The sequence below is a fragment of the Bidens hawaiensis genome, unplaced genomic scaffold (assembly GCF_021521415.1).
Source record: "Bidens hawaiensis isolate Kalapana, Puna unplaced genomic scaffold, B.hawaiensis_p1.1 tig00047678_1, whole genome shotgun sequence".
Lineage (NCBI taxonomy): Eukaryota > Viridiplantae > Streptophyta > Magnoliopsida > Asterales > Asteraceae > Bidens > Bidens hawaiensis.
The window spans coordinates 2,279-74,367 of NW_027498535.1; the positions used below are offsets into that span (position 1 = coordinate 2,279).

Consider the following 72,089-nt stretch of genomic DNA (forward strand, 5'->3'; position numbering starts at 1 on the left):
TAGAAAAGATAAACCAATAAGGAAACATAATTTGATTATAATAAGGAAACAAAATAAAAGATAAATTTAAATAATAATAATAAACTTATTAATATAATAAGATCGTATAAATTATCGACCCCTTGAAAACGTCATTATCCTCAAGGACATAATTTTGTTGCCATGGCGGTTGCCACTCGAGTTGTACAATGACAAGTGGGGCGGTCTCAACGTAGCACCATGGTGGCCACCATTCGAGTCTCGCAAAGCTATACCCGATCTTCGTATTTGTTGTAGGGTACGACTTTGCATAAGCATTATGTGTTGAGTTTTTTCTCATCGAAAGTTTGCAACAAATTTTGGCTGATGGGACAAAAGTTGTAGTTGGTGGTGTACTTTCCCTTTTGATGATATTTATATTAAACTGACAATATTTGATAATTTATTTACGATCTTCAGTCCACCGGTTGTGATGGGAACAAAGGTTTTTGGCACCGATTTGGTTGTTTGAGTTGATGGAAGTGGTTGAGGTGGATCAGGGGGTAGCGACGGTAGCAGTGTAGGTGGCGGTGTGATTGAAGATGTAGAAGTATTGCTAAGTTCAATCGAATCAGTGTTATTTAGGGCACCAATACGAAATTGATTAAGCATTGCATCAGTGAAAATATCTCATTTGATGAAGTTTGAACTCCGATGCCAACCATTGAACCACCAGAATGGTTCATCAGCGAAGGATTCAACAACATAGGAACCCGCGTCGCCATAGATCGCGTAAATGATAAAATATTATACGAATTGAGAGATCTCATAGGGCGGGATTATATCCAGTAAAAAGAGGTAACCGTGGATGCTTCCACAAGAGTTCTTCCAAAGCCATCTAGGCTAGGGCTTAATGAAAGCACCAATTGTTTATTCGAGACACCGTCAATCTCACAAGAACACAAGAGAATACGAGAAACTAGACCCAAAATAATAATTCTTTCTTATTATATTTCTTAAACGAGATTACAATACATATGAAAACAAAGACATAAAATTAATAAAAAAAAAGATAAACAATAAGGAAGCATAATTTGACTATAATAAGAAAATAAATAAAAGATAAACTTACATAATAATAATAAACTTATTAATATAATAAGATCGTAACAGGCAGGTATGTCCATGAGCGTTTTTCACGAATACATAGATGGTTATGGATATGTCCATGAGCGTTTTTACAATACATAGGTGGTTATGGATGGTGAAGAATGTTGGGGAGGGTGGAGGTTGAGTTTTACTTATTATTTTATTTTATTTATATATTTATTTTTAAATTTTAATATACTTTATTCATTGTTCAAACTATAAATATTATTATATTCATATGTCTTGAAACTCTATTAAGCTAATAAATAATATGTATAAAGTTTTTATAGACTTATAATATTAGTTTATTTAATCTATTAGCTTTAGAGCCCGTATAACACACGAGATAATCTAATTAATAAAATTACAAATAAAACAATACATAATGTATATAGAAAAATGTATTACATCTATGCTTGTATCATTATACATAAGTTGATTTTATTTATATAACAAAATGATTTTTTTTCAAAAAAAACTTAATAAAAAAATAATGCACGTACAAACATACCCTAGAACACTCTATCTATTGAAAATTTATTCTCAGTATCATATATGTATAATTGAAAGAAATTTTGTTATGAATCAATTTCGGAAAATACTTCTCATATAATAATAGTTTTGAGCTACACTGTAATAATAGATTCTCGACTTTGCCAATTGACAAAAAAAAAATAGCAGGTAAACCCGTTTAATTTTGTGAATGTTTTGCTTCAGTTGAGCATAATTTTGTATGACACGCTTCACATGAAAAATTATGATCACTATTCAAGGAAAAGTCAATGCTGACATGAAGGTGGTATGTCGGAAGTGTTTGTCATTTTTTTTTTAATTTTAATGGTCATGAGATAAGTACTCAATGTGTAAAATCCAGAATCTTTTGACTATTTCCGAAAATGTCCTTAAAAATAATTTGAAACCCAATCACATTTAAATTCTAACTTTCATTTGTTTTACATTTTCAAGTCAAAACTTTGGGCCAGTAACAAGTTTGAAGATAAATCTATTTCCATTCTCAAATTTTTAAAAATATTTAGATTACCCATTTTTTACACGTAACAAATTGAGCCAAATGTAGTTAATTTGTATCAAACGATCTATTTACCAACTTTTAACCCGTAACAATCGAATTTAAGTTCCACAAAAACCCGAAGAAATCCTTGATTAAAAAAGAACCCAAGAAACTAATATGATAAACTTTATTATATTGAAAGTGATTGGTATATCCATCTTACAATTTAACACATATATGTATAGTTACTAAAGTAACCGAAAAAATAAATAGATAGATTTAAATCATATATTTATAATTTATAAATTTATATAACAATGTATAAAAAACCAATAGATAAATGGATATTTTTTTAAATGGATAAACTTTTAAGCATATATTTATAATTTAATAATTAAAAATTACTTCGTAAATTAAAAGCATATTAGAGTTATTTTTAGTTTTTTATTTACAATTTTCAACATATACATTGTATAATATATTAATGATAATATTTAAAATTATACTCTTTTAAGTATTTAACAAACACAATTGTTGTTGATTTTTGAATTTCACTAGTATGTTGTGAAATATATTCTAATAATGTATAGTAGTATAATATGTAAATATTTATTTTTATAAAAGTATATAGATATAATATAAATACATTGCAAAGAGAATGAAGAATTTAATCACGTATAGATATAATATAAATGGAGTGTAAAGGAAAGTGAATAATTATTTATCTATGACATATATTAGTTTTGTAGGGAAAAAAGTTCGGAGGATTAACCACAAACTGACACGTGTCTAAAATTATTTTACTTTATTAGAATAGGTAGATATTATTAATATTAAATAATACACTTCATTATATTTAAAAATTTCATTATTATACTTTAAAACATGTTTCCTGAAAAAGAATGTAAAGTGTGATTGAAATTCAAATGAAAGGCACTTTCCTGAAGAATGTCATTGAAGAGAAAACAAGGTGTTTTAAAATATGGATGCTTTGCTGGTATAGGCACGTTTACAATAGCATTTGTGAGAGGGATCCTCTCAATTTATTTACTTTTCCTAAAACGCCGGATATAATTAGCGCTCTTTTCATGATATAATTGACGCTTTTTTCATAAGAGAAATTGTTTTCGACCATGTGAGTTTCATGTCATCTATGTGTATAGTCTCATGTCATCTATGTGTACGCATACGTATAATTATAGATTAACATTCTCGTCAAACAATATCTCAACATAAGAATTACCTACATAGACTGATTGCAAAAGAAGGGAAATCGGCCACTCTACGCCTAGGACACCATAATATCTAGGGGTGTGCATGGGTCGGTTTGAGGCGGTTTTGAGCCAAACCCATAACCATAACCGATATGTCGGTTAATGGATATCCATAACCATAACCGACCCGTTATGGCAGTTTTGGTTATTGGTTTTGTAGATTATAGTGAGTCGGTTATGGGTCGGTTAACCATAACCAAAACAATGTAAGTTAGCCTACAAGTTTGGTATCAGTTATTACAAAAAAACAACATGACATAATCTAACAAAGTTTATAATCCATAATTTAATACCAAATATTCAAAAAAAAGAATGACATATAATCCAACAATAAAATTCAACATAATTTGATAACAAACATTGAATCATAAGTATCAAAATTATATAATCCAACAACATGTTTGGTGGAAGTTAATCCCAAACATATTGTTGGTTAAATAAATTGGTCGGTTTGGTTATAGCGGTTTTGGAATTGTCATTAATCAAAACCGATCCGTATTTGGCGGTTTTTAAAAATTTTATTAACCGACCCACCGGTTATGTCGGTTATCGGTTGAAATCGATTCGGTTATGTCGGTTATGGTTCGGTTTAACGGTTATGACGGTTAAGTTGTTCACCCCTAATAATATCTGGTAAAATAGGGAACCATGGGCGAGAATGAGAGGTAAAATATAGTGAGAGCCTCCAGTTCTTGACCAAATAGGTAACTGTCACACCCGGCCCTGAGCGGCGGAAACAGCCGGGGGCGGCGCGCGAGTGGGGATTGATAATTAAGCACGGGCCATTGCAAACATTCAAAGTAAGATTTTCATTGCGCATGAAATGTTTAATACAAATACATTACATTGTTTAAAAATTACATAAAAACATCCAAGTATAAAAACTGTTGAAGATTTCCACGCCATATCCCCTTGCGCGGCGGAAACAACCACGCGCATCGAATGGATAGAACTAAAATCTTCCAAAAAGCTAGTTTTAGATGTTCAGCGTGAGGTGCTCTAAGTGTGACTCCATGCGCTACCTAGTTATCTCCTGAAAGACACGTAAAAACATTTGAATCAGTATAAACTGAGTGAGTTCACAAGTTTTAGTAACTTGATAAATCGCATTGCATCATAGTCTTAATAAAAATCATATTGAAACACATTTCTGATTTCATGTCTAAACATATACTTGATAATCCGTATGAAAACATAGATCTGACACATATTTCTGATAAAATCGTTCCGCGGGCTACGTGCGAACATTACTGGGAATCGTGCTCGTCTGTGTAAGTGGCGCTGCCACTACGAGCGAAATAAGTAATACCGTCCCGCGGGTTACGCGCGAACGTTTCTGGAAAACGTGCTCGTCCATGCAAAGTGGCGCTGCCACTACGAGCTAACTAATGTAATGCCGTCCCGCGGGTTACGCGTGGACATCTCTGAAAAACCGTGCTCGTCTATGCGAAGAGGCGTTGCCCCTACGAGCTAATCAATAAATTCCGTCCCGCGGGTTACGCGCGGACGTTGTGCCGGAAAACAAGGCGCTCGTCCATGCAAAGAGGCGCGACCCTACGAGCGGGCTCAAACCCATAGTACTGCCCCATGACCATACTAGGCACTCGTCCATGCAAAGAGGTGCGACCCCTACGAGTGGGTGGATCAAACCAGCAGTCCCTACCCTTAGAGTTCCAATGGTAAGTGATCACTTACTCGAGTTCTAGCGCACATACATCGAAAACCTTAGATAACCGTTCGCATTGCTCATCATGAAATATAATTTAAACACATAATCGCTTGCATAGCTTGTAAGTATACCATGATAAAACATTATTTAAGTACGTGTCCCTCGCCCCGAAAACAGTTTAAAAACAGTGAAAACAGTGAGAATAGGGGCTGTGAGACTCACCTGTGGTTCTTGTTAAGGGATTAATCGAGATTCGGGTTTTCTTGGTGTTGGCCTCGGAATTGAAGGTCTAGAATACGATTAAATAACAAGAAGTATATATATTAAGATCAAGAATTAGGAGAATATAAGGGGTTGGAAAGCAGATCTCAAGGTTATATTCTCGGCTTACCTAGTAACAGGATCGGAAATGAAAACAACGGATGCTTGGGAGATGATTAGTGCAAGTTTGCAGTTCTTAAGAGAGAAGTTTGAAGTGTGTTTTGGGTGATAATTTAGGTTACATATTTATAGGCAAACTCAAGGGAACACAATCCCTTGCTTTAGGGGATTGTAATCTTTTCATATCTAGGTGTAATGATGATAAAGTATGGAAATTATTATTATTTATTTAAAAGTGGAGTAGTGGATAAAAGATTTTGATTTGATTTGGACAGGACATGCAGGTCTGTGGTTGGTGGGAGTAGGGTGGCTGACAGTTGACTTTTCATGTTACAGTGTGCTTTTTCAGGTACTTTTGTCAGTGTACAGTAAAAAGTGGAAAATCTCTGAAACACGCTACTGTTTCCTTTTGGGCGGGAGTAATCTCCTTACCTCTGGAGAATAGACTAAGTGTTCTGCGCGTATCACTTTGTGCGCATAGCTTTCTGCGTGAAGGACATTTCTTTGCTGCGGGTAGGTACGTAACCTTCTCGCAGTCAGGGACATTGAGTTTCATTTGTAGATTCTCCAGGTGGTCTTGGTATTTCAACATAGTGATCAGTTATGTTGAAGTCAATTCCATCTTGGAGCTTCAGACAAACTAGCTCTCAATGTTCCCGCCATGCGGGGAGGTTAGTTCCCTTTCCGCACGCGCATAAACGATTTGGGATGCACCCGCCTTATCATCATGCGAGACGGTCAACCCAATAGACAACATTATGGATACATAAAACCAACACACTCGCGCATGGCGCATATAACATATGCCCATGCTAGTTCTTATCATGGCGCGCTCGCGCAGGGCGCACATAACAAATGCACGCGCTGATTCTAACATAGCGCGCTCGCGCAGGGCGCACATAACAAATGCACGCGCTGACTAACATAGCGCGCTTAATATTTACAATCACCTAATTATTAGGTTGATTACTTAGTTTATAGGATTGGGAAATTACCGGGTGTCACATTCTCCCCCTGTTAAGAGAATTTCGTCCCGAAATTTAGGAGACGTCGCTGGCAGAAGCCATGCTCTGAAAGAGGTGTGGGTATTTCTGGCGCATTTGATCTTCTCTTTCCCAAGTAAATTCAGGCCCACGCCTTGAGTTCCATTGAACCTTTACTAACTTGATTCGACTTCTGCGCAACTTTTGTTCTTTCCAATCGGTTACTGCTATAGGTTCTTCTACGAAGTGCAGTTGTTTGTCGATGTGAATCTCTTCCAACGGTAAAATCAACGTTTCGTCAGATAAACACTTTTTGAGGTTGGACACATGGAACGTATCATGAACTCCACTGAGTTCGGCGGGTAAACGGAGTTTATAAGCAACCGGACCGATCCTTTCCAGGATCTCAAATGGTCCAATATAGCGCGGATTCAACTTTCCTCGCTTGCCGAAACGGGGGACTCCTTTCCATGGAGAGACTTTCAAAAGTACTTTATCCCCCACTTGAAACTCCAACGGTTTCCTTCGCACATCTGCGTAGCTCTTCTGTCTGTCGCGCGCTGTCTTGAGGTGATCCCGTATCTGAAAAATCTTGTCTGTTGTTTCTTGGATCAATTCTGGACCAGTCATTTGCTTGTCACCCACTTCAGCCCAGCACAGTGGGGATCTACACTTGCGCCCATACAAAGCTTCAAACGGCGCAGCCTTGATGCTTGTGTGATAACTGTTGTTGTAAGAAAATTCAACCAATGGGAGATGAGTATCCCAGCTACCACCGAAATCGATTGCGCACGCGCGCAGCATATCTTCCAATGTCTGGATTGTTCGCTCGCTTTGACCATCCGTTTGGGGATGATATGCCGTACTCATGTCAAGACGAGTACCTAAAGCCCCTTGTAACGATCTCCAAAACCTTGATGTGAACCGACTATCTCTATCAGAAATGATGGACACTGGGACTCCATGTTTTGAAACTACTTCTCGAATATACAATCGGGCTAACTTTTCCATCTTATCGGTTTCCTTGATCGGCAGGAAGTGCGCTGACTTAGTTAGCCGATCTACAATAACCCAGATCGTGTCGTAACCCCCAGGTGTCCTTGGCAGTTTGGTGATGAAGTCCATAGAGATTTGTTCCCACTTCCACAAGGGAATTTCTGGCTGCTGAAGCAACCCTGATGGTTTCTGGTATTCAGCCTTTACCTTCGAACACGTCAGGCACTTACTGACATACATCGCGATGGCGCTCTTCAGATTGGGCCACCAATACAGCGCTTTAACATCTTGGTACATCTTGTCTGCGCCAGGATGTACGGAATACCGCGTCTTGTGAGCCTCGTTTAATACTTGCTCGCGCAATCCTCCCTTGAGAGGGACCCATATGCGGTTAGCGAAATATAGATTGCCGTTCTCCTTAAGTTCCAAACTCTTAATCATACCCCCAAGGGATTCGTTTTTAGCAAACTCTGGTTTCAAGGCTTCTTGCTGAGCGTCTCGGATGCGGGTAGAGAGATCTGCGCGAATGGTCAACCCTAGAGCCTTGACTCGTAGCGTTTTTATTCGCTCCTTCCTACTTAGCGCGTCTGCTACCACATTCGCCTTTCCAGGGTGATACTTTATTTCACAATCATAATCATTCAACAATTCAACCCATCTTCGTTGCCTCATGTTTAAATCCTTTTGATCAAATATATGTTGAAGGCTCTTGTGATCCGTAAAGATTATACACTTTGTACCATAGAGGTAATGGCGCCAAATCTTTAGCGCGAAGACAACCGCCCCAAGTTCCAGATCATGCGTTGTGTAGTTCTTTTCATTGGTCTTGAGTTGGCGCGAGGCATACGCTATGACTTTGTCTCGCTGCATAAGGACACATCCGAGTCCCTGATGTGAAGCGTCGCAGTAAACGACGATGTCATCCGTCCCCTCGGGCAGAGACAAAATTGGCGCACTACATAACTTCTGTTTCAACATTTGAAACGCTGCTTCCTGATTTTCGCCCCAAACAAACTTCTTGTCTTTCTGAGTTAGCGCGGTCAGAGGTAGAGCTATCTTGGAGAAGTTCTCAATGAAGCGTCGATAGTAGCCAGCTAGTCCTAGGAATTGCCTCACCTCAGTTGGGGTTTTTGGCGCTTCCCAGTTTTCGATGGCCTTGACTTTGGAAGGATCAACGTGTATTCCTTTCTCGTTTACAACGTGACCGAGAAAGTGAACTTCTCTAAGCCAAAACTCGCACTTGGAAAACTTCGCATACAACTTTTCTTTCCTCAACAATTTCAAAATCAATCTCAGGTGTTGCTCATGCTCGGCCTTGGTCCGAGAGTAAATCAGAATATCATCTATAAATACAATCACAAACTTGTCCAAGTATGGTTTGCACACGCGGTTCATCAATCCATGAATACAGCCGGCGCATTAGTTAGCTCGAAAGGCATCACTAAGAACTCATAATGGCCGTATCTAGTTCGGAAGGCTGTTTTCGGCACATCTTCCTCATGGACCCTAAGTTGGTGGTATCCGGACCGTAGATCTATCTTCGAATAATAACTGGATCCCTGCAACTGGTCAAATAAGTCGTCAATCCTCGGTAAGGGGTACCGATTCTTGACTGTCAGCTTATTCAGCTCCCTGTAGTCAATACACATTCTGAACGAACCATCATTCTTCTTAACAAACAGTACTGGAGCTCCCCAAGGCGAAAAGCTTGGGCGTATGAAACCCTTATCCAATAGTTCCTGTAACTGATTGGATAGCTCTTGCATCTCAGATGGAGCTAGTCGATAAGGCGCTCGAGCTACTGGCGCAGCTCCTGGGACTAAATCAATACGAAACTCGACTTGTCGCGGCGGCGGTAATCCGGGCAAATCTTCAGGAAAAACTTCTGGAAATTCGCGCACTACTGGTAAGTCTTCAATTCTTCGCTCATCTCCTTTCTTCTCTACTACATGCGCCAGGAAGGCATAGCACCCTTTCCTTAGGCACTTGCGCGCCTTTAGGCACGAAATCAGTTTCGTCGCGACTCCCCTTCTTTCCCCTTGAATCACCAAGGTTTCTCCGTTCAACAGTGGGACCCGAACCTGCTTCTCATGACAAATAACTTCCGCGTGGTTCTCGACTAACCAATCCATACCTATTACAATGTCAAAACTTCCCAAGTCTATTGGCAACAAGTTAATAATGAACCCGTGACCTCCCATGACTATTACACATTGTTCAATTCTTTCGTTCGCGCATAACTGCCTACCATTGGCTAGTTCTATAGTATAAGGTGTGTCTAGCCTACTGGTTGCTAGGCCTAGGGAGTCTTTAAACTCAGCGGATATAAAACTTAGGTCAGCGCCAGTATCAAATAAGACAGATGCAAATGGCCGTTAAGCAAAAACGTACCGGTTACCACATTCGGCTCTTCTTTAGCTTCGCCTGCGCCGATCACAAAAGCTCTCCCGCGAGCTTGGTTTCCCTTTTGCGGGCAATCCCGACTAAAATGCCCTGGCTTCCCGCATGCGTAGCAGTTGTCGCTCGCTCCAGCTTCTCTGATACGGCAATTCATCGCCTTGTGCCCTGGTCTGCCACATTTGGCGCATTCGATTCTTGCGCATTCACCCTCGTGGTGATACTTGCATTTGTTGCACCATGGGCGAGGCCCGCTGTATCCTTTCCTTGATGGTTCCGCGGCTTGGATCGCGTAAACCCTTGCGCTTTCTTGCTTTTTGAACGGTGGCTGCTTGGAGTCGGACCCTCGGTGGTGAGAGTTCCACTTCCTCTTGGGATCAGAGGTTCGCTGCTCGATTCCGCGCGTAGTCAACATACCCGCACGGACCGTATCCCTTGTAAGGGTGATGGCCCGCGCTACCGCCTCATCAAAGGTTGGAGGCGCTGCGGCGTTGAGCGGAACCCTAACAACAGGAGGTAACCCAAAGATATACCTCTCGATCTTCTTTTCCTCCGTGTTTGCCATGTCTGGCACCAACTGGCAAAGCTCGTTGAACCGGTTATTGTAGGCGTCGATATCCGTTCCTACCATGGTGTGGTTCCAGAATTCCTGTTGCAGACTCTGAATTTCTGCGCGAGAGCAGAACTTTCTCATCAACATTTCCTTCAGTTCCTCCCAGGTCTTGTGAAGAGCAACTTCTCGCCCCAAGGTCTTCACTTGAAGCTTCCACCAAGACGAAGCTGCTTCTTGGAACATGCAGGTCGCGTAAAGGACCTTCTGGTTCTCACTACATCCGCTAATGGAGAGAACTGTCTCCATCTTGTCAATCCAGTTGTAGAGCCCAATGGCCCCTTCGGTACCCTTGAATGGCCAAGGCTTACAGGCCATAAATGTCTTGTAGGAGCATCCTTTGTCCAAAGCTCCTGATTCGGGTTCTGGGGTCTCGTTCTCCTGACGACCCTGACTAGATTCGGCCTTGCTGGCCTCATGTGTTGCGATCGCTTGCGCGATTATTTCCGCGAGTTCCTCGGGTGTCATGGTAATTCCCTTGGCTCTAGTTGGAGGCATTCTCGCTTTAAAAGAGTGAAAATATATCAACTTAGCGCATGTACTCTGAGCACATAATGTTTTTATCTTTATTTACTAGACACTGTGTGACCCGTGTTCCTAAGTGTGTGTATAGTTTCTTTTGAAAATATTTTCTTTGAAAAAAAATATTTCATGCGATTTCCCCAACGGTTATAGTCTAGGTTAAAACTTCTTTTCCTAGTTCGCTATAACCAGTGCTCTGATACCAATCTGTCACACCCGGCCCTGAGCGGCGGAAACAGCCGGGCGCGCGCGAGTGGGGATTGATAATTAAGCACGGGCCATTGCAAACATTCAAAGTAAGATTTTCATTGCGCATGAAATGTTTAATACAAATACATTACATTGTTTAAAAATTACATAAAAACATCCAAGTATAAAAACTGTTGAAGATTTCCACGCCATATCCCCTTGCGCGGCGGAAACAACCACGCGCATCGAAGGGATAGAACTAAAATCTTCCAAAAAGCTAGTTTTAGATGTTCAGCGTGAGGTGCTCTAAGTGTGACTCCATGCGCTACCTAGTTATCTCCTGAAAGACACGTAAAAACATTTGAATCAGTATAAACTGAGTGAGTTCACAAGTTTTAGTAACTTGATAAATCGCATTGCATCATAGTCTTAATAAAAATCATATTGAAACACATTTCTGATATCATGTCTAAACATATACTTGATAATCCGTATGAAAACATAGATCTGACACATATTTCTGATAAAAATCGTTCCGCGGGCTACGCGCGAACATTACTGGGAATCGTGCTCGTCTGTGTAAGTGGCGCTGCCACTACGAGCGAAATAAGTAATACCGTCCCGCGGGTTACGCGCGAACGTTTCTGGAAAACGTGCTCGTCCATGCAAAGTGGCGCTGCCACTACGAGCTAACTAATGTAATGCCGTCCCGCGGGTTACGCGTGGACATCTCTGAAAAACCGTGCTCGTCTATGCGAAGAGGCGTTGCCCCTACGAGCTAATCAATAAATTCCGTCCCGCGGGTTACGCGCGGACGTTGTGCCGGAAAACAAGGCGCTCGTCCATGCAAAGAGGCGCGACCCCTACGAGCGGACTCAAACCCATAGTACTGCCCCATGACCATACTAGGCACTCGTCCATGCAAAGAGGTGCGACCCCTACGAGTGGGTGGATCAAACCAGCAGTCCCTACCCTTAGAGTTCCAATGGTAAAGTGATCACTTACTCGAGTTCTAGCGCACATACATCGAAAACCTTAGATAACCGTTCGCATTGCTCATCATGAAATATAATTTAAACACATAATCGCTTGCATAGCTTGTAAGTATACCATGATAAAACATTATTTAAGTACGTGTCCCTCGCCCCGAAAACAGTTTAAAAACATTGAAAACAGTGAGAATAGGGGCTGTGAGACTCACCTGTGGTTCTTGTTAAGGGATTAATCGAGATTCGGGTTTTCTTGGTGTTGGCCTCGGAATTGAAGGTCTAGAATACGATTAAATAACAAGAAGTATATATATTAAGATCAAGAATTAGGAGAATATAAGGGTTGGAAAGCAGATCTCAAGGTTATATTCTCGGCTTACCTAGTAACAGGATCGGAAATGAAAACAACGGATGCTTGGGAGATGATTAGTGCAAGTTTGCAGTTCTTAAGAGAGAAGTTTGAAGTGTGTTTTGGGTGATAATTTAGGTTACATATTTATAGGCAAACTCAAGGGAACACAATCCCTTGCTTTAGGGGATTGTAATCTTTTCATATCTAGGTGTAATGATGATAAAGTATGGAAATTATTATTATTTATTTAAAAGTGGAGTAGTGGATAAAAGATTTTGATTTGATTTGGACAGGACATGCAGGTCTGTGGTTGGTGGGAGTAGGGTGGCTGACAGTTGACTTTTCATGTTACAGTGTGCTTTTTCAGGTACTTTTGTCAGTGTACAGTAAAAAGTGGAAAATCTCTGAAACACGCTACTGTTTCCTTTTGGGCGGGAGTAATCTCCTTACCTCTGGAGAATAGACTAAGTGTTCTGCGCGTATCACTTTGTGCGCATAGCTTTCTGCGTGAAGGACATTTCTTTGCTGCGGGTAGGTACGTAACTTTCTCGCAGTCATGGACATTGAGTTTCATTTGTAGATTCTCCAGGTGGTCTTGGTATTTCAACATAGTGATCAGTTATGTTGAAGTCAATTCCATCTTGGAGCTTCAGACAAACTAGCTCTCAATGTTCCCGCCATGCGGGGAGGTTAGTTCCCTTTCCGCACGCGCATAAACGATTTGGGATGCACCCGCCTTATCATCATGCGAGACGGTCAACCCAATAGACAACATTATGGATACATAAAACCAACACACTCGCGCATGGCGCATATAACATATGCCCATGCTAGTTCTTATCATGGCGCGCTCGCGCAGGGCGCACATAACAAATGCACGCGCTGATTCTAACATAGCGCGCTCGCGCAGGGCGCACATAACAAATGCACGCGCTGACTAACATAGCGCGCTTAATATTTACAATCACCTAATTATTAGGTTGATTACTTAGTTTATAGGATTGGGAAATTACCGGGTGTCACAGTAACCATGAACGAAAAATGAGGTAAAATAGTGATAGTGAACCTCCAAACTCTGCCCCATATGAAGAAGGAGGTGAGATAAAAAGCTCCAATGTTTCTTTACTGAGGACACCAAATTCTGCCTCGAGCCTAAAATCTACGATATAAAGACCTCTAGTTAATGATATCATGTCATTTTATACGATGGTCATAAAAATAACATGTACATAGTTCGACCTTGTATTCATAAACCTAAGAAAACCAATAATAGAAAATAGAAGTGATAATTAAGGGTGTGTTTGGGATTGCTTATTTAAATGAAAAAAGACTTTTTGCTAAAAAAACTTATAAACTTATGAATTTTTTAGAAGAAGTTTTCAGAAAAATGTTTGGATTAGCTCATGTATGAGAGGAAACCAAAATGACTAAAAATGACACTCTTTTTTAAAATGAGTGTAATGAGTTTTAAAGATTAGAGGGGTGTAATTAGGGCTGTTCACGAACCGAACCGAACCGAACCGAACGCAGGCATGCTCATACTTGGTTTGGTTTGAAACCGAGCCGAACCGAGCGGCTTGAATTTAAAGAAACGAGCGTCTTGTTTATGCTTGAACTTGGTTTGGTTTTAAATCGAGCGGCTTGGTTCGGCTTGGTTTTGCTTGGTTTCGTACAAAATTTTCAATTTTAAAATTATAAAACTCCAAAATATCATTAATTCAAAACTTTCAACTAAAAAAATGTATAGAGTTCCAACTCTAAAATGTCTAAAACTCAAAGTTAGCAATAAAACATACATAATAAGTTCAGCGAATATACCTGGTCAATATTTTCTCCTAACAATAAAAAAAATAGTTCGTGTATCAAGTGTGACGAGATCCAGCAGCTAGTTTTTTAAATGTGTAATCGAAGTACTGAATGACAGAATGGCATGAAAGTTTATGGAAATGTAGAATTGTGAAAGCATTGAACAAGTGGCTAGGATTTAAAATTAAACTTTGATGTCAACACGAAAGTAGGAAATTAAATTTTTTTTGTATATTTTTGTATAAATACATATTATATATAAATTTTAAACTAAAAAAATAATTCGAGCAAAACAAACCGAACCGAACCGAGCGAAGCTTTGCTCGTGCTTAGTTTGTTTGAAATCGAACCGATCCGATCGGACGGAAATCGAACGAGCATTTTTCGAGCGAGCGACGAACGGGCGTCGAGCGGTTTGAACAGTCCTAGGTGTAACAGGTAATTTAAACCCGTTAAGTTAATAAGTTACACATTTCTAACTTTTCAAAACCTTAATTTAAACCCGTTAAGTTAATAAGTTACACATTTCTAACTTTTCAAAACCTTTTTATTTTGTATTGTCTAAAAGTTAAAATAGATAAGAACTTATGGTTTGCCAAAAACTCTTATTAACTTTTTAAAAAGTTTATAATTAGAAAAAAATAAAGAATCCCAAACACACCATTTAACACACCCTAAATGGAAGAAGATACTAATCCTAAAAGTGGAAGAACATGGCTAACATATTTTGAGTCTTAAATCATATCCATTATGAACTAAAGTTTTCTCCCTTACCAGTTCGATCACATTTTACTATTTAGTTTAACTCGTTAAAAGAAATTCAAATCGCACTACAAAGGAAATTTTCGATTTAAATTTATACCAACAAAAGTACACAACTAAAAAGTTTATAATTAGAAAAAAATAAAGAATCCCAAACACACCATTTAACACACCCTAAATGGAAGAAGATACTAATCCTAAAAGTGGAAGAACATGGCTAACATATTTTGAGTCTTAAATCATATCCATTATGAACTAAAGTTTTCTCCCTTACCAGTTCGATCACATTTTACTATTTAGTTTAACTCGTTAAAAGAAATTCAAATCGCACTACAAAGGAAATTTTCGATTTAAATTTATACCAACAAAAGTACACAACATAACCACTAAAATCAAACTCACATTCATAAACTAGAAAAGCTTCATAATCATAACTGCATTACACCATTTCACCATAAAACAAATAAATAAAACACAACATAACTTGACACACATTTAACTCAAATTTCAACATAACCCTCTAAGCCTTGCTCGCACCACGTCCTTCCTTCGCACCACCAACATGAACCTGACCACCCGCACCACCACCACCACCAGCATGCACCTGACCACCAACATGACCACCAACATGAACCTGGCTCTCCCCAATATCATGAGCCTTGTCCTGAATAGTCTGACCCACATCCTTCGTCTTTTGTCCGGTATACTCCACCACATCCTGCAACCTTCTCTTAGCCGAATCCACCTGCTCGGGCACCGACCCGGTTATCTGCCTCAAAATATTCACCAAAAACGATAACGAGCTCAAACCCGTGAGCCCGAAAGTACCCGATGTCAAAAACCCCGCCACCGCCAGCCCGATCGCCAGGACAGCCGGGACAAGAACCGGGCTGAAGATAACGAAAAGCGGGGTCACGACAGCAAGACCGATCAAGGTACCGGCTAGCGTGAGTCCCGCTAGACCAAGTAGGGTTAAACCCACTGGAAGTATGGCCACAACGGCCAGGACTTTGCTCTTTGATGGGCCTTGTTGATGTTGGTGAGAGTAGTATGGCCTGTTAATGCCGGACTGATGGTCGAACCGTTGGTCATGGATGGTGTGAACTTGGATCTGTTGGGGGTGACGGTCACGATCGTAGCTAGCCATGGATGATGAATAATATTATGTGTTTAGAGATGAGAATAGAGAGATGATGAGAGTTGAAGGGGTGTGGTGACGGTGTTAATAAAGAAGAAGAGGTGAGTGTAAGGTGATGACACGTATGTGAGGACGTGGAGGAAATTTGGTTGCATGAAGCACAAGTTTCATAGCTTTTGTTTGTTTATTTTGACGGAGTCCCATGGGTTCTTCTTAAGTTCTAAGCTTTAATTTTCAAATTTCAATTCAAAAATCAAAATATACTTTTTAGTACATGATTTATCATTTATTGTTTCGGTTGTATCAAATGCTATTTTTGAAAAAAAATTTCTTTAAGCGTGTAATTTTATTAGTAACTAGTTTAAGTCTTTGTGTATGTTACATGTGTTTATTTAGTTTTTTGTTTTTAATTGTTTTATTATTTTGTATTTGTAATAATTTGTTTTATTTTTAACGTAGTTTTGTTTTGATTTAATACGTATATAATTTTTTGCATTATTCACTATAACATTTGGATTAAATTGATCGAAATGTGTAGCTTTTCTAGATTTTTAACGAACAAACATAAATTAAGACGAGCATGTTGATTTTTTTTAAAGAACATGCATGAACACAAATATTTGTCTTACAATAAAGGGGCGGTTGATGTAGGTGACGATGATGGTTGATGCATGAGACTATGAGAGGGAGGTTAACAATGCAAAACTTAACCGGTATGGAGATTTAGAGGATATATCAGCGACGGAGAATATGTAGAGAAAATAAATTAAATAGGGTTTGATTATGAAACAGTTTCACAAATAAATGAAATGTTATAACCCGTTTAAGGGCTATCCGGGTTTGGTGAGACCCATGACCCGTGAAAATTATTATTTGATGATTAAGGGGTTATTTCACAAATAAATTAGATATTATAACCCGTTTAAGGACTATCCGTGTCTAATGAGACTCATACCCGCGAACAGTGGCGGATCTAGGAAATTTTCTCACAGGGGTCGGAAAAATTTTTAGTCAGTATTCAGTTGGTCATCGCTACATAATTTTTCCGATCCCGTCCGGCCGATCATGTCAAGTAATCGGTATATAATTTTTTTGGTCCAGTTGGGCCCCTCCGATCGGCTAGAATTGGGTCAGCTCGAGTAATATAGAAAAAAGATAATCAAACAAATAATAATACGTGAAACTTCATTAAAAATGCATAAATAAAATGTCATGTGTCTAAAATTGTTCTTTAGGGGTTTTCATTTTTTAAAGCTTAACAAAAAATCATATAAAATTGTTCTTTAGGGGTTTTCATTTTTTAAAGCTTAACAAAAAATCATATAGTACGCATGTCTTTTTCAATAAAACAAATACAAATATCGTTTAAATTCTCATCACCCATTTGATTACGCAAAACATACTTCACGTAAAAGTATTTTCAACGTTTATAGTTGCGACGGGTAATACGAGAGCTAGTCTCAATAAACGATAAACCAATACAAATGAAGTTGGTGAGCATACCAACGTATGTAGAAAGTCGAAACATTTTCTTTGAAGATTAAAACTCTTATAATCCGTTGAACTCACATAACAAATTATTTGCGTCATTATAACCTTTTTTAATAAGTTAAATGTATATTAGGTTGAGAGTTTTGTGCTGAGAGTTTTGGACTTAAAACTTAGGAATAAGATTGATTGGGTATTTGAGCTTAAATTTGTATTAAATTCGTTTCAATTAAACTCAAATTTAATTATTTATATACATTTATATAATTATAAATGTAAATTTATTTTCTATTATGGCCAGTCTCGAAATTTCATGGGTTCATTCTCGAATTTTTACAGCGTCTTTTTGTCGTTTTCGAAATTCCACAGGGGTCGGTATCAAAATTTCCCAGAGGTCGGTTGAGGTTTTAACACATATATACCACTAAAAAAATTTCTCACAGGGGTCGGCCGACCCCCTACTCAAAGAGTAGGTACGCCACTGCCCGCGAATTCGGGTCAAACATATAAGAAGTCTCAAATCAAAATCAAACAATCTTGTGGCTTAAAAGAGGTGGGGGAGTGACAAAAGAGTTATACATATAATTTTTTTTGTATGCGTTTACAGATAGATAGATAGATAGATAGATAGACAGATACATATTTGAAAAGGGATTTTGAAGAAATACTAAGTGAACCCACGGGCAGATTATAGATAATCTGGGGGTTAAGTAATGTTTCCCACGAGGATGAGGTCCAGCAGAGAAGGTTGTTCTTCAGGGGACCTGCAAAACAGACACCGTAAGCTCGTCACTGAGAAGGGGGGGTTCCTCCTTGTGACCACCCTCCGGCGTGAGAATCAGACTAGATTGCTCTGAATATAAGTGTATATTAAGAGATTGCTAGATAAGATTGAGATATCAGATGATGATCTTACCATTCCAAGGTGTTGGAGTATTTATAGCCGAAGGTAGGTTTCCTAGAAGGTACAGCCGGCTGAATAGTATTCCTGTTCTACCAACAGTGGACTACGCACAGGCCATGCTGGTTGGTGGATAGGCTACGGCCAACAGTAAAGGTCGGCTGTATACTGTTCCTTTACTGCCGGCTACGCACTGTTCCACCAACTGTAGGCTGCGCACGTCCCATCGTAAGGGTTGGTGAGTAGGCAGCGGCTAATAGTGACAAACAGTACTAGAGGGTGCTCCTCCTCGTATTGTTGTCGGTGAGCTGTCACCCTGTGATTGGTTCATGGGCTGCTCTGGTCAAATTGTCTGTTCCGCCCATACCTTAGTAGGTATAGTACGAAAGACCTTCCAGAAGCATACGGACTGGCTCATTTAGGCGGGAGTATTCCCGCCTTGCTCATTCCTTCATGTGACTACTGAAGTAGCGAATGCCTTGTGCGTGTAGCCTTGCTGTTAGTGCGGGTAGCCTTCCCTGATGGCTTGTATCCGCAGCTGCGGGAACAGGCGGGGTACTTCGCCATTGGGAGGCTTTCCCTGCGGGTACAGTTGGCGTACTGCGCGTAAGGTTCTCTAAGCATGGTGGGCCCTGCTGGAGCAGTTGGTTATTGCGCAGACGTCCCTATTCAAGGTGACTCTTGCGGGTCCAACTGGGCTCTGCTGGGACCTACCTCTTCAAGTCCCCCCTGTCCAATGTTCTTCTCATGAATTATTAATAAGTGAGGTGAACTTTTGGACTTAGCAAGGAGTTTTTGAAAAGGGTTTAGTTTTTCGGTTTTCCGTGGTGATTCTTCCCGCGGTTTTCCTGATGTCACGCAGAAATTCCCGACTTTTCTGCTTGATCTTTGGGTGTGAAGCGGGTAGGTTTGTAACCTCCTCGTACGTCAGGAGCGTTGAGTCCCATTTGTGTGGATTCTCCGTGGGGTTTTGGTAGTTTTCAACATACTGATCAATTATGCTAAAACCACCAATCCCATCACGGAGTTTCGAACAATATAGTTCTCGACGTTCCCGTCATGCGGGGATGTTATTCCCGTTCCCGCCAGCATGGCCCAGAAGATCCTTCTTGGTTTGAATTCCCTGCAGAGTGCTAAGTATGTGAAGGGTTTTGCCTTGACACTGTACCCGCACTTGTCTTACGGTTACTTTACTTCCAAGGTATTCCTGGCGTCAATTCCCTGCGGGTGCTAAGTATGTGAAGGGTTTTGCCATAACACTGTACCCGCATCCGTCTTACGGTTACTTGGTTGCCGAGGAATTCTTGGCTTCAATTCCTTGCAGGTGCTAAGTATGTGAAGGGTTTTGCCTTAACACTGTACCCGCACCTGTCTTACAGTTACTTGGTTGCCAAGGTAAGGGGTATTTTCCCGCTTACTTTTGAATCTTTTTGAATTTTGAATTTTGAAATTCGAAGAGTTGGTGGAAGGATAAGAACAGTCCAAACCTCTGACACGTCGTGCGACGGTTTCTTCTGACTGTGTCAGGACGTGCAGGAAGTTATGGTGACGTGACAGTACATGGTCATTCCAGACGCTTTTTCAGGCGCGTGGGCGCGATTTTTCGGGCGCGTGGCCGCGAAATTAATGGTATGCGTCCTGTCAACAGCTGTTGCCAGCTTGCTTTTTGCCACGTGTCATAGTTTCATTGCACCTTCGTTTTCTCTCTCTTCCGCATTAATTTCATCGCATTAATTGCGATTAGTATATAAAGGGGGAGAGGGTTCTTTGTAATCCACACTTTCACTCTTCTCTTCATCTTCTTTGCGATTTCCGGCGAATACTCACCTTTTCAGGCAAGCATTCTCCCGAAATCGTTTTCTTCTTTTTCAAGATGTCTCGTGATCTCGAGTCTACAGCTGACGACAAGAGTACTGCTGGCGAGTGCCAGTGTGCTCTGCCTGGCGATCTGTATCGGTACGTCGTCAGGAAGTTCATGCTCGAGTCTCTCGAGCCTGAGTTTCCTGAACCCCATCAGACGGTGTACGATGCCCCCAGAGGCAAGATCGGGGTTTATGCTGCATTCTTTGTTTATGGGAATCTTAGGTTCCCATTGACAAAGTTTGTTTACCGTGTCCTTGAGAGGCACGGTGTTCATTTGACCGAGTTGCACCCCATGGCGATCGCCAAGATTCGCCACTTCGAGTGGGTGTGCCGGATTTTGGGCATTGAGCCCTATGTTGACCGCCTGATGACCTTCTACACTTGGAGGTGCATCCAGGGGTGGTACACGTTGATAACCCGGATCAAGGGTTTGAAGATTTGCGCAACCGAGCGCAGTCTTCGCGCGTGGAAGCGGGAGTTCTTCTTCATATCCGCTCGCGCCATCCCCATTGCCATGAAATTCAAGAACGGGCAAGTACTTCCCAGCCTTCACGCCTCCAACTACGAGGAGGCGGAATGGTTTTCGAAGATATCCCGGGTCCAATCTCCGGTTTACCGGTTTGCGGAGTCAGGGATGGTGATGTTGGGGATGAGCCGGGTGTGGAAGGAGGCGGATGCGCGAAAGATTCCGATCGTCCTCGAATACGGTTCGAACTCTGTTCCTTACGGTATGCTTTATTTCTTTTTGTTGATTCTGAATTTCTTCTAACTTCTTTCCTGTTTATTTCAGAGGGGAACGACTTGCAGTCGCTCCTGAACCCGCGGGAGGCTGACGGTCCCGCTCGGATGGGTACTCGTGCTCTGGACGAGAACGAGTTGCCCATCCTAGAACAAACGGCGGATCGGTTCGTGGAGGTCTATCCGCAAGGCCATGAGATCCTTAGCTCCCGTCGGCCAGGTAAGGCGCTATTCGACCCTCGACCCCTCAATGTTGAAACCTCTGCTGGAATTCCTCTAATCGTATGTTCTGATGAGGAATCCGCAGATGGTCCTCCGTTGGTGCGGAAGAAAAAGGCTGCCGGCGGGAAGGGGAAGGAGAAGGTGGCCTCCACAGCCGATCCAGCGCCTCGGTCTGACTCGGAGACCGAGAGCGAAGAGGTGGCGGGGAATCCCGGTGGTGATAAGATCACCATTCCGGAGGCTGTGACAACTGTCACCGAAGAGCCCAGGATGACGACGGTGACCGGCGTGAAGAGGCCGGCTCCATCGGGTTCGTCCCCGCCTCTTCGTACCTTTAGGCTCAAGAAAACCCGTAAGTACAAACTTCCTTTATCTTTAGCTTCATAGTTTAATGTCATTTTAACACTTGTCTTCTTTACGCAGGCGTGGATGTTGACGCATTCCAGGGTGGAGCGCAGAGGAGTACCTCTCCGCCAATGACGGTAGGCTTGGTCAGCCTTCCTGAGGCGACGACCCAGGCGCCTGCGCCTGCATCCGCTGGTTCAGTCGCTCACTCCTTTGAGCCGACAGTTCCAGCTGTGATGACGTCACCGCCGGCTGTGAGTGCTATTTTTACAGCATCTTTCACCGAGCCGGCGGTTACTATTGCTGCGGATTCTGCAGCGGCCACCGCGGCGGCTGTCACACCCCGGCCAGAGGCGGAATGCCAAGGGCGTGGACGAAGTCTCAGATTGAATAAGCCATAACACAGGTTAAGAGTCTAAATGAAATGCATACATAGATAATCAAGTTACATTGTTCAAAAGATACAAATAAAACCACAATAGTCCAACAGATACTAAGTCTAGTACTACGCCTTCAGTCATCTCCTAAGGCCATCTAGAAATCCCTGTTCTTCATCTATTAGCATTACCTGAAAAATATGCAAGAAAGCGTCAACTACAAAAATAGTTGAGTGAGAACATAAGTTTGTTGTAAAAGGAAAAGGCTTCATACACAAGCATGTTAGACCATGTTGTAGGGGTTTATATATAGGGTGTACCAGCGGCTAACCCACCACTCCTACAACATATTTTGCTGTGCTTATTGTTTTATGAGTTTCAAAGTGAGAAGACAGTTCATAAGTAAAAGCGTAGTGTATAATACATGGTTCGGTACAGTTCATAATAGTGTGTGAAAAGCGTGTACGTGGATCATTGAGTTACAACGTGTATAAGGCAATACAATAGTTCACAATTCTTGAGATAAATGCACATAACAGATAGACCAAAGAGCAAGTAATAACACATAGTACACATAGAGGTCACGCGAGTGTGAGGCGAGACTTACATGGATTCACACAGAATCCAAGGCCGTCGAGTATGCGAGACTTACATGGATGCCGCAGTATCCAAAGCAGTCGAGTGTGCGAGACTTACATGGGTGCCGCAGTACCCAAAGCAGTCGAGATAGTGACCGTGGTTCATAGAGCAACAGTTCATAGAGCATATAGTTCATAGTGCAACGGTTCATAGTACAATGGTTCATAGTACAATGGTTCATAGTGTAACAGTTCATAAAGTGATACAAATTTATAGAGTAAGTAAAGTAATTGTGATGGTGTTTACATTACGTTAAGTTATAAGTGAAAGCGAGTAAAAGCAGAGTAAAACAGTGTATAAAGGTTTGAAGTAAAGTGTTTTGCATATTTCCACCCCGTGGTTTGATAAAGTGAAAACAGTTGAAAAGGGGTTTATGAACTCACCTTGATCTCGGGTTAGGATGGTGCTACAGAAGATCTCCTTAGCCTAGAGTTGGACATATGTATAAGGTTAACAACGTGCAATAAGTCTAAGAAAACGAGTTTACGCGACCTCGAGCAAAAACTGGGTTTTTAAAGATGAAAACAGCTTGGTTCTGGCTTGATTCGATCGAATAAGAATACATTCGATCGAATAAGAATACATTCGATCGAATAGGAACACGTTCGGTCGAATAGGCACACATTCGATCGAATAGACACACATTCGATCGAATCTGAGGCACACTCGATCGAACCAGAAACACATTCGGTCGAACCAGTTTGGGAAAACTCGTTCGGTCGGACATGGAACTTGTTCGATCGAATAGACACTCGTTCGATCGAATACGAAGCTCATTCGATCGAATGAGTTGGAGACCATTCGGTTGCTTTCCTATTCGGTTGACTGGACTGGTTCGATCGACTCCTTCGATCGAATGAACTGGTTCGATCGACTGGTTCGATCGAATGAGTCTGATTCGACTCCTTCAAGCTGGGCGACGGAGAAACCTACGGGTTTTCCAGATTTTCCAGATTTTTGACCCAAAATCGAAGTTTTTGACATGGAAATGCTCGGGATTGAAAGGGGTATCGATTCCTAGTACTTTTAAACACAAAAGCTTGCATTTTGACACCAAAACAAGTCGGTTTTTGACCCGAAAACTCAAGTTACGAAAATGGGAGTTTTTGCTCGATTTGAGGCCGAAAATGGTTATGAAAACGGATGATTTTCGAAAGGGACTTACCAAAAACGATTAGGAACAAGATTCCGGGCTCGGATTTGAGATTTGAGGACTTTCTCTCTCTAGCTTCTCTCTCTAGAAATGAGAGAGTTTGGGTGGGTGCAAGTGAAAGAGTTGGGTGAAAATGGTGGAAGTGTCAAGAACTTTCGTTTATATACTACGGGTTTGGTTAGGCGCGGGTTGGCTACCTACGGGTCGAGATTAGCCGAGTCCATAAATTTTGTAAAACGAAACATTTTTCTATAAACTTTTATGAAATAACTTTGAATAAAATATCTGAAATCTTTTAAAATAATGAAAATATCATTTATTTACAAAAGATAGATTTTTGGTCACCGGGTTAAATTTCGGGATGTTACAGCGGCCGCCACCATGCCTCCTCCGTCATCGGCAACGACGGCCGATCCTTCAGGTATGCATGGGGCGTATCGCCAAACCTTGCCACCTTCCCATCTGCCTGACATCTTGGATGGATTTCCCTTGGGTTCAGGTGATGGGTTTGGCGGCTATCGGCCTGTTATTGACCCTACAGGTGCGTAGGGTTCTTTTGGCCTATTTTATATTTTTCAATCATCTTTTCCTAACTGTTCTTTGTTTTTTGCAGTGTCGGATTCCAATGAAGTGTATGTTCCACGATGGAACATTCGCCGAGGAACAACCCTTCGCACACCTGTGGAGTGCGTGGAGTGGGCTCGTCACGCTGCTCCCAGTGGTGCGTTGGGGGAAGCCATGGCTAGCTACCAGGAGGGTAGGCTAAGCAATGAGCTTCGGGTTCTCCTGGCCCGGATGCAGCCGCGCGTCGAGCTGCTTTGTCGTGAAAACGACAAGTTAAAAGCAGCTCGCCTTCAGGAAGTAGCTCAGGCGCGGGCTGTCCGGGAGGAGAATAGGAGGCTTTCCGCCGCGGCGGCGGAGAAGGAGAAGGCGTTCAAGGCCCTTGAAGTCGAGGTTCAGGCCCGTCTCGTGGCTCGCTCCAAGGCTGCCCAAGCTGTTAATGAACAGCTTCGGCTGGCTAAGGAGACTGCTAGGAACGCGACTGAAAGGGCCACCAAGGCTGAAGCTGTTGCCGAGCCTCTACGCGTGGAGAATGAAGAGCTTAAAGCCAAATTAGAGGCTCTCCAGCAGGCTCATGATGCTTTGGCGATGGAGGACGCGAAGAAGCTCCAAGAGATCCTGGACCAGAGGGGCGTGCTTGACCATACTGAGCGGAAGCTAAAGGGCGTCGAAGAGGCTGCTGCAAAGGAAGTGTTGCTTGCCAACCTTAATAAAAGTGAAGCCGAACGCGCCTGTACCCAAGCTCAAGCCGCCCTCCAAGAAGCTCTGGTTGCCATGGAATGGCTTCTTCGAGAAGCGTTGTCTCGGGTAAGTCTAGCTTCATGTCTTCACGCTTTTCTTTATAAATAGAAAAGGTTCTGATACTTGTATTTTTTCTTTGTAGGTTGTGCATCGGGTCTTCTCAGAGACGTCTTATGACGATGCTATGAGCGCAGCCCTCAACGCTTCTCATGAGGATGGGGAAAAGGCCGGCTTCCTGCTTGGTCTAGGGTTCGTTGAGAAAGGCATCCCGCCTTCCAACTTCCCTTTGTACGATGTGGATACTGAAGCTATTTACGACCAAGCAGTGAACCAGTATGCCGCCTTCTCGCATCCTGTGGTGGAAAAGGTGAACGAAGTCGCTGCTGCTGATGATGGGCTAGCTATTCTTAAAGCCTTCCTTGAACCACCACGCTCTACTGATGGAGCGGGGTCCAAGTGGAAGTGGTCCTGAAGCTTGATTCTGAAGATCCCTTTCCACCATTAGCGTAGATTTTTGCTTTTGTATAGCTTTGTAATATTTGAATTTGATGAAATAAAGATTGTGTTTGTTCTTTGCCTTGTTTATTTTACGCATGTTTTGATCTAACTTAGTAATTTCTTTAGTACTTAGATAAGTTAACTTTTTAACGTGGTAAATTATAAGTTTGTTTCGCTTCCTCTTTCATGATTGTGCGGGTATGACCGTCACTTACACTTAGTAGGATGGCTTAACTTTACTTATATCTGACCTGCGTGGAAGTTTTCCTCATCTTTTCCCTTGAAATTTTCTAAGTGTTCAGAATAAGTTAACCTTTGAACGTGGTAGATAGGTTGAAGTTTTGCTTCCTTGCTCGTGATTGTGCGGGTAAGACCGTCACTTGCACTTACAAGGATGGCTAAACTTTACTTACATCTGACCTGCGTGTAGGTTTTCCTTATTTTTAGCGTTGTGTTTATGCGGGTTTTGCCGCCTTCCACACGTAACGACTTACTTCTTCCCCCATTTATGCGGTGAATACCGGCACCAGTGTGGGAAGTTCATAAGTATAAAGGTAAGGCTATCAACACATTGTGAAAGGAGAATCATTTCCATTAGAAGTGGCTCTAGGCCTTTTCTTTACAAGTTTGGAATTGATCTACATATAACATTTGCGTAATTGAGCTCCGTTCCATGTTCTTGGGATGGGAGTGCCATCGAGCCTTTCGAGCCGGTATGCGCCCTTTCCCAGGACTTCTTTAATAATGTATGGCCCTTCCCAGACCGGGGCCAGCTTTCCTGGGCGTTCTTGGTTCGAAGCCTCGTTGTTACGCAGTATGTAGTCTCATACATTGAAGTTGCAGAGTTTTACCCGCGTGTTGTAGTACTTTTGCATTTGTCGCTTGTAGTTCTCTTCACGCACTGCGGCTAAGTCTCTGCGTTCCTCGGTTAGCATAAGGTCCAACCGTCTTTCCGCATCATTGTCTTCTGGCTGAATCAAGGCCCTTGGTGAGGGTAAACCGATTTCGACCGGGACCATAGCTTCAGTGCCATAAGTGAGACTGAACGGGGTTTCTCCCGTACTGGCCTTCTTCAGCGTTCTGTTTGCCCAAAGGACGTGCGAAAGCTCGTCCACCCAGCCGGATCTGTGTTCCAAGAGTCTTTTCTTTATGCCTTCGACGATGCTCTTATTTGCTCTTTCCACCTCACCATTACCTTGCGGGTGTGCCACTGAGGTAAAGGTGTGGGTGATCTGAAGTTCTTTCAGCCACTGTTGTAGCTTCTTGTCAGCAAAGTTGGTGCCGTTATCGCTCACCAAATTCTGTGGAAGTCCAAAACGACAAATAATAAATTCCCAAATAAATTTTTTGATATGTTTCGCGGTTGTTTGGGCTAAACCACTTGGTAAAGTAGTCGATGGCTACCACTAGGAACTGAACATTTCCTGCTGCTGTAGGAAATGGGCCTGTCACATCGATGGCCCACTTCTGAAATGGCCATGAAGAAGTGACTGGAACAAGTTCATTCTTCGGGCGGTGCGTGTTGGGTGCGTAAAGCTGGCAAGACCTGCATTTTCTGATGTATGCCAGTGCATCCGTATGCATCCCCGGCCAAAAGTATCCCGCGTTGTTTAGCTTAGCTACAACAGCGCGGGGACCTGCGTGTATTCCACAGATGCCTTCGTGTACTTCCCTTAGGAGGTAGTCAGCATCTTGGTTGTCCACGCATCTTAATAGTGGGCCAAGAAAGTTACGTCTGTAAAGGATGTCATCGATGAGTTGATAATTCAGTGCTTTACAGCGTAGTTTTCTTGCCTGTGTTTTGGATTCTGGTAGTGTACCTGCCGCAAGGTATTTTATTATTGGTGTCATCCACGTTTCCGTGCCGGTTTGGATGACACAAATTTCCTTGTGCGGGACCGAATGTGTCTCGAGGAGTTCAATGCGGATATCCTTTCCTAAGTGGGTGAAGGCTAATGATGCAAGCTTGCTTAACGCATCCGAAGATTTGTCTTCACTTCGCTTGACGTGTATGACTTTGCAGTCATTGAAATCGCGCATAAGGGATTTTGCTTGTGCGAGGTACAGGGCCATTGTGTCGTTCACGGCCGTGTACGTCCCGTTGATTTGATTGGCTACTAACATGGAATCCACGTGGGCTTCCAAGTTTTTCACTCCCATCTTACGCGCAATTCTCAGCCCAGCCAAGAATGCCTCATACTCGGCTTCGTTATTCGTACTTGGAAAATCCAGTCGAATAGCGTAAGTGTATTCTTGGCCCGCTGGGTTGGTTAGCTTTAGCCCTGCACCTGAACCCTCGTTATTGGCTGCCCCATCAGTGTAGAGTCGCCAGACATCATTGATGTCTTGTGCTGGAGAGGGTTGAGCCTCTTCCTGGCACTCTTTTTCCCGCGATGCAGGCACTTCTGCAATAAAGTCGGCCAGAACCTGGCCTTTTATGGCTGGTCTTGGCTTATACTTTATCGCGTATTCTCCCAACTCAATTGCCCATTTGGCTAGGCGTCCCGATGACTCGGGTTTGCCTAGAACGTTTGCAAGTTTGAAGTTGGAGAGAATGGTGATTGGGTGACCCTGGAAATATCGTCTTAACCTGCGTGAAGCGTGTATAAGTGCTAAGACTAATTTTTCGAGGGTAGAGTACCGGGTTTCTACGTCTGTTAGGATACGGCTGACATAATAGATTGGCATCTGGATGCCTTTTCGCTCTACTAGCAGGACTGCCCCGGTTGCTCTATCTGTTGCGGAAAGGTATAGGATTAACTCCTCTCCTGCTTCTGGTGCTGTGAGTGTTGGGAGTTCGATCAAGCGTGACCGAATCTCCTGAAAAGCTGCTTCCGCTTCTGGTGTCCAGCGGAAGTGCGTTTTCTTTAAACAGTTTCTCAACGTTGACACGAAGGGAAACGACTTATCCGCGTGGTTTGCCAAAAAGCGATTAAGTGCCACTAGTCGTCCATTCAGTGTCTGAGCCTGTTTGATGGTAGTAGGTGATTCCATTTTGATAATGGCTTCGACCTTTTCAGGGTTCGCTCTGAAGCCATCTTTAGTGACGATGACCCCCAAGAACTTCCCTTCTTCCATTCCAAAGGCACACTTGCTCGGGTTGAGCTTCATGTTTATCTTCCTGAGCGTGTTGAAAGTTTCTTCGATGTCTTTCAACATCGCTTCTGGGTCAGAGCTTTTGATGACCAAGTCATCCATGTAGACTTCCAAGTTCCTCCCAATTTGTGTATGAAACTGGTTGTCCATCAGGCGTTGGTATGTGGACCCGGCATTCTTAAGTCCGAATGGCATCATTTGGTAACAAAATGTACCATCGGGCGTCCGAAAAGCGGTTTTGTCCTGATCATCAACGGCCATGTGGATTTGATGGTACCCCTTATACGCGTCCAGGAAGCATTTAAGGCTGAATGGTGCCAACGAGTCCACCTTAAGATCAATTTCAGGTAACGGATAACAATCTTTGGGGCATGCTTTGTTCAAGTCTTTGAAATCTATGCACATGGGCCATTGTTTGTTATTCTTCGGTACCATAACGGGATTTGCAACCCAAGTTTGATATCTACTAACGCGTACGATGCCTGCGTCAAGGAGCTCCTTGATTTGGGTTCTACACGCGTTAGTTTGTTCTGGCCCCATTACTCTGCGCTTTTGTACGATCGGCGTAACAGCCGGATCGCATTTGAGCTTATGCTCTTCCTTACTTCGGGGTACACCAGTCATGTCAGCTGGTGTCCACGCGAAGATGTCAGCGTTCTTTTGTAATAAACGCTTGAGTAAGGTGCGTGTGGGATCAACAATTGTTGGGCCAATGGAGACGGCCTGGTCCGGGTACTTGCCGTTGAAGGCCCATCTTTCTGGTTCGGTGATGGTTGGTTTAGCCATCTTTGGTTTGGGTTTAGATGAGACAGATGCGATGCATACCTGGGGAATGCCGGTGATCATCGCTACACCCTCAGCTGTTGGCCATCCCATCATGCCGTGGACTGAGGATACCACGGCGTTGAATCTTGCCATCCCGTCTCTCCCGAAGAGAATGTCGTATGTGTGGTGTGGCTTCCTCATCACGACAAAGTCCACATCTTCTGTGCGGGAGTGTTTCCCATCTGTAAGAGTGACGGGGAAAGATAGGATACCCAGGGGGCGTTTGTGCTGCCATCAAACCCTTCCATCGAGGCGCAGATCGTTTCCAGGCGTTCCTTGTCTTCGTCATCTAGCTTGTCGAAGAACTGCCTGTACATCACCGTTGACGAGGCGCCGTTGTCAGCAAGAGTGCGAGAAGTGATGTAGTGCCCCAGCTGGCTTTTGATGACGATAGGGCCTTCTTTGCTGGGTCCTCCTGGCACTCGCGGGAAGCGCACCTTAGCTTCCTTCCACGCACATGGTTCTGGCGTTCGCCTTTTTCTTCCTCTGATGTTACCATGAACCATGTTGATGCTGATGTCAACGGGCTTTCGTCCGTTGCCTCGGTACCGGTTGTCGTTCCGTCCTCCCTTCTTGATTGATGCCACCAGGTGTGCCAGTCTTCCATCCTTGACGAATGCTTCAACAATATCCTTCAAGGATGTACACTCTTCCGTACCATGACCTTTTGTCCCGTGGAAGTCACAGGATTTGCTCTGATCCGCATTAGGTCGGTGCCGGTTCACTGGAGCTTTTGGCCACGGTAGCTTTTCAGTGGCAAATATCTCCGTGACGCTTTTGGTGAGTGGCGTCCACCGGTGCTTTTGGCTTGAAGGATGTGTGTGATTTCTTCCGCCAACAAGAGGGTGAGAGCTGGATGAGGTGTCAAAGTTTACCCTTGACTGCCAGATACCTAGCTTCCTCTTTTTGTTCTGCCGGGCGATCCGGACATTGTTCTCTCTTGTCCTCTGCGTGTAGAGGTGTGTACTCTGGGGAAGATCCCTTCCCAGTTGCTTCTCCGTCTCGGCAAAGCGCTTGGCCGCCTCATGATGGCATCCCATGTTGATGGCATGCCATCCTTACCCGTCAATGTGCGGATAAGCTCCGGGTATTCGGCGCCTTGGATGAAAGCGGCGCGAACAAGATCTTCACTTTTGTTGCCGAGACTTAGCTTTTTGGAGTTGAAGCGGGTGATGAAGTCTAATAAAGATTCATCCTCCTCTCTAACGCAGTTGAGGATCGTCCACTGTTCTTCAGTATATTTCCTCTGTTGGCTGAAGTGCTGGCTGAACTTGTTCTGAAAGTCCGCCCAGTCATATATGTGGTGGACCGGTAAACAATCGAACCATGCCCTGGCCGCTCCAACCAGAGTCATCTGGAACATATAACACCACGTGGGTTCCGTCCAGTTACTGACGGTTGCCCCCGCAATGAATCTGTTCAAGTGGTCGTCTGGGTCGGATAGACCATCATAAGTGCCAATGTTGGACATTTGTTTGGCACTTCTCGGGGCGATTGCTTCCGCAATGTCCCTTGCGAACTTTGACTTTCCTGCATTTGTAGCAGTTGGCCTAAAGGTTTTGGAGAAGTCACGCGGGTTTCTCTCCGCATTCGTTGGTTTAAAAGCTTCCCCAAAATTCCTTTTCGGCTGGAAGTCCGTTTCCTTATGCTTCCCTTTCGCCTTATGGCGAGGGTTTGCGTCGGTATCGGATTCTTCTCTCTCCTCGTCTGAGTACTCGCACTCGCTGTTCATATTGAGCTGTTGGCGAGTACTGCCGAATTCGTCAGCCTGTTGAACTGAACGCAAGCGTTCATCCAATTCAGCTTGGAACTCTCTCTGACGTGCTTCGGCCCACGCCTTCACTTGATCTAGTGTTTGGCGAGGGGCCCTCGTTTTTTTTTCCAACTGGGCATCAGTGAACCCCAGTGGAATATTTACTGCACTTGCCCCGGCTTGGGTAGTCGGGGTAGTGTTCGTAAGATTTGTATAACCGCCGGTGTTCCCCCCAGTTGCTGGGGTTGTGGTTACCGGGGTTTCTTGTTCGGTTACTGGCCTTGGGACCGGAGTAACGTTAACCATTTCTTCAGAAATTTTGAAAAAAACTAAATTAGTTCTAGCTTTTATGCACGGATGGCGCCAATGAAGAAACACTAAGTGAACCCACGGGCAGATTATAGATAATCTGGGGGTTAAGTAATGTTTCCCACGAGGATGAGGTCCAGCAGAGAAGGTTGTTCTTCAGGGGACCTGCAAAACAGACACCGTAAGCTCGTCACTGAGAAGGGGGGGTTCCTCCTTGTGACCACCCTCCGGCGTGAGAATCAGACTAGATTGCTCTGAATATAAGTGTATATTAAGAGATTGCTAGATAAGATTGAGATATCAGATGATGATCTTACCATTCCAAGGTGTTGGAGTATTTATAGCCGAAGGTAGGTTTCCTAGAAGGTACAGCCGGCTGAATAGTATTCCTGTTCTACCAACAGTGGACTACGCACAGGCCATGCTGGTTGGTGGATAGGCTACGGCCAACAGTAAAGGTCGGCTGTATACTGTTCCTTTACTGCCGGCTACGCACTGTTCCACCAACTGTAGGCTGCGCACGTCCCATCGTAAGGGTTGGTGAGTAGGCAGCGACTAATAGTGACAAACAGTACTAGAGGGTGCTCCTCCTCGTATTGTTGTCGGTGAGCTGTCACCCTGTGATTGGTTCATGGGCTGCTCTGGTCAAATTGTCTGTTCCGCCCATACCTTAGTAGGTATAGTACGAAAGACCTTCCAGAAGCATACGGACTAGCTCATTTAGGCGGGAGTATTCCCGCCTTGCTCATTCCTTCATGTGACTACTGAAGTAGCGAATGCCTTGTGCGTGTAGCCTTGCTGTTAGTGCGGGTAGCCTTCCCTGATGGCTTGTATCCGCAGCTGCGGGAACAGGCGGGGTACTTCGCCATTGGGAGGCTTTCCCTGCGGGTACAGTTGGCGTACTGCGCGTAAGGTTCTCTAAGCATGGTGGGCCCTGCTGGAGCAGTTGGTTATTGCGCAGACGTCCCTATTCAAGGTGAGTCTTGCGGGTCTAACTGGGCTCTGCTGGGACCTACCTCTTCAGATTTGATTGTAAAAGTAGTGTAACCCATGTTGACGAAGAGGTGTCTTATAAAAAAAACAAAAATTTTCATATTTTCTTTTTTTTTTAAATCACTTATACGGTTGAATATGTTTATATACTAGTTGTAGCAGTGCACTAATGTGGTTCAGTTGGTATCATGATTAAATCAAAAGATTCGGTCGGTAAAACCCTGCGGATAAAACCGAGCGTTACAACTGAGAGCCGAAACGAATTCAATCAATATCAATCATGTTTGTTACGATGTAAGCAACGCTGGTAAAACCTAAGCATTAAAACCTCAAATATAAAACCGTCAAATTAACATATAAAAAGACTAACATATAAAACATATATAATATTTAAAACGACATAGTAGAACCCAAGCAGTGTAGGTCATCTACATTGTGGTGGCGAGTTGACGCGAATTCAGATGATTTTGGTATGTTCGTTACGGTAGCGTATAAACAATGTTGTTAGAATTCAAACGTTAAAATCTAAAAAAATAAATTCGTCAAATCAACATAATAAAGATAAATTTTTAAAACAACGTTATTCGGTCGGTAAAACCTGAGGTTGCCGGTCCCGTGCATTGTGGTGGTGAGTGGACTAGAATTTGTTCGGTTTTGGTTACTTTTGTTATGGTAGCGAAACTAAAACAAAAAGGCCGGTAAAACCTGAGCGTAGTCGGTCCCAGACAATCTTGCCGTGAGTAGATGCAAATAGACGTTTAATTATCAAGATTTTAAAAAAAACTTACGTTCGTTACGATACTGAAAGAAAAACAAAATATAAAATTTTAGGTGGACCAATGGGGTGGCGTGGTTTGGTAAAACTCGGGTGTTGGGAACAGTCAAGCGTTGTCGGTATTGGACGTTGAGGTGGGGAGTCTACACGAATTCGGTTGGTTTATGTCATGTTCGTTAATCGTTGTGGTACCAGAACTAAAATAAACAGAATATTGCTCAAAGCTTTCTTATACGATTCATTAGTGAAAGAGTACATAAATTAAGGCAGATTAAAATTGCTTAAATTGCAAATAAACAAAATATAGTTGAAGACCAGGACTAATTAGGAATAGCAAACATGAACAACTTTTTTATTTTAATATAAATACCCCCAAAGAGACTTATTTAAATCAAAACGTCGCCCAAATTTGACTCCACTTTCAGCATATACCGCATCAAAATTCTGCATAAAATATAAGAAGAGAAAGTTTTCAATATATTTAATTTGGAGAGTGAGAGTATATAACTTCCAAATAAAGAAAACTGAAAATGAATGATAGCATGTGACATACACTAATTCAACGGCAATGGAATAACACACAGAGGTTTAGCTTTGCATAAGGTGATTCCAAAATTCTCAGTCATGTCCAAAGCCTCGTCTTGATTTTTTGGGTCTACACTCCAATTAAAATTATTGAGCAATGAGCCCAACATCATTGGGATCATACGGATCGCAAGCGTCATACCCGGGCATATTCTTCGCCCGGCACCAAATGGGAGTAGCTCGAAATCCTGACCACGAAAATCAATCTTAGAATTCATAAATCTTTCCGGCTTGAACTCTAGCGGGTCATCCCATATGGTTGGGTCTCGTCCTATGGCCCATGTATTGATAAACACTCGTGTGCCCTTTGGAATATTGTATCCATTAAGCTGTACTTGTTTCTCAACTCTTCGAGGCACGAGGAAGGGGGCTAGCGGGTGTATTCTGAAAGTTTCTTTCACAATGCACAATAAGTAGGGTAGCCTCAAGATATCCTCCTCGTTTACGATTTTACCTTTACCAATAACTTCTTCTAGCTCCTCTTTGGCTTTAGTCATGACGTGTGGGTTTCGTAGTAACTCGGTCATTGCCCATTCTATTGTGCTTGCGCTCGTATCAGTGCCGGCACCAAATGTATCCTAGACGATCATACAAAATTATATGTTACTTAAAAATGAAACAAGAGAGGAAAATATTAGGAAATAAATGTAACTAAAAGAAAATTTACATATATATTTGACATCTAGGTCTCCTATGGCACACAATAAACTTATTATGATCAATACCATTGAAAACTCTATAGAATGAAATTATTACTCACCATAATCAAGCTCTTTATATGTGTGTGATTGATCTCATTTGGGTTATCTTGATTGAGTTTCAAGCACAAGTCCAATATATCATTTTGCTTAAATCCTCCCACCTTCAGCCTCTCGTCGATTATGTCTTCAAATCCCCCGAGAAGCTTCTCAAGATGACTAGTCATTCTTCTCCTTATTCCTTGCGGATCAAACCTTTTGAGTATCGGAAAAAAGTCAACGAAATTTGGCTTTGCAGCCTCCACCATACAGTTTGAAATCGCGTCCTTCATTTCTGAACCTGATTCCTCATTTGGTTGTGTTAGATCCTTGGAAAAGATAGTGTTCGATAAAAGATTCAGTGAGGTTCTGAATGCAGCACGACTTATGTCCACATACTCATTCGATAAGCTAGCTTTCCGGCAGTATGCTACTAGCTCTTCAACTTTTTGTCTCCTTAAGTGTTGGTTAGTTTCAAGGGAGGAGTTGGAGAATATATTGGAGTTAAGAAACCTTCTGAGGGTTCGCCACTGGCTGTTGACAGGGAGCCATGTTACCGAGTGTTGGGCGTGGTTAAGTGCATGAAAGGCGTCAGGGGCATAACGACCAGAGAAACTAACATCTTGCTTTTGGAGTACTTCTTTGGCCGCAGTGCTGGAAGAGATAACAAGTGTGGTTATCTGGCCAAGTTGTAAAGACATCACTGGGCCATGGATTTTGGCTAGTTTGGCTAGGGACTTGTGTGGTTGGTCTCTGAATTTATTTTTGATTTATTTAATTGTTAAGAAAATTAGAGAAGTGAAAGATATATTTAAAAATAAAGGGAATTGTCCAATAGTGGGGGGTCATGTGGAGAAAAGCTTCATAATCATAACCACATTACACTATTTCACCATTATAAAAAAAAACAAACCACACAAGACTACAGTCTCCACACATTCACTTAAACCAACCCTAGCTCGATCCGGTTTGTCGCAACACGACCACCACCATGAACCTGGTCCTCATTAGGTCCGATCTCATGAGCCTTGTCCTGAATACTCTGACCCACATCCTTAGTCTTCTGTCCCGTATACTCCACCAAATCCTGCACCGACCCAGTTAACTGCCTCAAACTATTCACCAAAAACGACAACGAGCTCAAACCCGTGAGCCCGAACGTACCCGACGTCAGAAACCCCGCCATCGCCAGCCCGATAGTCAGCACAGCCGGGACGAGAATCGGGCTGAAGATGACGAAAACCGGGGTGGCGAGAGCGAGCCCGATCAGGGTACCGGCTAGCGTGATGCCAGCGAGCCCGAGTAGGGTTAAACCCACTGGAAGTAAGGCTACAACGGCCAGGACTTTGGTCATTGATGGGCTTTGTTGGTGTGGGTGGTAGTTGTCGGGGTGGTCTAAGCGTTCATGAATGGTGTGAACATGGACTTGTTGGGGATAACGATCGGTACTAGCCATGGTTTGATGATATTATTATTATTATTATTAGCAATATGTACGTATGAAATAAAGATTTGAGAAATGGAGGTGTTAATAAAGATGAACTGGTGAGTGCATGGTGATGACACGTTTGTGACGACGTGGATGAAATTTGGCTGCGTGGCCTTTGTTGGTATATTTAAATGTGCCAGCTACGGAATTACATGGATAGTTGTACACTTGTACGTTTTAACTTTCAATGGAGAATATATTAAAAACTAGCCAATCAAGACATGAGAAATAGGATCCTAGGTTTATTAAGAAAAAATGGTTTTTAATATTGGATCAAATGGATTTTAAGTATTCAGAGATAGTTGGATTGGATTTCTCTCATATAGTGGTGTTTCATGTAATCATCAACATGTATATTTGTGGTGTTTGGATTAGTCATCTCATATGACTGGATCCAAGTTTATTCCCTTACATACTATTTCGTCACGTGGCAACACAAGATGAAATCTGACATCTGAGATAGATGGATTGAACTCATGCTTTCATGCACTACTAAACTCACGGATATAATCATTTGAAGATGCAAATATTAATTTGTAAGAATGCAGTTTTAGTTAATGGAATGTAACATCTTTTGAACTCTATTCTCATTAGTATTCTCGTACAAAGTAAGTCATGAGAGTTGATAATTTTAATTCTATCAAAAAAAAAACAATACTCTTTCTCAATATATTTTATCCAACCTTTCCATTCACAAGTTTTCCATCATTTTCAAGTTACTGCCTCACATTCATACATTTTTAATGGTGATATGTACTTGTGGTCAATTTGTTTTGTTCTCATATCTTGGACCGATTGCAACTCGGGACACCGATTCTACTCATTTCCACGATTTGTAAGAACCCTAATTTTCCTTGGTAATATTCATTTGCGAATTTCTTAAATTTTAAATATTTTACAAGGTCCCAAATGTCAAACTAGGTTGTATAGACCTGATCATGTGCGATCGTGTCGTAGCCATTATTCAAGGACTTTTGTGTTCTAAAAACATACATGAATAATGAAATTATCGTCCTTCAAGCAAAGAACCGTTTGAAGAACAGGCTTGAAGAATAGTGAATGAAAGTAGGGAGTTCAATATAACTATCTCAGATGACTAATCTCATCTTGTGCTGGAACGTGGCGGACTAATGTGTAAGAGAATAAACTTGGATACAACCATATGAGATGGCCGATCCAGTCACCACAAATGTACACATCGTTGATTACATAGAACGCCATTAGGAGAGATTAATCAAAACCAACTATCTGAGATGGCTGGATACCTAAATCCATTTGGTCCATTGTCAGGAACCTATAAACAACTTTTTTCTTAATAAACCTACTACTTTAAGAAAAAAAAATCCCAAAATATAAATGTGTGTGTGTGTGTGTGTATATATATATATATATATGGAGGTAGCTAAATTTAGCATGTTGATATCAAAAGAAGAGTTAATTTAGTATGTAAGATAAAAAATTGGGGGCTAATTTGGTACACGATAAGACACGAACACCATAAAATACGAACACTAAACATGCACACGAAACGAAAATTTATCGTGTACATGTATCTCAAACTCAAACACGAACCTGTTAATACCAGGCATACACGAACCTGTTAATACCTATGGCGCTACTGCAATTGCGAGGATGCTGAAATTCCAGACAATCAAAGATGTGGAGAAGTATAACGAAGAATTGAAGGGCTGCGACTACCGGAGATGTGGAGGGAAACCATCAAACTACTCGAAAAATGAAGAGGGAGAATCAGAAAAGAGTTTGTGAGCCATCTGCTTGATGTTGGATTGGAAATATATACGTCTTGTTCAATTGTTTGGTATAAAAACTTAGGGTTAACTATTTAGGGTATATAACATATTATATTATTATATATTTTTATTTATAAAAACATATAATCAGATGCTAACGGGTGCTTCACAGGTAAACGAGTTTTCAACTGTTTAAACACGAAAATTAACAAGTCGATTTGTGTTTACTTATTTAGTACACGAAACTTGTTAAGGCCATACCTAGACAACAACAACAACAATCATACCCAGTAAATCCCACAAATAGCAAAAGCAATTGGTAGGGTATAGGAGAGTGTGGTGTAGGCATATTTTACCTCTATCCATGAGGATAGAGAGTGTTTCCAGAGAGGCCCCCGACTCCAAAGCATGAAACTAGAAACACACATGTACCAATAACAAATCATATGGTGTTAAAGTGGCATAGTCAAATAAAAGCTCATATGAAATCATAGAATCTAAATAGAACAAACACAAGCAAAATCCACCTAAAATATAGAATAGTCTAAGTTCATACACTAAAGACATTATATAAAAGTGGCATTCTCTAAAAGTCCTTATTGTTAATCCTATGTTAAGGTCATACCTGATACCTTAATCCTATGTAGAAGAGTCTAAGTTCATACGTTAAGATCATACCTGATACATGTTAAATTCATGTAGGTTCGTGCTTGTATTCGTGTATCAATTGCCAACCCTAACTATAAGAGAGAGGGCTAAGTCGTAGCCGACAAGTAAATTTGACTAGACTATTTACAGGTGTATTGATTTTATCGGTTATTTTCATGTACCAATTGTACTTTTGAAATTTTTTGTGTCAAACTAAAATCTAGCCATTTTAAGCAGCTAGTCTTATTTGTCTTCAGTTGAACGGCTCTAACTAACAAGTCTATTTTGTTGAAGTAATATATTTTGGTAATCTTCCTTTTTTTTTGCTATAAATATTTATCTATGCCTGTGTGTTTCTTTAAATAACAGTGAAATAAATGCACCTATTAAAATTCGACAAAAACTAATAGCATGGACTATAAAGAATAGGACGAGAAAAAACATTTTCTATATTCCTAAAGACAGAGAAATTGCTCATGTTAAAACTCATCTATTAAAACTCCATTGTTCTTTATTTTAGCAATATTAAAATACAATAAGTCGAATTAGATATTAATATTTGAAATATATATAAATGTTTGAACTTGTATAAAAATTCATAAATACAAGATTAAAATTATTTGTAAAAGGCATAATCATGATTACCGCATATTATAAGTTATTAGAAAAAACGAAATTGATTAATCTAAAAAAGTTACTTTTTATTGTTACATAACCGATGGTTTAATTTTATACTTAACTTACATAATGTAACTTAAAAGTCTTTCATTTATTCTACTTTTACGAACCACCAAAATTAAATCAGTTTTTCACAAGCCTGCTCCACTTTTTAATACCGATTGCTAGTCATTGCTACTACCAGCCCACTCGCTGACACGTGTGGAAGTGTAGGTTATCAGGTCATCTCAAACTTTATCATATTGTTGCCGATAGTTTATACTTTATATTGAAACCACCATGTCGTTTTTGCCTCGAATAAATTTTAGCTTATGCTCGTTTTGTTGTGTGGGTGTTGAGTAGCGGTTGTGGATCCCTTCATGCTTGATCCGGTTTAAACGTTTTGCCCAGGTTTTTGCATTTGTTCATATTTGATTTGTGAAGGGCTTAGGGGGTGTTTGAGATTCCTTATTTTCATCAACTTATAACTTATAAACTTTTTGAAAAGTTAATAAGGTGTATAGGGTGTTTGGCAAACCATAAGGCCTTATGGATTTAACTTATGGTGACGGCAAAATAGATGGGTTTTGAAAAGTTAGGAATATGCAGCTTATTAACTTAATGAGTTTGATTTACCTATTACACCCCTCTCACCTTTAAACCCATTTACACTCTTTTAAAAAAGAGTATCCCTTTTGGTCATTTTGGTTTTCCCCAGCACATAAGCTAATCCAAACATTCTTTTAAAAACTTCTTTTCAAAATTTCATAAGTTTATAAGTCCTTTTTAATCAAAAGTCCTTTTTCACTTAAATAAATTTTGATTCATTCCTTGTAAGATATGTTGGTTATTAATTGTATGTTTGAGGTTTGGTTGGATTGTCTTAAAAACTCGATTTCCAATCAATTTTATTCTAATGTAAGCTTGGGACAGTTATTCGTTTATTTTTGATTGTTTTTAACTTTATTTGTTGGTGATATTTTGGTTCTTATTGAGTATAGCTTATTAGAACAATGTTAATATCTCGATGGATGAATATGTTCATGTTACAAGTTCTACAAATTAGTGTGCACTAACTACTATGTTTGATGAGACAGTTTTTAATGTAACGCCATAAGCTTTCCAAGTGCAGTAGAATACATTACTCTGAAGGGGGAGGGAGTGTCGAATCAAATTTGTCTCTAAAATTCTAGTTTCTTCTACAACACCAAACCTCCATAAAGCCATTAAAATTTATTATAATTATATATATATATATATATATATATATATATATATATATATATATATATATATGCATGCATATATGTGATGTGAGAAAGAGTCTCACCTCAACCTCCGCTCCACGATTTGTAGAGACGAACCCCACAACTAGACTTTGACTCCACAAGGAAGTCTACTTCCCTTCCGTCGTTATTCACCACCTAGATCCGGACCTCGGGTGACGGAGCACGTCGTGGGTGCTCTAAGGCAGGAGTGTTCAACGAATCAAATTTTAAATATTCGATTTATTTGAATTTTGAAACTTTGAAGCTGGGCTCAAATTTGAAATAAATTCGAAAAGTCGACTCGATTCAAGTACAAAATAGCTAATTCGAAACTCGATTCGGTTTGATAATTAAGTTCGAATTTAAATGGATTCGATTTGAATTCAGTTAAAAATATATTTTAATCCTGATCTTAAAACCACTATACCATTTGCGTCTTTTAACAACAAAAAGTACAACTCTATAAAACAAATAAATCATTCAAAGTTATAAGTATTCAAATGTTAACATTCAATTACATGAACTAATAACAAAAAATTTAATTACATGAACTAATAACAAAAATGATTGAACTTTTCATTTTTAGTCTTTAAAACTTAAAAACTTTTATAATTTATTTTTCTATACATATGTATTTTTCGTAATAAAATAAAATGCATAATTTGAATTCGAATTTCAAAATCAAAACTTCGTATCTGATTTGAAACTCGATTACTAAATTGAATTCAAATAACTGAAAATCAAATACGAGTCGAATTGAATTTCGAATTTCTCTAAGTCATATTCAAATATCGAACACCTAGAGTCTTTAATGAAGAACATTAATCTTAAAGGTCTATATGCCATATATTATTCATTCTAGTATCACGTCAAAAAAGGTGAAAATAAAGCGACCGAAACCTTTTTGACCTTTTAACGTGTTCTTGAGTTCTTCTTCTTCTTCTTCCCTTATTCTTGTAATATTCTTCTTCCTCGTCCATCCCAAATCAAATCCCATCCAATCCTCACTTCAATTGTAATTATTATTATTATTATTATTATTATTATTATTATTATTATTCTAAATCCCACAACCGTCTTCTCATTCCCGTCGTCCCGAATTGATCGTCTTACCACCGTTGCTCATCACTACCACCGCCTCTGTTCGTAACATCGTATTATTATAATTCCACTGGAACACAATTCAGGTACTATAAACCTTTTAATTTTCAATTCGTAACACTAGAAGTAGATCATACACAAAACTACCCTAATTAATTCAAAACCCTAGACAACCAAATGTTTTTATTTATTATTTCGATACTTTTGGTTTCCTAGCCCCTTATGCTTAGCGCTAGTTAGTCGTGTCCAACGGGTCATGAATAGTAAATGAATAGTAATGTTATAATAATTATAATAGTGTTATGACCCGCGATCTATAAATGTTATTTTTAAAAAGGGCTAGCGGCGCAGCTGGTCTCTTTCATGAAATATAAAAGCCCGATAATAAAATAATTTTAAGGAAATTATTTAAATTGGATAGACGATCAACATTGATCTGATTAGGGCTCGTAACTATGCGATTTTACTATTAATATAGTTTTACAGTTTGATGTTAATAGATGACAAATTGATGTATGTTTATGCTATTGACAGGATTGAAGCATGTGGTAGCATTTGGTTAAATACATCTACAATGGCAGGGTTAGAGGAATTAAAAAAGAAATTAGTACCGCTATTTGATGCCGAGAAGGGTTTTTCTTCGGGATCGACATTGGATCCTTCTGATTCTTACATGGTAGTAACGTAGTACTTCATATTGGTTGAATGGTGCGTTACTATTTACAGCAACTTAACCGGTTTTGTGTTTGTGTGTGTGAAGCTGTCGGATGGTGGGACGGTTAACTTACTCAGTAGGTCTTACGGCGTATACAATATTAATGAACTTGGACTGCAAAAATGCACATCGAGACCGGTGAAAGATGTGGATGAAACGGAGAAGACTTATCAATGTGCTTCACATGAAATGAGAATATTCGGGGCTATAGGCAGTGGTGCGAGTAGTGTGGTTCAAAGAGCAATTCATATTCCCACTCATAGAATCATCGCGTTAAAGAAGATCAACATCTTTGAAAAGGTCTGCATATTTCGCTTTTAGTATTGGAATGTAATGGTCTTTTTTTTATATTTTATATTTTTTTATTTTTTATAAACTTATGTTCTAAATGTTTGAATACAGGAAAAGAGGCAACAGCTTCTTACTGAGATACGAACATTATGTGAGGCCCCTTGTTATCAAGGTCTTGTTGAATTTTATGGGGCGTTTTACACGCCTGATTCAGGGCAAATTAGTATTGCTCTAGAATACATGGACGGTGGTTCTTTAGCTGATATTATAAAAAGGCAAAGATGCATACCTGAAGCAGTCCTTTCTCTGATGGTTCAAAAACTCTTGCAAGTAAGATACGATTTTTTTATACTTTTTTCATTTCATTGTAATCGGTATTTTATGTATGCTTATATTTTCAAGGGACTAAGCTACTTGCATGGAGTTAGATACTTGGTTCACCGAGACATAAAGCCTGCAAATCTGCTTGTGAATCTCAAGGGAGAAACAAAAATAACAGACTTTGGGATAAGTGCTGGTTTAGAGAATTCTATGGCAATGGTATGTTTATTGTGATTAAAGCTAACAGTTATTGATAAATGTGGTTGTAATATACGTATATTATATTTTCAGTGTGCTACATTTGTTGGAACTGTAACATATATGTCACCGGAACGTATCAGAAATGAAAGTTATTCATATCCAGCTGATATTTGGAGCCTTGGTCTTGCTCTCTTTGAATGTGGTACTGGAGAATTTCCATATACAGCAAACGAAGGACCTGTTAATCTTATGCTACAGGTAACATATGAATGTCATTACTTAAATTCTTAATATTAAATCAGTCTATAACTTGCTAAGGTTGGTTTAATGTTTTGAAACTAGCATAGTTAAATTACCATGTATTATTATGCAACTTTTGTGTATGTTTGTTATATGAAGTTTCACGATGTAAGTTAAAACATTTGGAGAAAATGTGTTATCATGGGTCAACCTAATCTCTCTTTACTTTACAAAATTACTAACAGATCCTGGACGACCCGTCTCCATTGCCACCAAAAGACGTTTTTTCTCCAGAATTCTGTTTGTTCATCGAAGCGTGTTTACAGAAAGATGCTGATGCAAGACCAACTGCAGAGCAGGTAATAAAGAAACGGTTAGAATATGTTAATTCAGAAGTTTTTTTTTTTCAAAGAACTTATTGGTTTTTATTGATATACTTATGCAGCTTCTTTCACATCCATTTATAAAAAAATATGAGGATTCCAAAGTGGATTTAGCAGCATTTGTGCGTAACATTTTCGATCCAACACAAAGAATGAAAGATTTAGCAGACGTAAGTTGTTATTCTCTTAAAAGTAACACTTAATAACATTTAAAATATTGTTAATTACCTAACATTTATGTTCTCGTGTGTTTTGTATCATTAGATGCTAGCAGTACATTATTATTTACTCTTTGATGGGTGTGATGAACTTTGGCAATATGCGAAGAGCTTCTATAATGAATCTTCAACTTTCAGGTATAATGACCGTTTTAACCTCAGTTTTAAAATAGGGCCACAATACTTGGGCTAAGTTGATACAATTATCTTGCTTTTCTTATTTTCAGCTTCTCAGGGAATGAATCTGTTGGTCCGGATGGTATCTTCACGACTTTATCAAATATTAGGAGTACATTAGCTGGCGAATGGCCTTCAGAAAAACTTGTGCATGTGGTTGAGAAGCTGCAATGTAGAGCTCATGGGGAAGATGGAGTTGCAATAAGGGTTTCGGGGTCGTTTATTGTTGGGAACCAGTTTCTAATATGTGGAGATGGTATACAAGCAGAAGATGTACCAGATTTTAAAGATCTTAATATTGACATACCAAGCAAACGAATGGGAACGTTTCAAGAACAGTTCATTATGGAAGCTGGAAGTATAATTGGTCGATACTCCATTGCTAAACAAGAGCTTTACATTATCCAGTAGTTTATTAATAACAGGTAACTTGTAAATACCATTATACCAGCATATTCTGACATCTCTAATATAACTGCATACATGGATTAAGCGTTTTGCTTTTATGATGTCTAGGTGGTGAACTCTGACACCTCGTGAAGAAATTCAAGCTAATCTATTTCCACTTGTGAGTTCTGGTTTGTCGTTACCTGAACCTATGTATCCACATGCATTGACGGTCTATGCATGCATGTAACACTTTATACGCAAGTTTGTATGTAACACTAAGTTTATACGCAAGTTTGTATGTTACATTAACAGCAACATTTTGGATGTTCTTTTAGTAATGTGCTAATGTTGGAATTAAGTCGTTGTTCCTAGCATGTTTCATAATTCACATAGAAGGGATTTTATTTCATGGACTAGAACACATTGAAAATATGACATATTCATTACATAGCCAATATTCATTACACCGCCAATTTTAAGTAGGGGTTGTCAGAATCATGTAAACCGTCTGTACTTTTTGTCACATCCCAAAACCGGGGCGCACAAAGCCACAAACTCACTTTTGTTTGAAAGTGTTAGAATAAACTCCTCTGTTTGAAGTGCTCCCTTTTAGGCTTTCAAACTTTATTGGTCGGTTCTAAGCTATTCTTTGTTAACCAGAAGTATGTGAGGTTAAGCACGAGTATTTTTTCGGCTTAACAAGCTAATTTCATTATTCTCTGTACGATACGAACCATGTTACAAACCAATAATCGTTTCTTAAACCCATTGTCGATTCACACTAATAATTTATATATTCTAAATTTATAAGACTTTACCTCGTATACGGACTCATCAGGTGACCATTGCCTATCACTACTGAAGTTGCCTGCCTATTTCCAACAAACAAGTTTATTGATCTTTATTTTGAATGAAGATTTTTTAACATCTAAATTCCACTTTTACCTTGTAGCAAGGATTTGAAACCTCGTATTTGTGGGGGTCACTATAGTTTACCATGATTATAGTGAGCATCCTTAAATATCACTTTTATTAGATGGTTATTACTGTCGCTGATTGTCATTGTTATCGCCGAAGACCAACACCTATCGACAACACTCAACTCCATCCTTGCTTCTCTCTCAGCAGCCCCTCCGGCCTTCCTCTATCTATATTTCTTCTTCTCTTTTATAGTTTATTTTTCTTAGAACGACAACGACTAGCTCAGTAGTTTATTTTTTCATAGAACGATAACGACTAGCTCAGACGCATACTAATCATATTCTTAAATCTACACATTTGCACACCATATGACTCGAACCCTCAACCACTTGAGGAAGAACATCATTAAGTACGTAACTTGATACCATTAGATTAGGATTCCTTTAGTTTCTTTCATTTTGTTTGTGAGTATAAATGTGATTACGGTCTTCAGCTCTGATGACGGAGGTAGCCCAAGGAATTAGTAAAATGGCTTCCACACATTAACGCTAAAAAGGTTAAAAGGTTAAAAGCTTCGTTTCCCGCCCAAACTTATGTAAACAAGTACCCACGTGCTACAGTACGATGTCAACTCACTATTCACATCACTGTTCCCTCTAAGCAAGGGACATGCTCAGATAAAGTATTATTATTTTAATCATGGACCAACGGTCCAAAGCTTCCCGCCCATAAAGGTCAACTCTCTAAGCAATCTGAAGGGGAATTAGTTTGTACACTGGACGAAAGGCTTGGTCTCTCCTTCTATATAAACTCTCTAAGCAATCTGAAGGGGAATTAGTTTGTACACTGGACGAAAGGCTTGGTCTCTCCTTCTATATAACAAGGACTTAGCCATAAACAAAGGGATCATCAGATTTGGGGTTAACATATAATCCTGGATCTTCTCTTCTCCCTTGATGAATATACACCTTGCTTATTCCTTTCTTACTTCACAAGCATCACAGCTTCACCAAGACCTTCATCCAAGAACCGATTCCAAACATCACGGTTCTTGATCTTCGGTGAACTATAACAACAAACAACAAACTAGTGAACCTCCTTCTACGTTTTGCAAACGTAGAGGGACACCACGACCTGCGTTAGGTTAACTTGAACCCTTGAAGCATGTTAGCCTAACCAGTTCATTCACTATCATTGGCCTTATCTTTGTTGTAGCAACAAGCTCCTTAAAGATTGTTCATATATATACAAAGAAACTTTGTAAAAAAAAACGTGACAAAAATCATTTGAAGATATTTAAATCAAATGAGATTGCAAGTTGCAACTAAATCTTTAGGAGATCTTCTCCATCTGTGTTTATATATGTTTATATGTTATGATATAGAATCAATATAAAGATTTACAAAGATCACATGAAATCTTGAATTTGTCTAACTTCAAGTTACCCCTTCAGTAATAATTGGTCTCCAATTTTCATTCTTGCATGTAGCCCCTCTTAACAGCCAAGTGGTTGAGGTGAGGCACAAATACTTCATTTAGAAAAAGGGTGTCTTGAGTTCAAGTCTCATTAGTGGCAAAAAATAAAGGTTTCAGGTTGGGTAATAGGTTTTTCTCACATATGGTGGGTTTCCTTCTGAAGGTGATATCAGGGTCAGGACTGATGTGGTGGACTAATGTACGAGCTTCCCATCGGGGAACGCGCCATCCTAGCACCCCACGATTCCATAATCGAGGAATAGAGATGATCGAGTTGGCAGTGACCTATCAGTGGTCCAAATGTCATCAAAATATATCAAGCAAGAACTCCTTTCAGTTTTTCTTTATTTAACCTACTTTAACCGGATGAAAGGAAACTTTCACGTCCGATTTTGAGGGGAGATCCCATATGTGAAAAAAAAACCCACTTTTATGTTTTTTTCCGTCCTCCAAAAATAACCAGGAGAATTATATCTTTATCTATAATGTTTTTTATTTTAGCTTTTATATAATTATATTGACAAATAGTTATATCCAAATATTCTTTGTTATTCATATACTTCCGGTGCATGTATTAAAACAATTATTTGAATGAGAAATCATTATGTCTTACAAGTTACACCCACTTTAAAGATGAAATATATAATACGACTTTATTTCATAAATTCTTTAGTTTTTCACTTCTAATTTCATTCAAATAAATAAACAAATATATTCAAAAACGTGTTAAAAAATAAAAATTAATTCATAAAAATACAATAATTTCAAAATGATTGATTATGGGCCAAGAAATAGTGGCAGAAATATTGGGAATCTTATTGGCCCTCAGTCACTCACTCATTATAGCCTGGCAGTGAACCCACGGCCCACAACCCTGTATTTAATTTAATTTAAATTAAACCCACATTCCTTTAAAACACCAAATTCATCAAATTTTTCAAAAAGCGCGGGAACTATAGCCGTTGCTAAACTATTGGCGCCAAAACCCCCCAAAATTCAACTCTTTATTTGCTTCTGCTCAAATTCTCACAATTTTGTCAGAAATTGTTTCATTATTATACTCGGGTTCGATTCTGAAAACCGTAAGTTTCAATTTTTCGATATGGGGTTTTCGAAAAAGCATCAAGTGGACGGAGATTCGATCGAAGGGAAGAAATGGGTGATTTCTGGAGATTCGATCGAAGAGAAAAGGTGAAGAATTTGATGAAGGTACGAATTCGGGTTCAACGACACCGACGACAAAGGAATCAAGGGTGCCGGAGAAGTTTGATTGTCCACCGCCGCCGCCGAGGCGTCGTCCAGCTGTCACCGGAAAGGAGACGTGGAGTATTTTAATTCGCCGGAGTTGGATTTGTTCTTTGAACAGTTTGCGAATTCGGAGAGGAGGAAATATGTTTCGTAGAGTTTATTCGGGTTTTGTTGAATGTTATCATTTGTGTTTTTGGGCTTAATTGTTCGGAACAGAATTGGGATTGTTAGTTGTTATTGTGTATATGATTATTAATAATGATATGAGAATTATTTCATATGATTTTGTGTTTAGTGTTTGTTGATATTGGTTTTCATGTTCAATGTAGACAATGTTTTAGGGGTTTTCAAATCGAATAGCATGGTTTACGGTTTATACTTGAACCCAATTCGAGAAAACCGAACCAGGTCATAGGATTTTGGGCATGTCAACTTTTTTATATTTCTTTAGCATTTAAATCATTTAATTAATTTCATTTTTACTGTACACATAAATTTATTTTGCATAACAATACAATACAGTGAAAAGTTTCCGTGTCTTTATTTTAATTGTATTTTAAACTTTATTTCTTTTTATCATAAATGCTCAATTAGCCAAAGCGTAACACCAAGGCGATGTCAAAACCGTTATAACATTTTGCTTTTGTTTGGTGCAGTTTAAGTTGCTAGCGGTTTGATTTTGATTTACAACAATATAATATTATCATTAACAGTCTGAATTAAAATCCATCAAAATTTAACCAGTAATATCCCATAAAACAACAAAGAAACTAGAGTTTCTCAAAACAATAAAGTAACCTATTCATTTAATCTAACACTACCTGGAAAAAAGATTTGCCCAAGTTCATGTATTTAAGGGGGTAGGCTGTAGGCATTTTTGAATTAAGTGACCGTCCATCAAATCATATTGATGACTAAAATAATTTTATAAAAGGTAAAATATCATTAAAAAACTACATACTTTTTAAACATTTTTCAAAAAAGTCCTTTTAGTATTCTTCTTTTTACGAATTAAAATCCATCACGTATTAAATTTGAACAAAACTTTAAAAACCTTTTATTAAAACAACTTGGAACTAATACTTTTGGTTGTTTTGCTTACATGCTTACCTACATTTTTTACGGGACCTATAGGTTTTTTTATTTATTATAGTTATTCTTAAAAACATTTGAATATACCGGTTTTTTATTGCTTTTGAAAAATTAATATATTTTTATTAATATTTAGAATGTAAAGGGAATTTAACATGAAAAAAATTGTTTAGAAAATTTTGTTAGTAAAAACAAAAAGCATTTTAAAATTTTATGGTATTTATCCTTCTGTAAAAGCATAAAATCAAATCAAATCAAATATCCAAATTTGATATTAATGAGCCGAAATAGTAATTTATTATCAGCATAGATTAAAGGATACCATGTTCTTTTCTTAGAGCCTTTGACCGGTTCACATGTAAGTTTACGTTAGTATCTTAAAGCTTAACATTAAACACAACATGGTCCTATGGTCTAGTGGTTAGGACATTGGACTCTGAATCCAGTAACCTGAGTTCAAATTTCGGTAGGACATTCTGCAAATCATTCTGTAAGTTTAATAATTTTTTAGCAATTTTTTTTTGTCTTTAATCAGTTTGTTAATCCCTTCGTAAACATTCTGCAAATCAAACAATATGGTGTGGTTTTGGAAATTTTGGATTTTAGCAGCGGTCTTCAACGGTGAGGTTAAACATACACGACGTTAAAGTGACATTCATTTGCAAACACCAAAGTTCGAGTGAATATTTTTTATAATTTATATATCAAGTATATTTCTGGTTTGATATGTGTTAATTGCGGCTTGTATAATATGATACTTATGCACTTCTACAGTTTTACTTGTATAAAATAACATATAATACCATTAAAAAATGCCATTTAACCGAGCCACGATCTTACTCGAGTTGTGTATAAGCCAAATACGAGTTCAGCTTCCAGCTCGGATCGAAGCATACAAACTGAGCCAACTCAACTAGTACTGTTATGAGCTCAAACTAATGTTAGCCTGGCCCACTCGTTAAATATCAGAATGGATGCTAAACCCCTTACGAAACAACATTTAATTTTTAATATTTTCAATCAAATTGTAATTATTTACTATAACATACTTACCAAACTGAATTTGTATTCAGATTTGTAACTATGTTAAATACTTTGATTTCAAATAAGTATTGACAAGATTTAGTAAACAAAAATGTAACATATTTTGCCTTGACATCACAGTTGACTACATCTTAGTCAAACTGCCAAATCACTCCTTAAACTTTTATCAAAATGCCCTTGCAGCTCTAATGGGTAAACATCTGGCTTTTATGCAGCAAAAGATCACAAACTGCCTTATCGTTTAAGTCATATAACATCATAATTCAAACAAGACTTTAACATTAGAACTATACACAAACTTTCAAAATCCGAAACTCCCGATTTAACCAAATTCAATAAACCCAAGAACCATTTAATCCTAATGAAGAAAGGTTTTGTTATCGGGTTACATTTCCAACGTCAAAAACCCAAAGAACCCGAACCGATTAATCTGAAACCCCCACTAAATGACCCGAAATACACCCCTAGTTATCGATTTGGTCTATGTTAATTCTCATTTATCATTTTGGGACTTACACCATACTCAATTTTTTATTTTTATTTTTTATTTTTACTTATTCAAATATTGTTTGTGAATATCTATAAAGTAATAAAAACACATAGATCTAAAAATACGTTGTCTATAAATTTATTCGATGCAAGCGATAACAAACTGAGAAATTCATTTAATGTTTTGAATTTTGAAAATATTTTACTACTATATAATTTTAATGAATAAAATAGTACAACAAAAATAAACTTGTAATATATTAATTACTTACCTAATATACAACTCAGCAAATACGGTAACTAGTAATATATTTATTTAAAATTTAAAATTTTAATCTTGCACCACCGACTATCAACCCCTATATAAAACCATCTATCATTATTCTGATCACCAAATTACATACTTACAACAAACAACAATGGCCATCAAACGATTACGTCAACAACAACCCGAAACCCATATGAAACCCCTCAAAAGATTATGTCTTGACCACGAAGAACAAGAACCAAACACAACAATGGCGGACCGGCTTTCGGCATTACCCGAAGAACTGCAGCTTGGTATTCTTTCATCTCTTGACACCAAACACGCCTTTGAAACATCGTTGGTGTCGAAAGCATGGTCTTCTAAATGGACTCATGTTCCTTTTCTCGACTTCAACTCCAATAGTTTTAACAACAAACTCGGTGTTTTCGATAAGTTCGTTTACAGTGTGTTATCGGTCCCTCGATCGGCCCCGTTGGTTAGAATAAACTTCATACGTGTTGGAGTATGCACCGACATAAAATTGAAAAAGGTTTTCGACTACGCCTTTAAACAAGGCGTTGAAGAACTCGACGTTAGTATTCGCCGGAATAGAAAAGGGATGAGTTGGCCGATGATCATGTCACATACTTCATGCGATTCGTTAAAAAGCTTGATACTAGAAAGCCGCTGCAACATTGGTTGTTCGTATTTGGGACCAAGATCCGGATCTTTCAAGAATCTGGCCAGTTTACATATGCGAGAGGCTATTATTACGGATCCTGATCCGTTCTCCGGGTTTCATGTATTAAAGAAGTTAAAATTGGTATTTTTTTGTGTTCAAACAGATGATAACACTTTGAACGTACATGCTCCGCATCTTTTGGAGCTAACAATCTCGTACAACCGAGTATGCGGTTATCAGAACCTCCGATGTAATATCAAGACTCCGTGCCTTAAATATTTAGAGGTTCGGGGAAGTAATTTCCCGGAGTTTGAAATTACACGCGCTCTTCCGGTTATTGACACAGCGATTATAGAGTACGGCGGTTACTACGAAATACCGCAAAGGAAGAATTTGTTTGATGATCTGATGATATTCTTTAATGTTTTACGCAATGTGAAGTCGCTTACGGTTTACTTGTCTGTTGTTCATATCCTCTCGTTTTTTCCAGATGAGTTGGAGAATCAGTGTTCGCCGTTTCGGGATTTGAAGAGTTTGGAGTTGGATTTGAGTCTTTTCTATAGACAGAAGTTGTTTGAAGGCAAGTGTAGGCCGTTGAGTGAAGTGTTGAAACATGTTTCACATGTGAAGAGTACTTGCTACATAAGTCACCCGATGCCAAATACACCATAATAGATCCTGATACTCCGCTAAATATTCCGCTAAATGTGCAATATATATGCTCAAACACACAAGAATGCATTTGCGGGCTATCTAATACGACGTTCCATGTTAATTGCACTGTACTTTAAAGGAAGTTATTTCTTTTTAGCTAGTATTATTATTTGTGCTACACTATTGTTATATGATATCTAGTTCCTTGTTATGCAATTTTATTATCATCTGATTAATTTAAAACAATCTATGCTGTTGAAGAAACACTAACCGGACCCCGAGCAGATTACTGGTAACCTGGGGGTTAGATAGATGTTTCCCACGAGGGGTTAGACCCTGAGAAGATGGTTCTTCTGATAACCTGCAAAACAGACACCGTGAGCTCGTCACTGAGAATGGGGGGTTCCTCCTTGTGACCACCCTCCGGCGTGAGAATCAGACTAGATTGCTCTTTAAATATAAGTGTATATTAAGAGATTGCTAGAGCAGATATCAGGTATAATATGATGATACAAGATGTTAAGTTGAGATGGTCATACCATTTGTGGTATTTATAGCCGAAGGTAGGTTTCCAAGGAGGTGTGGCCGGCTGCAACAGTGTTCCTATTCCACCAACAGTGGCCTACGCACGTGCCCTGCTGGTAGTTGGTGGGTAGGCAGCGGCTGATAGTGACCAGGCCTGCTGTGTACTATTCCTTTTCCACCAACTGCCGGCTACGCACGTGGTATGGCAGTAGTTGGTGAGTAGGCAGCGGCTAATAGTGACACAGTACAGGAGCATGCTGCTCGCCATACTGTTGTCAATAAGCTGTCGTATCTTTAGTCAGATCTTTTTCCCATACCTCGTCAGGTACAGTACAGAAGATCTTTCCGTATCGTACGGACTGGCTTATTTGGGCGGGAGTATTCCCCCTCCCGCCCTTGTGCGGGATTGTTCCCGGCTTTGCTCATTCCTTCAGGTGACACTGAGTGATTGAGAGCTAAGTGCCTTGTGCGTGTAGCCTTGCTGCGCGGGTGGCCTTCCCTGATGGCTTGTATCCGAAGCTGCGGGAACAGGCGGAGTCCTTCACCATCGGGAGGCATTTCATGCGGGAACAGCTTGCGTACTGCGCGTAAGGACGTCACGTCTCTGAGCATGGTTGGTCCTGCGGATCCAGTTGGTTTCTGCGCAGACGTCCCTCTTCAAGGTCAATCTTGCGAGTCCAACTGGGCTCTGCTGGGACCTACCTCTTCAAGTCCCCCCCAGTCCAATGTTCTTCTCATGAGTGTTTAATAAAGTGAGGTGAACTTTTGGACTTAAGCAAAGGGTTTTGAAAAGGGTTTTTTAAGGTTTTCCATGGGGATTCCTCCCGCGGAAGTCCTTGTCACTTGCAGAAATTCCCGAGTTTCCTGCTTGGTCTTTGGGTATGATGCGGGTAGGTCTGTAACCTCCTCGCAAGTCAGGAGCGTTGAGTCCCACTTGTGTGGATTCTCCATGAGGTTTTGGTAGTTTTGAACATAGTGATCAATTATGTTAAAACCACCAATTCCATCCTGGAGCTTCAAACAACGTAGTTCTCGACGTTCCCGCTATGCGGGGATGTTATTTCCGTTTCCGCAAGCATTGCCCAGAAGATCCTTCTTGGTTTCAATTCCCAGCGGAGCGCTAGGTATGTGAAGGGTTTTGCCTTAACACTGTACCCGCGCTCGTCTTACGGTTACTTTACTTCCAAGGTATTCCTGGCGTCAATTCCCTGCGGGTGCTAGGTATGTGAAGGGTTTTGCCTTTACACTGTACCCGCACCCGGCTTATAGTTACTTGGTTGCCGAGGTATACTTGGCTTCAATTCCCTGCGGGTGCTAGGTATGTGAAGGGTTTTGCCTTAACACTGTACCCGCATCCGTCTTACGGTTACTTGTTTGCCAAGGTTTTCTTGGCTTCAATTCCCTGCGGGTGCTAGGTATGTGAAGGGTTTTGCCTTAACACTGTACCCGCATCCGTCTTACGGTTACTTGTTTGCCAAGGTTTACTTGGCTTCAATTCCCTGCGGGTGCTAGGTATGTGAAGGGTTTTGCCTTAACACTGTACCCGCATCCGTCTTACGGTTACTTGTTTGCCAAGGTTTACTTGGCTTCAATTCCCTGCGGGTGCTAGGTATGTGAAGGGTTTTGCCTTAACACTGTACCCGCATCCGTCTTACGGTTACTTGTTTGCCAAGGTTTACTTGGCTTCAATTCCCTGCGGGTGCTAGGTATGTGAAGGGTTTTGCCTTAACACTGTACCCGCATCCGTCTTACGGTTACTTGTTTGCCAAGGTAAGGGGTATTTTCCCGCTTACTTTTTTGATCTTTTTGAATTTTGAAATTCGAAGAGTTGGTGGAAAGATAAGAACAGTCCAAACCTCTGAAACGTCGTGCGACGGTTTCTTCTGACTGTGTCAGGACGTGCAGGAAGTTATGGTGACGTGACAGTACATGGTCATTCCAGACGCTTTTTCAGGCGCGTGGGCGCGATTTTTCGGGCGCGTGGCCGCGAAATTAATGGTATGCGTCCTGTCAACAGCTGTTGCCAGCTTGCTTTTTGCCACGTGTCATAGTTTCATTGCACCTTCGTTTTCTCTCTCTTCCGCATTAATTTCATCGCATTAATTGCGATTAGTATATAAAGGGGGAGAGAGCTCTTTGTAATCCACACTTTCATTCTTCTCTTCATCTTCTTTGCGATTTCCGGCGAATACTCACCTTTTCAGGCAAGCATTCTCCCGAAATCGTTTTCTTCTTCTTTTACAAGATGTCTCGTGATCTCGAATCTACAGTCGATGACAAGAGTACTGCTGGCGAGTGCCAGTGTGCTCTGCCTGGCGATCTGTATCGGTACGTCGTCAGGAAGTTCATGCTCGAGTCTCTCGAGCCTGAGTTTCCTGAACCCCACCAGACGGTGTACGATGCCCCCAGAGGCAAGATCGGGGTATATGCTGCATTCTTTGTTTATGGGAATCTTAGGTTCCCATTGACAAAGTTTGTTTACCGTGTCCTTGAGAGGCACGGTGTTCATTTGACCGAGTTGCACCCCATGGCGATCGCCAAGATTCGCCACTTCGAGTGGGTGTGCCGGATACTGGGCATTGAGCCCTATGTTGACCGCCTGATGACCTTCTACACTTGGAGGTGCATCCAGGGGTGGTATACCCTGATAACCCGGGTTAAGGGTTTGAAGATCTGTGCAACCGAGAGCAGTCTTCGCGCGTGGAAGCGGGAGTTCTTCTACATCTCCGCTCGCGCCATCCCCCTTGCCATGAAGTTTAGGAATGGGCAAGTACTTCCCAGCCTTCACGCCTCCAACTACGAGGAGGCGGAATGGTTCTCGAAGATATCCCGGGTCCAATCTCCGGTTTACCGGTTTGCGGAGTCCGGGATGGTGATGCTGGGGATGAGCCGGGTGTGGAAGGCTGCCGATGCGCAAAAGATCCCAATCGTCTTCGAATACGGTTCGAACTCTGTTCCTTACGGTATGCTTTGTTTCTTTTTGTTGATTTTGAATTTCTTCTAACTTCTTTCCTGTTTATTTCAGAGGGGAACGACTTGCAGTCGCTCCTGAACCCGCGGGAGGCTGACGGTCCCGCTCGGATGGGTACTCGCGCTCTCGACGAGAACGAGTTGCCCATCCTAGCACAAACGGCGGATCGGTTCGTGGAGGTCTATCCGCTAGGCCATGAGATCCTTAGCGCCCGTCGGCCAGGTAAGGCGCTATTCGACCCTCGACCCCTCAATGTTGAAACCTCTGCTGGAATTCCTTTAATCGTATGTTCTGATGAGGAATCCGCAGATGGTCCTCCGTTGTTGCGGAAGAAGAAGGCTGCCGGCGGGAAGGGGAAGGAGAAGGCCTCCACTGCCGATCCAGCGCCTCGGTCTGATTCGGAGACCGAGAGCGAAGAGGTGGCGGGGAATCCCGGTGGTGATAAGACCACCGCTCCGGAGGTTGCGACTGTCACCTCCGGAGAGCCAAAGAAGACGACGGTGACCGGCGCAAAGAGGCCGGCTCCATCGGGTCCGTCCCCGCCTCTCCGTACCTTTAGGCTCAAGAAAACCCGTAAGTACAAACTTATCTTTTAACTTCATAGCTTAATATCATTTAACACTTATCTTCTTTGTGCAGGCGTGGATGTTGACGCATTCCAGGGTGGAGCGCAGAGTGGTACTTCCCCGCCAATGACGGTAGGCCCGGTCAGCCTACCTGAGGCGACGACCCAGGCGCCTGCGCCTGCTTCCGCTGGTTCAGTTGCTCACTCCTTTGAGCCGACTGTTCCAGCTGTGATGACGTCACCGCCGGCTGTGAGTGCTATTTTTACAGCATCCTTCACCGAGCCGGCGGTTACTATTGCTGCGGATTCCGGGGCGGCGACCGCGGCGGCTGCTACCATGCCCCCGCCATCGGCAACGACGGCCGATCCATCAGGTACGCATGGGGCTTCTCGCCAATCTCTACCACCTTCCCATCTGCCTTACCTCTTGGATGGATTTCCGTTGGGTTCAGGTGATGGGTTCGGCGGCTATCGGCCTGTAATTGACCCTACAGGTGCGTAGGGTTCTTTTGGCCCATTTTTTATATATATTTTCTTTATCTTTTCCTAACTGCTTTATGTTTTTTGCAGTGTCGGATTCCAATGAAGTGTATGTTTCACGATGGAACATTCGCCGAGGAACAACCCTTCGCACCCCTGTGGAGTGCGTGGAATGGGCTCGTCACGCTGCTCCCAGTGGTGCGTTGGGGGAAGCCATGGCTAGCTACCAGGAGGGTAGGCTAACCAATGAGCTTCGGGTTCTCCTGGCCCGGATGCAGCCGCGCGTCGAGCTGCTTTGTCGTGAAAACGACAAGTTAAAAGCAGCTCGCCTTAAAGAAGTGGCTCAGGCGCGGGCTGTCCGGGAGGAGAACCAAAGGCTTTCCGCCGTAGCTGCGGAAAAGGAGAAGGCCTTCAAGGCCCTCGAGGTTGAAGTTCAGGCACGACTCGAGGCCCGTTCCAAGGCTGCCCAAGCTGTTAATGAACAGCTTCGGCTGGCTAAGGAAACTGCAAGGAACGCAACCGAGAGGGCCACCAAGGCTGAAGCTGTTGCTGAGCCTCTACGCGTGGAGAATGAAGAACTTAAAGCCAAATTAGAGGCTCTCCAGCAGGCTCATGATGCCTTGGCGATGGAAGACGCCAAAAAGCTCCAGGAGATCTTGGACCAGAGGGGGGTGCTTGACCATACTGAGCGGAAGCTAAAGGGCGTCGAAGAGGCTGCGGCTAAAGAAGTGTTGCTTGCCAACCTCAACAAGAGTGAAGCCGAACGCGCCCGTAACGAAGCTCAAGCTGCCCTCCAAGAAGCTCTGGTTGCCAAGGAATGGCTTCTTCGAGAAGCGTTGTCTCAGGTATGTTTTTCATGTCTTTACGCTTTTCTTTGTAAATAGAAAAGGTTCTGACACTTGTATATTTTCTTGTAGGTTGTGCATCGGGTCTTTGCTGAGACCTCTTATGATGATGCTATGAGCGCAGCCCTCAACGCTTCTCACGAGGATGGGGAAAAGGTCGGCTTCCTGCTTGGTCTAGGGTTCGTTGAGAAAGGCATCCCGCCTTCCAACTTCCCTTTGTACAATATTGATACTGAAGCTGTTTACGACCAAGCAGTGAATCAGTACGCCGCCTTCCCGCATCCGGTGGTGGAAAAGGTGAATGAAGTTGCTGCTGCTGATGATGGGCTAGCTATCCTTAAAGCTTTCCTTGAACTGCCACGCTCTACTGACGGTGCTGGTCCAAGTGGAAGTGGCCCTGAAGCCTGATCCTGAAGATCCCTTCCCACTGCTAGGATAGATTTAGCTTGTATAGATTTATTTTCTTGTAGGCGGGTAGTTACCCGGCCATTCTTGTAATGAATCATTGTGAAATATAAATCTTTTTGCGGGTAAGACCGCTACTTTCGTTGGGTTCCTTGCTTTGTAAACGTTGTATGACTTGCATACTTTAGTTTAAATTAGCAATTTTCCAAGTGTTTAGAATAAGTTAACCTTTGAACGTGGTAGATAGGTGTGAAATTTTGCTTCCTCTTTCGTGATTGTGCGGGTAGGACCGTCACTTGCACTTAGTAGGATGGCTAAACTTTACCTATATCTGACCTGCGTGTAGGTTTTCCTCATCCTTTTGAGGATAAGTTAACCTTTGAACGTGGTAGATAATAGGTGTGAAGTTTTGCTTCCTCTTTCGTGATTGTGCGGGTAGGACCGTCACTTGCACTTAGTAGGATGGCTAAACTTTACCATCTGACCTGCGTGTAGGTTTTCCTCATCTTTTGAGGATAAGTTAACCTTTGAACGTGGTAGATAATAGGTGTGAAGTTTTGCTTCCTCTTTCGTGATTGTGCGGGTAGGACCGTCACTTGCACTTAGTAGGATGACCAAACTTTACCCATATCTGACCTGCGTGTAGGTTTTCCTCATCCTTTTTAGAAATTCTGTTTTGAATAACCGTTCCACGCGCGGTTGTTAATAGGTTAGTGTTCAGTTTCCTCTCATGATTCATGCGGATAGACCGGCACTTTCATTTAATGGGATAACTGAACTTTTCCCCTTCAACTGACCTGCGTGAAGGTTTGTCGTTTTTTGGGTTTATGCGGGTTTTGCCGCCTTCCCCACGCAACGACTTTCCACGTATTTATGCGGTGAAAACCGGCATATCCGTGTTGAATAAATTAACCGTTCGACGCGCGGTTGTTAATAGGTTAGTGTTCAGTTTCCTCTATCATGATTCATGCGGATAGACCGGCACTTTCATTTAGTAGGATGACTGAACTTTTCCCCTTCAACTGACCTGCGTGAAGGTTTGTCGTTTTTTGGGTTTATGCGGGTTTTGCCGCCTTCCCCACGCAACGACTCACACTTATGTATGCGGTGAAAACCGGCATTAGTGTTGATAGTTCATAAAGTATAAATGTAAAATCATCAGCGTCGATGTTTTAAGGAGAATCATTTCCATTAGAAGTGGCTCTTGGCCTTTTCTTTACAAATTTGGAATTGATTTACATGCAAACTGTGTAAATGAGCTCCCTTCCATGTTGTTGGGATGGGAGTGCCATCGAGCCGATACGCACCTGGTTCGGGATCTCGTTCTTTACGCAGCATGTAGTCTCCACATTGAAGCTGGAATTTTATTCGTGTTTTCCCCAGCTGGGGTTCTACACGCATCAGCCTGCTCAGCGTTCATTGCGCCACGAGGTGCGCGAGCGTCCCATCTCTGACAAATGCTTCGACCATGTCCTTTACGTCTATGCATTCTTCGGTGTTGTGGCCTTTTGTCCTGTGAAAGTCACAGTATTTGCTCCGATCAGCATTGTGACGATGTCGGATTATTTGAGGCTTTGGCCATGGGAGCTCCTCAGTAGCGAATATCTCGGTGACGCTTTTGGTGAGCGGCGTCCATCTGGAGTTCTTGTTTGACTGTACGTTATCCCTTCCGTCTAACCGATTTTGCAAGCCGGATGAGGTGTCAAAGTTTACCCTTGACTGCCAAATGCCTAGCTTTCGCTTTTTGTTTAATCGGGCGGTAAGGACGTTGTCTTCCCTTGTTTTCTGGGTGTAGAGGTTTGTGCTCTGTGGGAGATCTCTACCCAGTTGCTTCTCCGTTTCCACAAAGCGTTTTGCTGCTGTCATGATGGCATCCCATGTGGATGACATGCCATCTTTACCCGTTAAAGTGCGGATGAGCTCTGGGTTGTTCGCGCCCTGAATAAAGGCAGCGCGAACAAGATCTTCGCTAATGTTACCCAGACTTAGCTTCTTCGAATTGAAGCGAGTGATGAAGTCTAGCAAAGATTCATCTTTTTCTCGAATGCACTTGAGGATTGTCCATTGCTCCTCGGTATACTTTCGTTGTTGGCTGAAGTGTTGGCTAAACTTCTGTTGGAAGTCAGCCCAGTCGTAGATGTGGTTGACCGGTAGACGGTCGAACCACGCTCTAGCAGCCCCGACAAGCGTCATTTGGAACATGTAACACCACGTGGGTTCCGTCCAACTACTGACGGTTGCCCCCGCTATGAATCTGTTCAAATGATCATCTGGGTCGGATATACCATCATATGTACCTATGCTGGACATTTGTTTGGCACTTTTAGGGGCGATTGCTTCCGCAATGTCCCTTGCAAATTTGGACGTTCCCGCATTTGCAACGTTTGGTCTGAATGTTTTGGAGAAGTCTCGTGGACTTCCACCTGTGCTTTTTGGTTTGAAGGCTTGTCCAAAATGCCTTCTCGGTTGGGAGTCCGTTTCCTTACGCTTCCCTTTTGCCCTATGGCGAGGGTTCGCGTCGGAGTCGGACTCCTCCGAGTCATCGTCCCAGTATTCTTCGAATTCGTCAGCCTGTTGGACGGAACGCAAGCGTTCGTCCAACTCAGCTTGGAATTCCTTTTGACGTGCCTCCGCCCATGCCTTAACTTCATCGAGTGTTTGGCGGGGGAGTCTTGTTCGTTTCTCTAACTGGGTATCGGTGAATCCCAGTGAGCGATTATTTACTGCACTTGCCCCAGCTTGGGTAGCTGGGGTAGTGTTCGTAAGGTTTACTTCACTTGCCCCGGCTTGGGTAACCGGGGTAGTGTTCGTAAAAACTGTGTAGCCGGTATTCCCCCCAGTAGCTGGGGTTGTGGTTACCGGAGTTTCTTTAACCATCTTAGAAGTTTGAAAAAACTGGAGAAAAATGTTCTAGCTTTATGCACGGATGGCGCCAATGAAGAAACACTAACCGGACCCCGGGCAGATTACTGGTAACCTGGGGGTTAGATAGATGTTTCCCACGAGGGGTTAGACCCTGAGAAGATGGTTCTTCTGATAACCTGCAAAACAGACACCGTGAGCTCGTCACTGAGAAGGGGGGGTTCCTCCTTGTGACCACCCTCCGGCGTGAGAATCAGACTAGATTGCTCTTTAAATATAAGTGTATATTAAGAGATTGCTAGAGCAGATATCAGGTATAATATGATGATACAAGATGTTAAGTTGAGATGGTCATACCATTTGTGGTATTTATAACCGAAGGTAGGTTTCCAAGGAGGTGTGGCCGGCTGCAACAGTGTTCCTATTCCACCAACAGTGGCCTACGCACGTGCCCTGCTGGTAGTTGGTGGGTAGGCAGCGGCTGATAGTGACCAGGCCTGCTGTGTACTATTCCTTTTCCACCAACTGCCGGCTACGCACGTGGTATGGCAGTAGTTGGTGAGTAGGCAGCGGCTAATAGTGACACAGTACAGGAGCATGCTGCTCGCCATACTGTTGTCAATAAGCTGTCGTATCTTTAGTCAGATCTTTTTCCCATACCTCGTCAGGTACAGTACAGAAGATCTTTCCGTATCGTACGGACTGGCTTATTTGGGCGGGAGTATTCCCCCTCCCGCCCTTGTGCGGGATTGTTCCCGGCTTTGCTCATTCCTTCAGGTGACACTGAGTGATTGAGAGCTAAGTGCCTTGTGCGTGTAGCCTTGCTGCGCGGGTGGCCTTCCCTGATGGCTTGTATCCGAAGCTGCGGGAACAGGCGGAGTCCTTCACCATCGGGAGGCATTTCCTGCGGGAACAGCTTGCGTACTGCGCGTAAGGACGTCACGTCTCTGAGCATGGTTGGTCCTGCGGATCCAGTTGGTTTCTGCGCAGACGTCCCTATTCAAGGTGAGTCTTGCGGGTCCAACTGGGTTCTGCTGGGATCTACCTCTTCAGCTGTTTAAAGCAAAGTGGTCTTATGAGGTTAGGACCGAATCTGAGCAAACCATTTTGGTCGCCACAATCATTCTTCTCTGATTCTCACATCGTGCCCAAATATTTTCTAGATTCATTGCTTGTATCATTTAATTTTTCATCCGATTTCGTTTGTTAATACATTTTATTACTCCGTATATGTTTCAGTTGAGGAGTTCATATGCTTTTAATCAAAATTTCCGGTCCAGTGTCACATCAAGTGTTCAGCAATATTCATAACTTCTATGGGCCTATGGCACCGCATACTATTAGTCTTTAATTACTCCTTCACATCCAGTTTACCTTTGTTTCCAACATTTTTGATAGATATGGCTCCACTACCCGGAAGAAGACACTTTTGGCTAAAAGAAATTAACCGTTACCAAATCCATAATTAACAAAACAATAAATATTTTTATTGTAATTAATATTGATTCCTTCAAAATCCAATCCCTTCATAAACATTTTGCAAATTAAACCACCTCTAAGTTCCTATACACTTTTGCAATTTTGCAAATTAATATTATTCTTCGTGTTAATCATGGTTATGCTTATTCTACAAGCAAACTTGTATATACATCGTTGAAATATTATTTCATCCCAATTGCATTAGGTAACATAAGTCTATCATAGGCTGTGATAACGGTCAGTAGTGAGGTTAAAGATGCACGACTTTACCAACTGTTAGGTTAAAGATACGCAATGTTAAAATGAAGTTCATTTGCAAACATTATAGGAAATTGAACACAAATAGGGCTTAACATGTAACTCGTATACACATTCAGGCAAAGTTAGAGTCAATAAGTTTTCACAATTTTATTATCCTAGTATTTAACTAGTTTGATATGCATTATTTCATGCTTGTATAATATATATGATACTATTGTTAATTTGTTACTTGTTCAAAATAAAATATAAAATCATTTAAATAGTAATTTCATTGAGCTAAGATCTTACTCGACTTGTAGATAAGCTAAATTCGAGTTCAACTTCCAACTCGGATTGAAGTATACAAGCCGACCAAACGCGACCGGTACTATTAAACTAATGGTGGCTCAGCCTCAGCTCCCTCGTTAAGTATCAGCATTAAGGCAAGGAAATAAAATCTTAAAAGAGGTCAAGATTGCAATTTAATTTTAATTTTTAATAAAAAAAAAAAGTTGTACCATGATTTAACTTTAAATTTTTGTTTTAACTAGCACTAAATTATTATTTTTTTAAATATTTTCAATCAATATGTAACTATTTACAAATCCCCACTTGTAGCATAGTGGTAGGAGCTTGGAATGGAGACCCAAGTTCAATCTTCATATATTTATGACACTTTTGGTGGATATTGTCAATGAAATATTTGAGCTAGGCCTTGCGAGGTTGTCAGTTTGAATCTCGAGCTCACCGGGGTTTTAGTCTCACCGTGTGTTATACCAGAGAGTTATGCTATTTTGGTGGCACAATGACTAACAACCGACATCATGGTTTCCATGAAAACGCACAAGCCAAACTCTGAAACCAGTGTAGGCCCGATTAACAACATAGTCTGGTCATAGTGGGACAACGAAATTCTCCAAATTAGAAAGTGTGGTAGCCTAACACACAATAAAGTCGTTCTAAAAAATATGTTACAATTTATACCGAACGAATTAGATTTGTATTCAGATTCGCAACTATTCTAAATAGTTTTGAATTTCCATTTCTTTTAACAACCAAATATATTTAACAACCAAATATATTATTTGTAAATCACCCTTAGTGAGGATCGAGAACCATTGACCATCATTTTGAGAGTTAACCACCTTTGTCTCATTTTGATAAAATTTAGCGAACAAATACATATCTCACCTTATAATTTCTTATTATATTTAGGGGTAATTATCTGATCATGTAAACAAGTAACATATTTTTCGGTTATAACTTATATTTTTGTAAGAAGTAACAAATAAACTTATTTTCTGTTTTCTACCTGTTAAGACTATCCACTTTGGTAACCATTTATCACAATCGGTTGCAAGGTGGCACAAAAAGACAAAAAAAAACATTTTAATTAAAATACATTTTATTCTAACCAATTTTATTATTCATCTAAAACACATTAGTGTTCGTAATTTTGTATTCAACATGCTTAGTTGTAGATAGTAAAAAACGAGCCCTTAACATTGATCAACAAATTATCATCTCATCAATTACCAAAACATAAGCCCCTAACTAAGTCATACCAAGTCATGTCGTCATTTGAGATCCATAACAGTGCGTATATCCCCTCAAATCAAATTACATTAGAATTAATTCTATAATTGAATCGAATTTAAAAGATTTTTCTAAATCTAGTTCGATTTTGTTTCAGATTCAATTTAAAACTTACAAGTTTGAGTTTTTGATTTGATTCACTCGTGGATGACGAATTACACTTTATATTGCAAGCCTACGTACTTTCAAATGTTGGCTCATATGTATACATGAGACTAGCTATATGCATATGGGTTGTTCAAATAAGCTATATGCATATGGTCAATTAATGTTCTCGACTAACAACTGGTTGCAGTCTTTAAAAGACCTACTTTAATAACACGTGTAAAATATATTTTTCGTCAAATTTGTTGAAAATTAAGATATTCATATTAAATTTAGTTTGTAATAAATAAAAGTTATAGATAAATCCGTAATATGAATATATAGAGGGATATTTGTTTATTTATTTTGTAAAATCATCATGGTTTTTTAATGATATCAAACATCAAATTTAATGGTGCACAATGAACTAGGGGTGTTCTTTGGGTTATTTATTCGGTTGTTCGGGTCGGGTTTTTGGGTTTGAGCTCAAACAAATTGATCCATGAACCAACCCAAATAAGTTCGGTTTGTTCGGGTTAAACGGGTCAGGTAAATTCAGGTCGGGTTTCGGGTTTAACAAATTAAAAAAATTTATCCACTTTTAACAATATCATAAAAAAACATATTTCAAGCCGTTATAAAACCATAATATACATCCATATTCAAAAATAACATATATTATTTAGCGAAACATAAAATTTATCATACAAGCATGCATTAGACAAGATGGAGTGTTGTAGCATGTGGATAAAGTGTAGATTGAAGAAACATGGTCAATACATATTTGTTTAAATACTATACTATTTAAGTTTTTGAATTGAAGATACATTCATAACATGCTTTATGGTAATTAATTTATTGAGATCCAATTTGATATATCCAATATTAACTGGAGTTTTGAGAAAAAACGAACAAGAATACATAAAGTCATTCAGTTATTTCACCACTAAACCACCCTATAAAAAATAGAGATACATGCATTGATGTATATACTTCGGGTTATTCGGGTCAACCTGAATTTGGGTATTTCAACCCAAATACCGACCCAAATATTTTATTTCGGGTTCGGGTTAGGAGCTTATTTGGTTCGGGTGAATCTGGGCCGGACCATTCGGGTCTCAGGTCGCTTCAGTTCGGGTTCGTTATTCAGATACAGTTAAAAAACACACCCCTACAATGATGCACTGATTTGGGCTATTAATTAATATAATATTATACTTTAATAATTTTTAAGTCAACAACTTTTTCAACAAGTGTGTTATGGTGAAGCGGGTTAAAACACAAACGCACCACATATTCAAATATATCGTGCGCAGGCCCGGCTCCGAGAATGCGAAAAAAAAATTTGGGCCAAAGGCGAATTTTTTTAGGCCTTTAGTAAAAGGAATATTTTTTGGGTTTAAACAATTTAATCCAAATGGGCTTACTTACTTTATTATGATTTGAGTTGTGTAAAAAAATTTTGTATAAAAATGAGCTTAAAAATATTGTCTCAAATAAGATTAGAACCCACAACCTTTTAGTTAGATGTCATAGCCATTACCACTAGACCAAGCTAGTGGTTATGTCATTGTGTTGAAACATTAAATATACATATATTTTTTCATAAAAGTAAATATAATTTAAAAAAAAAATTCGGGCCTAGCGGGGTGTCGGGCCTGTGGCCGTCGACTACCCCGCCATACCCCATAGCCGGCTCTGATTGTGCGTTTTGTTGGAAGCGCGGAGGAAAGTCAGCCGGTATTGGTCGATTAGTTGGTAAAAGGTTTGGGCAAAAGTTTCATTTCGAAAGTTGAGGGGCCAAAAAATAAATTTGTAAGTTGGAATGGAAAAGGTTTGATAACAAAAATTGAGAGGCCAAAAATTAAATATGTTAAATTATAGTTGACGGGCTAAAAGTATATGTGTGAAACTTTTATCGCAAAAGTCTAATAAATCTAAATTTGTAAAGAAAATTGAGGGACCAAAAGAAAAATATTTGAAACTTATGTTGAAAAACTCTAAAGAATCTAACTTTTAAATTTAAATTTTAATTATCTAACTATATTAATAAAAGAAAATAATTGTGACACATGTAATTTCAAGATTCATTTATAGCCCAACTCAAAACTATTTTTAATGAAAACATATTACCTAAATTATATGATTAAAGATATTTTATCAATACAATTATAATATTTTTTTAATTAAATCAAACACACTTTTATTTATTAAATCAATTTATATATATTTTTGAGTATAAGAGATGAATGTAGTAAAGTTTAATAAACGATATTGATAATTATGAATGGATAACAATTTTATTTTCACAAATTCAGTTAATCTCCATGGATCAATGGAGTTTTCTTTCATTTATTTCGAAACTGTAATTCAAAAAAGTATTTTATTAAAGGTAACTTTATATATGATGTTCTTTTTATGTTATTCTTGAAGAAACATTTTATTATCTTATGTTAGAATTCGTCATTCTATTAGAAAATATAATTACAACTTATAAAATCTTTAAGTGCATTTTTTTCATGATTATGAAGAAATTGCGTGAATACACAGCATGTTCGTATGAATATTTCATTATAAAATATAATTTAAACTCCCTAAACCTTTTAATTTGATAAAATATAGTGTGTGTTTTAAATTTCATCATTTAGTTTTTTTCTTTTTTTAAATATCACGTACATCACACGAGTTATAAAGCTAACTGTACCATCCCAAAATTTTATAAGTTATGTTTTGGTTAAGTTTATGTCAAAGGAGAGTTTATATTTTTTGTTCAATGGAGATCGATGATGAAGATGAAATTCATCAAATTGTAGGTTAACAATCAAGATAATTGGTGTACTATGATAATCTACTCATGAATTGAAGGTATTAGTAAGCAACTTCTAACCTAAAACCTAAGCATTTGGGCATATTCAAATGATGATGATTGCAAGAGTAATAATTAGATATTTAATTTCATATGAAAATGATCTACTTATTATGTTTATTTCTGTAATATTATCTAAAACGTATAGTTGATGATGAAATCTAAATGCATGGCTTGAAGGTTTTTGGTGATAAGTGGGTTTTGGTCATAAGTTGAATTTATTAGTCGGAAGACAATGTTTTTGAGTTAATTACACTTCTTTTAACACATATATGCTTTTAGAAATATTGTAATTTGGTGTTGATAGAATCGGGGATTTTGATTATGTAAAAGGTGAGTTATGTGTGTTTAAGATTTTTATGCACACTGAAGAACACACGGATCTACTCCCCTTGACGGGTCTTAGATCCGATGAGTCTACAGGGTAGGATACGGTTAACGATTAGTACGATACAAGCCCAATTCCCAAAGTCCCGTGACGTGAACCTGCAAAACAGACACCGTGAGCTCGTTACGGGAAGGACAAGAGGGGGGGGGTCTTCCCGTAACCACCCTCCGGCATGAGTATAAGTACAATTCCGACGAAGATAAAGTACTTAAGCAAATAGTGAGAGTACAGTGGGAGTGAGTATATGAATCTGTCTACCTCATGTAGATTGAGAGAGTATTTATAGCCGAAGGGTGTGAGAAGATGGCCAGCTGTCCTTTTTAGAAGATGCTCTTGTAACCACCTGGACGCGTGTCCTCATATGATAGGTTCAGTTATACGTTGCATGTGCATGTGTAACAACCTGGACGCGTGTCATAACGGGATAGGATGATAGATGACCCTGACCATGTGCACGGTTATAACGGCTTTGCCAGGTGTCCTTTATTCATTGGGCGAGAGATCACGTATTGCCCAAGAAAGCATCTTGGTAGATCTTCTAGAAGGTAGTTAGTTATTGACAGCTGTCCCAGGGCCTTACCTTTTGGTCACTTACGCGGACTGGTACTCCGTCTTGCGGATGACTTCTGAGGGTGCCAGGATGTTTCCGCACGTACCTTGAAGGTGTTTCTTCCTCAGATGGTTAAGCGGGTGATCCATATGCCCCGTGGATGCCTTATGAGGGGCCCTCAATTGACCCGCGGGTAGTACTTAAGGGTATCTGGGTCTTTTTGGTACCCTATCTCTATACACACCAAGTGTTTGACGAAATGATTCAATGAAATAAAATTTGTATAGCTTTGATGCAATTGAAGCGAAGCTTGGAAGCCATCGGAGCGAAGCTAGCAGTCAACAACTTACCAAGGGTCATCGAAGCTAAGGTAAGTGAATCTTGCATCTACTTACATTTTTATAGTGCACTTGAATTGGTAACATAGCCTTTCAAGGATTCGTTGTTTGGTAGTCCAAAGTGTTAGTTGAGTGATATTACCGAAAAAGGGTTCTTCAATATTGAGAATATGGTAAGTAATCTGTAATTCTATACTCATTAGTATTGAATTTGCTATCATACTAGTGTACTAGTTGTTAACTTGGTTAAGGGTTAAGGTATTTAGGAAATTGGTGATTTCAAGTGAGAGTATCAAATTACGGTTGAATCATGCATAAGGGCATAAATGTCATTTTCTACGTCTATGATTTATCGTTGCAACAAAATTAGTACGAGATGTAATTGTAACATAAGTAGCTATAAATGTTGGAATTTGTTTCCCGAGATGTACTATATGGGTTAGTGTGTGATTGACCCGTTATTCATGTTTATACTTACGGTATAGTTAATTGGCGGAGATTGACCCGTTTGCGTCATTATAAAGTTAAGAGTATAAATGTTAGAAAGTAAAAGGTGAATGATCCATTTGATGGCGATTATAGAAGTATTGTAGTAATTGATTAATTGAATTGTTAGACAAGAGAGATTTGTTTATTGTATGGCTTAATATCATTTTGGCCCGTTAGGGAAATTGCTTCTTGCAGTTTAAGTTATCCCAATTGGTGAACCTAATATATATAATGACCTACATGTTGTTTAACAATATAATATGAGTTTATGGTAGTTAAGAACAGGTACGAGAAGCCCAAGATCAAGGCGGAAGAGAAAAACTGAAAAATAGGATTATGCAGTGAGCACTGTAAATTATGGTGCCCATCATATACAAATACGGTGACCCTTCTGATTTATGGTGGTGACATACTCTTTGTGCACCGTAAATTACGGTGCTACAACGTAATAAATGGTGGACTGATATTTTCTTCGGGTGGTTTCTATGTCGAGTTTTTTACTTCGTTTTAGTGTGTATTTTTCTGTTATGAGGCTTAAACGTTATAATACTAACTTGTGGGTTCTTTTAGCCCTAGATAATGTTCACGGATGAAATGGTGGATGATGATCAAGTGCTCGGGTTTGGAATGGGAGTGTGAAGATGATGCCTTACAAATGAAGTTCAAGGATTGTGGATGCAATGATCAATGGTGGGCAATTAATCGAGATGGTACAAGAAAACCAAGTAAGAAGCGTTCAAGTCATGTGAAATTACCTAAAGTAACGCTTCATGGTAAGGCGGCTTGTTTTATGGTCTCGGATCAATTTAAACAATATTGTTTATCTAAAGTCACCGAATACGTGCAAAACCTCATGTGAGGGTAATGAGTTGTTAAGCAACGGTTTGTAAACATGCGTTGGTGTAAGGTGAAACTAAAATCTCATATCGACGTCTAATAAGGGTTTTATCTAAACTAAAGCTGGTCAAATGTTTATCGCCTTTATTATATTATACTCCCTCTGTCCCTTTGAAAGTGTCCACATTTCATTTTTAGTTTGTCCCATTATAATGTCCACTTTCAAACTTTATTAATTAATTTTCAAATTTACCCTTAAAAGTGCAAGCATTCAACTTTATTAAATTTTGTCTTTTTATATATGTTAAGGGCATTAAAGTCATTTGTTAAGAAAAAAGTGCAATCATTCAAACTTTCTTAAATTTTGTGTTTTTCAAACCATGACACTTGTAGAGGGACGGAGGGAGTAATAAAGTAGAAAATGATTTTCCTTTTTCCGCTTCGTAACTCGATTTATATGTAATGGTAACGAGGGTATAACACTAGTATATATAATAAAACACTATCGGTGATAGGTTATAAATTGGTTTAGGTTATAAATTTGGTTTTTTTTGGGTAACTGACCCATGATGAAACTTATGCCTTTTCAGTTGGATCATCTGCTCAATCTTTGGTCATGATTTAGTGTGGTGTTTGTCGTCAAAAACCAAGTTAATAAATTGTTGTATACCTTATCACAACCGGAACTAACCATTTATTAAAAAACTAATCTATCTCTCTTCTGCCCATACAATCCAACTCAATCCAATATTTTACTCACTCACAATTCACAAATCAACCTAAACTAATAATTTATTTAAGAAAAATGCTTCATTTTATATAAAATTTATATCAAAATGCTCAATATGTTTTTATAAATAAAACCGTGTTGTTACACTTTTTTTAAAATGTTAAAGTTGCAATTTTCATGAAAAAATCAAGTTATATATAAAAGTTTGGTTGCAAACTTAAGTGGTTGGAACAACCAATGTTAGTAGGAAATTTGAAATTGAAATCAAAATTAGCCTGTTTCGAAATTCTGATTTTTTAGTTAAGAATTTAAACTAGCCCAAATTTCTCTGTATACCGTTTTAGTCTTTTTTTGGATTGTAATAAGGCAAATATTACACATGATTTGTTTACTTTTATTTTTTCTGTCCTATTCAAATATTACATAACTAGATTAGTACCCGTGTTACACACGGTGGAACATATTTAAAATCATAATATATATGTAACATCATATAAATTTAATTAAATATAATTATTGTACTTGTAAACAAATGATAATTTTACATGAATTATAATGAATCATATATAAAAACATACAAAGAATAACAAAGATAATAAAAGTTAAATTATTTTATAACTTATACCATTAGTACAATAATAAGCAAAAAATAGGAAATTAGTCTCCAAATCAATAAAACAATTTTACAATGTCGATTCAACAAAACTACTATCTCAATGTTGATTCAAAAGATGAACTCTCTGTAAGACATTTATTACACACCAATAACCGTAATGTTTATTGTGACATCTGCCCAATCCGACCCGACCCAGGTACCCGTTTCTCTGACCCGATCTCTTTCTTTTATGATTTAATATTTATTTATACTTATATTTACTTTTAATAATAATAATATATTTTCCTTCCCGCCTTTTTCTCTCTCTTTCTTTCCGCCGTCCCGTCCCTCTTCCTTCTCTCTTTCCGCCTTCTTTTCCCTTTTGTCGCCGTCCCGCCCTTACGCCTTGTTTCCCTCTTTTTCTTCTAACTCTTTGCTTGTCCTTTGTTCCTTCCCGCCTAAGGTTGTCTGCGCAGCTCCACGCGCCAGACCCCTTACAAGGAATCCTGCGTGAAGACCACCTGTTACAGCGATACGCGAGACGAACTCTTCTCGCAGCGCGCTAAGAATTGTAATTCTTCTCGCAGCGCGCTAAGAACGGTAGTTCATCCCGCGACGCGCTAAGGATTTGTAGTTCTTCTCGCAGCGCGCTAAGAATCGTAGTTCATCCCTCGACGCGCGAAGAATTATAGTTCTTCCCGCGGCGCGCTAGGAATTTCAGTTCCTCCCGCGGCGCGCTAAGAAATGTGATTCTT

At 40.3% G+C, this 72,089-nt stretch overlaps 5 protein-coding genes across 6 annotated transcripts; 2 read left to right on the forward strand and 3 right to left on the reverse strand.

Annotated features, from left to right (window-relative positions):
• Positions 1-15,380: 15,380 nt before the first annotated feature.
• Positions 15,381-16,375, reverse strand: LOC143597159 (oleosin Ara h 10.0102-like). The gene has a single exon (XM_077075745.1). The coding sequence runs from the start codon at positions 16,194-16,196 to the stop codon at positions 15,570-15,572; it is 627 nt and encodes a 208-aa protein (XP_076931860.1). The 5' UTR covers positions 16,197-16,375; the 3' UTR covers positions 15,381-15,569.
• A 17,487-nt stretch (positions 16,376-33,862) lies between these two features.
• Positions 33,863-35,537, reverse strand: LOC143597160 (7-ethoxycoumarin O-deethylase-like). 2 transcript variants are annotated; one of them, XM_077075747.1, is made up of 3 exons: positions 34,810-35,537; positions 34,018-34,627; positions 33,883-33,908 (listed from the first exon to the last, which is right to left on the reverse strand). In XM_077075747.1, exons 1-2 carry the CDS (start codon positions 35,485-35,487, stop codon positions 34,019-34,021), a joined length of 1,287 nt encoding a protein of 428 aa, XP_076931862.1. In that variant the 5' UTR covers positions 35,488-35,537; the 3' UTR covers positions 33,883-33,908; position 34,018. The 2 variants fall into 2 exon arrangements, with proteins under 2 accessions (XP_076931861.1, XP_076931862.1); XM_077075746.1 differs by having other exon boundaries at positions 33,863-34,627.
• Positions 35,538-35,649: 112 nt separating this feature from the next.
• Positions 35,650-36,418, reverse strand: LOC143597161 (oleosin 16.4 kDa-like). Its single transcript, XM_077075748.1, has one exon. The coding sequence runs from the start codon at positions 36,240-36,242 to the stop codon at positions 35,730-35,732; it is 513 nt and encodes a 170-aa protein (XP_076931863.1). The 5' UTR covers positions 36,243-36,418; the 3' UTR covers positions 35,650-35,729.
• Positions 36,419-41,656: 5,238 nt separating this feature from the next.
• On the forward strand, positions 41,657-44,901 carry LOC143597162 (mitogen-activated protein kinase kinase 3-like). Its single transcript, XM_077075749.1, has 11 exons — positions 41,657-41,786; positions 42,235-42,376; positions 42,461-42,715; positions 42,818-43,036; positions 43,109-43,246; positions 43,319-43,486; positions 43,714-43,827; positions 43,914-44,021; positions 44,116-44,207; positions 44,297-44,671; positions 44,763-44,901. The coding sequence occupies exons 2-10, from the start codon at positions 42,275-42,277 to the stop codon at positions 44,655-44,657; spliced, it is 1,557 nt and encodes a 518-aa protein (XP_076931864.1). The 5' UTR covers positions 41,657-41,786; positions 42,235-42,274; the 3' UTR covers positions 44,658-44,671; positions 44,763-44,901.
• Positions 44,902-51,325: 6,424 nt separating this feature from the next.
• Positions 51,326-52,507, forward strand: LOC143597158 (F-box/LRR-repeat protein At3g26922-like). The gene has a single exon (XM_077075744.1). It carries the CDS (start codon positions 51,326-51,328, stop codon positions 52,505-52,507), a length of 1,182 nt encoding a protein of 393 aa, XP_076931859.1.
• Positions 52,508-72,089: the final 19,582 nt, after the last annotated feature.

Coding starts and splice junctions, on each gene's coding strand:
- LOC143597159 (XM_077075745.1), bottom strand. CDS start 16,196: ATGGCTAGCTACGATCGTGACCGTCACCCCCAACAGATCCAAGTTCAC.
- LOC143597160 (XM_077075746.1), bottom strand. CDS start 35,487: ATGTCTTTACAACTTGGCCAGATAACCACACTTGTTATCTCTTCCAGC. Junction 34,628..34,809: donor ATATAAAGAGCTTGATTATG/GTGAGTAATAAT, acceptor ATGATCGTCTAG/GATACATTTGGTGCCGGCAC.
- LOC143597161 (XM_077075748.1), bottom strand. CDS start 36,242: ATGGCTAGTACCGATCGTTATCCCCAACAAGTCCATGTTCACACCATT.
- LOC143597162 (XM_077075749.1), top strand. CDS start 42,275: ATGGCAGGGTTAGAGGAATTAAAAAAGAAATTAGTACCGCTATTTGAT. Junction 43,247..43,318: donor TAGAGAATTCTATGGCAATG/GTATGTTTATTG, acceptor TTATATTTTCAG/TGTGCTACATTTGTTGGAAC. Junction 43,487..43,713: donor CTGTTAATCTTATGCTACAG/GTAACATATGAA, acceptor AATTACTAACAG/ATCCTGGACGACCCGTCTCC.
- LOC143597158 (XM_077075744.1), top strand. CDS start 51,326: ATGGCCATCAAACGATTACGTCAACAACAACCCGAAACCCATATGAAA.